The sequence below is a fragment of the Peromyscus eremicus genome, chromosome 4, assembly GCF_949786415.1.
Source record: "Peromyscus eremicus chromosome 4, PerEre_H2_v1, whole genome shotgun sequence".
In the NCBI taxonomy this organism is placed as follows: Eukaryota; Metazoa; Chordata; class Mammalia; order Rodentia; family Cricetidae; genus Peromyscus; species Peromyscus eremicus.
Genome location: NC_081419.1, coordinates 74,701,687 through 74,773,775, shown reverse-complemented (window position 1 = coordinate 74,773,775; position 72,089 = coordinate 74,701,687).

Below are 72,089 nucleotides of genomic sequence, written 5' to 3'. Positions count from 1 at the left end.
TATGGGATAATATTAGAAGAAATTTGTCTGCCTGTTTATTCAATATTAGCCAATCAGTAACCTCAAAATGAAAATAATGTGATCCATGGGTTATTTTGGCTTTCAAATATTTATAGTGATATAAATAGTATGGACAATTTTTGTTTCTGTTTTAATACACTTTTGTAAATGTATATGCATTCTGGTTATTCCTCCACACACTCTCTCTTACATCTTTTCCACTTCTATTAAGCACTGATCCCCATCCTCCTATCAAAGCCCTGTTCAGATTGATGAGTTTCGGATTGCTTTTAAAATTCATTAAGTTTAATTAGGGCCATTTACGTTGACACTGGATTGGAACTACACCTTGGAGTCAGGTGGACTCAACAATGGGTATGTAGATAACTGAAGGCAATGACTCTCTCTCTCTCTCTCTCTCTCTCTCTCTCTCTCTCTCTCTCTCTCTCTCTCTCTGATCAAGGGTCCAATAGATTAGGGGTGAGGGATGGGGCTCCTGGAGAACCTCCCTCTTTCATGTCCATTTTGTGCAGAACCAATACAGACACCTGTAACCACTGTGATGCCATGATTGCAATGGTTGTATCTTACTGAGGAGGTGGCATTTCACAGCCCTTCTACCTAACCTTCTGCTTTTACGTTATTCCTGCTCATTCTTCCATAATGTTCCCTGTTCTTTAGATTGGATGGTAAATGTATAACATGAATAGTACGTTTGGAGATCAGAATTTGTCTGTCACTAGTTTTAGCCCCTTGTGTAGCCTTTAGTCTCTGCATTTATTGCAGTTAACTTACTATCCGTGAAAACAACATGTGTCTATGAGTATGAACATAAATATTTAGAGGGCACCTTGATACTATGTCAATTTAGCTAAACCAAAGTATTTATTGGCCCTGTTGGGCCTATGTTTATAAGACAGTCTGGTTAATTATCACAAATATACTGTAAATACCTAGTGCTCAGTAAAATGATATTCTTTTATTTATTTAACATTTATTTTTGAGAATTTCATGCATGAATACTGTATTAAATTTTTTCTATCTCCCTTCCTCCTCAAAATCCTGCCTTGTTTCTCACAATTCCTATCTAATTCATAACCTCCTCCTCTATAACTATAACTGTTATATACATAGAGTTACCCATGCGTATATATAAATGCAAACTCTGAGACTGTTTAGTGTTGCTCATATGGATATATGTTTACGGCTCACCACTTGGGATTGAAAACACTGTCAGGGGACTTGTTCCTGGTGAATACTAACTCTTCCTCTTTTGCAACATATAATTACCTATAGTTAGTCAGCTGAGTTAGGGCCTTGTGAAATTTACTCATCCACATTAGCATACCAACTTGTGTTGTCACTATGCAGGTATTAGTTTGGAAGCCATATTGTGGAGACACATGGGTGCAACTACCTGTCATGTATAAAAAACATTGTCTCACAGTAGATGTTCCAGTCCTATGGCAATTACAATCATTCTTTCCCCTCTTCTGTGATGTTCCTGAGTCTTAGGTTTAGGGATTGTGTTATAGATGTATCAATTGTAGATGGGGATTGTGTTGTGGATGTATCAACATGGTCATTTGTTCTCGTCATTTTGATCAGTTGTAGCTTTCTGTAATGATCTCCATCTTCTGCATAAAGATTCTTCTTGGATGAGGAGTGAGAGTTAAACTATCTGAGGATATAAGGAAAGGTATTTACAATGCTGTTTGGAATTATGCTAGATTAAGAATTCTTTTCCAAAAAGTTATTGATCACATTAATGTGATGGACTACATAAGAGTTCTGATGGAGGTGTTCCCTGAGGTTTGTGTTGTTTTCATGCTGGATAATACAGTCCATGGGTCACAGAGCTGTATTTACTTATACATCTTATTATTTAAGAAACATATTTTTGAAAGATATAGCAGACAATGCTATTGATTCAGAAGATAGTTCTGGGAAAGGACATTGAAAATCTCTTGGTATGGTTTGTCTTTCTATATTCCATTGTGAACACACATAATCATCGGAGATTTCAATGTACAGTATCAACCATGGTTTGAAGAATTTAATCCAATTCTACAAATGACTCCTAGAGTTTAAAGACTACATTGGCATAGATTATACACATAGTGGGAATAGCAACAGAACTTAAAGTAGAATTGTCGTCCAAATGTGATACAATATCACCATTGAACTTTTATTAAATAAGATCTGCTTCTCATAGATAACCCAAAAAATGAATAAAATCATACTAAATATCAACACATATTTAAGAAAAAGAGAATTTCCATAAAAACAAGAGTTATCATGCATCAGGATTTGTTACTGCCATTTAAATTCTCCCACTCTGGCTACTTCAAATTTCAGCATCCACAACCCTGCTCAGCTGACATCAACATTGGGCTAGATACTCTATGAGCAAAAATGATTTTCTGGAGGGTCATAGGATAGCTAGCATTTTTTAACAATGAAATATTTTTATTTAAGTAATATATCTTTTGCCGGGTGGTGGTGGCACACTCCTTTAATCCCAGCACTCGGGAGGCAGAGCTAGGCGGATCTCTGTGAGTTCGAGGCCAGCCTGGGCTACCAAGTGAGTTCCAGGAAAGGCGCAAAGCTACACAGAGAAACCCTGTCTCAAAAAAAAAAAAAAAAAAGAAAAAGAAATATATCTTTCCAGATAATAGTGATATTATACAGTATCACATAAAAGCTACTTTTATATGTAATTGGAAAATTCATGTAACTTATTTACTATGATAACCTATAATATCTATAATAATGTATAATTATTGTGGTAGCTAGATATAAAACCACAATTTTGCCAACATAAGTCAATAATTACAATGAAGCCATTTTATATAATCTTTGATTAATATTTGACTGTAGTGGTTTTACTAGTATGTTGACTTTATGCATGTAAGAGCTAAAACTTAGAGTTAAGTATATAACCTCTGCAAGGATGCATTGCTCGTAAAGGTATTAAATTATGTACTGTCATTTGGGCTGGTATGAAACTGACTTCTGACATCTTAATGTTTATGACCAATGGCTTTGATTGAGGTATTTTATTTTATTAACTATTGACATATTTTTGAACCAACATATAAGTTGAATATTATATGATAATTATGTTGATGTGTTCTTTTAATTTTTCGTGAAATTTGGAACACTGATAGATGTTAAACCTGATAAAATTTATACAGAGCTGTTGCAAAATATCTACTGATAAAAGAAAATGTTCACATCTATCCATAGTCCCGTCTCCAATTGCTCCCCATATCCTCGCATCATGTCCATCCCCCCAAAACAAGTTATTAATTAATCAATTAACCAATTAATCAAATAGTCAATTAATCTATTTTATTTATTTATTTATTCATTCTAGATAACTCACTATGTCCAGTTAGTGTTTCCCATGTATACATGGATGTGGAGCCATCTAGAGAACATGGGAAACCTACGAGTTGTTTCAACCTAACAATGACTCTCTCTCCTCTAACAACTATCCACAGAGAGTAAAACCTCAGTATGTGGTGGAAGCCAGAGATAATCTACCCCATCTATGTAAGATTTTGGCTAGCCTTATCTTATATAGGTTTTGTGCTGGTAACCACAGGTGCTTGTTCAGTGTATCATGACTGTGATAGACTGAATTTCACAATACTTCTCCCCAAATTGTGGCTCTTACATTCATTCTCCTTTCTCTTCTGTGATGTTCTTTGAGACTTGGTTGTGGGGCCTTAGTGTAGACACCCTGAAATACTCTCAGCTTTTTGATCAGTCATGCATTTCTCTATTAATTTCTTTTGACTATACAATGTAGTTCACTGACTATTGTTTAGAGTACCACATACCAGATACTGCTAAATCATTTATAAATAATATAAAATAATCATTCTAATATGTGATGAAAATTGACTTTACTTTTCACTTGACTTGATTGAGGACTACCTAAAATATTAGTAAATGAATCACCACTTCCCATTTGTATGGGTGAAAATATTTCCAGAGATAATTAACTAAACAAACACAAGCCTTAAATGAGGCTCACACCTTCCCATTGACTGCTCACTTAGATGAGATAAAAGCAGATAACTTGGTAGAACAAGCATTTTCTCTATGTAAAATTTTTGCCTGGCACTTATTTTTTGCCCTGTAATGGTGTTCATCCCATATCTTCTTCTTCTTCTTACTATTCCTCTGTCCTCCTCCTCCTCCTCTGTCTCCTCCTCTTTTTCTTCTTCCTCTTCCCTTTCCTCCTTCCCCTCCCCCTTTCCTCCTCCTCCTCCTCTTCCTCCTCCTCCTCCTCCCCTTTTGTCTTCTTCATCTTCTTTTTCCCTAGTTATGGTGTTCTTAACATTTGCCCAGGAGAAACAGCGAAGAATTCATGGATAAAAAGTTTTTAAACCATGAGCCAAAATGAATCATTCTTTTGTTAATTACCCTGTTAAAGATTTGACACAACAATAACTTTAAATAACTCATCTAACAAATGTTTTAAAGAATACTAACACTTTAACCACTGTGTTAAGTTTTATAGAAATAACTTTGCGTGAAAAAAATCCTATAAAGTAAAATATACTTCATTCTGTGGAAAAGTACAAAAGAAAAGAATAAAAGCCATGGAAGTTGCCAAGCTGTTCTGGAACAATTTTTCTTAGAAAGATGTGATGAATTACTTAAATATATACAGTATTCACTACAGAGCACACAATAAATTTAGTTTGAGATAAAGTCTGAAATTGTGATTTAATGCTTTTTTTTCATTTCTCAGAGCAATAAAAATTATGACATCCAATGTCATAGATTTATCTACTAAAAAGGTACCATGCCTCAAAGACTTTGGAAATAACTTAATTCACACTGACATCGAGAATCAGAGGCAGTAGCCACAAATTAGACTTGCCCACACAACTACTTGGGAATAAATTCTCTACAACATATGGGATGAAATCACTTTCTGAAAACACAATAAACTTTTTATAGAAGCAACATAGCAATTAAAATGTTTTTCTCACAAAGATAATATTTTAAAGTTCAGAAGTACAGATTTTTTTTCTGTTTTAGTTGCTTATATTGAAGGTCATTTATGCAATTTTGTACATATCCTTAATGTGTTTAATCATCCTGATTATAACCCAAGGGTGTATCTACATAAACATACATACATACATACATACATACATACATACACACATTTATAAAACACTGGCTAGTCTTTCCAAAATAAATGTTTTGCTTACTTTTATTTCTATTTCTTTAACATATAGATTCGTAATTATACTTGTTGGTTATTTTAGAATTTTTCCATATATGCATTATATTTTCATTAAACTTACTCCCACTCCTAACCATTTTCAAGTAAACTCTAATATCTAATCTCCCACAAATTGATGTCTTCTTTTATAATTTCTTTTATTATTACTGCTATTATTAATATCTCACTCATTCCTGTTTAGGGTGCCCATTTACTCATGAGTGTACGGCCACCCACTGGATCATAGTGTACTTACTATTGTCCACAATCTTAAAGAAAATTGACTCTCTTTAGGAAGTCATCAACCACAAATAGCTCCTTAACTAGAGGTGGGAGCTCCTGAGTCTGCCTTCCCTGCATAATTGAATATTGACTGTGCTAGTCTTAAGCAAGAAGCTGCAGTTGCTATGAGTACAGTAGTTCTGGCATGTCCATAGACAATGTTTCAATCTTATCCTCCCTGACCTCTGACTGTTATCAATTTTCTGTTCCATTTCCTATAATGAGAATTTGGGGGCAGAATTAGGTTATAAATGAGTGTCTACAACAACATGTCCTGGCAAACAATTTCTTGTCCCTATTGATGAAGCAAAGGAAGTGGGAGGGTTGTAATCACATTGACTGCCAATGTCCTGAGTGCAGCCACTCCTTGTGCTGACTCCTTCTTCCTGAAATGTAGGGCACTACAGAACGTGGAGTACTTGGGCTACATTTGTGTTGTGAGATTCCATTTTTTCCCAATATGTTTGAACATCAATGGGGCTTTTATTATCAACATAATATTTTTATTGATTAATTGGTAATTTCATATAATGCACCTGATCACACTCACCTCCAGTCTTCCCAGATCTGCCTGCCACCCATGTGTCCTCTACCCCACAATAAAAGAAAAGGAAGAAAAAAAAACCCAAAAGTCCAATTTGTGTTGCCTATATACTCACTGGAGCATTGCCAAACTCCCAGTAGTCAGCCCCTTAAAGAAAAGTGAGTCCTTCCCCACTGGCACCCCCACCGGAATCTCGCAGTTGTGGAGAGCTCAACTTCAGCATCCAGATCATAATCCCAGCACACAGGAGGCAAAAGCAGGTGGATCTCTTCTCTGTGAGTTCTTGGACATCCTGTTCTACAGAGAGAGTTCTGGAACACAGAGAAATCCTGTCTCAGAAAATAACAACAAACAACAACAAACTCCTCAGCATATTAGGTTTTTGTTTGCTATGCAAGTAGCTGTCAGTTCTAATTATGGTTGTTTTCATATAGCCAGAGGGCAGTGGTTTCAACCAGAGTTGAACAACATTTTTACAAGGGTGGCCTAGGACCATCTGCCTATCAGATATTTATATTATAATTCATAACAGTAGCAAAATTACAGTTATGAAGAAGCAATGAAAACAATTTTGTGTCTGTGGCTCACAACAACATGAGGAACTGTATTAAGGGGTCACAGCATCAGGAAGGTTGAGATCCATTGCCATAGGACATGCTGTGGTGATTTTAGGGGAGACAATATAAGTGAGTTTACTTTTTGAAATACAGTGATGGTGTATAATCTAACTCCAATACTGTGTTCCAGACATGTGAAAACTATGGATCTCTCTTCCATGGAAGAATGTCGTTATTCCATGCCCATGGCACTGGGGAATTCTGTGGGCCTTCCTATCTACCTATTTTCTTGCCCTAGTGAATCTACCCACAACCACAGATCATGGTTTGCCTTACCAACCCACTTTGATTTTCTCTCTATGCTGTCATCACAGGTCTTCATGTCCTACAGGGATCACATATCTTCCCTCACACCTGATTTCTACAGTTTGGTCACAATCATCCAAATTCCAATGGCTACTTTGTTTTGTTCCTCTTCTAGGGAAGTATAGGTGTTTGTTAGGTACTTCTTGCCACTCACTTGATCTCCTTTGAAGTCCCTTCTAATAGTGAGTTATATCGTATCTTACCCTTATCTCAGATTTTGGCACAAGTAATATTCAATGATCTAAAAATGTGGCAGAAGTTTAAAATGTCAAGGAACACTGATACATTTATTATCATGACACACAGTTACCATTTTACAGGTGAGAAAACAAAGGCAGAGAGGCAAAGCATTTGCTCAAAGCCTCATAGCTAGCATCCAAGATGATTGCATTTAAAATAAAAACTCCCTGGGTAAAATCTATAATCAGAACTGCTACACTATACTAGCTGGAAATGTTGTAAATCTTCTTGAAGAATCCATTTTGTTTGAAGATTTGAGGGAAACATTACTTTTATATTAAAATAAGCAAAAATATATTATGGAGCAGAATGTAGAAAGTATGTGAATTTTTAATATGAGAAAGGAGACTTCAAAGAATGTTTGTTCTTATATCTGACTTGCTGTAGGCTAAGGCACTTGATCTCAGGGGGGGTATGCATTCTGTCCTGTGCTGATTGGACATTTCAGGGAAAAACATGATATTATTACATTGCACAAGGTTTTCCCTTGCTTTTTGTTGAGCTTATTAATATTTATAACTTTCTCTTAAGCATGCGTTTAGACCAAAGTCTTCAAAATTTATAGAAAAATGAATATATATTGAATGGATATAAAACTATGCAAGGGGGTTATACTGGAAGACTTTGAATTATCTGTTTTGGTGTGGCTGTACTTTCTCAGAATCTCAGGAATTCCAAATGCTTTACTAGATTTAAAAGGAAGTCCCAACTATGAAGGCAACATTATTTCTGGGGTAACATGAACACAAATATCCAGGCACCCCAAATAAACACATGGCAGACCACAGTAAGAATACCACCAAATTCCAACTTTTTATATCAGTGAGCAATTAACCCATTAAAGGATTTCGTAAGTAATATGAGTGAGGAGTTCATTGCAGAAAGAGAAATAATTTAATAGCGTTTGCATCACCAAAATCTAACACTGCCCAGCATAGTTTATGGATCATGAAAACTGGAACAATGCAACTCATTGCACAATTCAGAATAACTTAGCAGGGTGGAGAGTACCACTTTGAGATGGCGCAGCTAATCTAGTCTTCCAGGAAGCTCAGCTGTGTTGTGTCAATTCTATGGTATCTCTGGTGAGTTTAGCCTCTTTTAAGAAATTCAGCTAGTCTCTAGTTCTTTCAGTAGGCTTAGATAGTCTAAGCCTTTCCTAGGCATCACAGACAGTCTCAGCATTTCCACATCAGTCTTCACTGTTCATCTGATCATGGGGAAGGGTGATCCTTATGCAGTTGGTCAGTTTCAGGGACTTCTTGAGGTTTCTCAATTCTTTCTTTCCTGGAACATGAAGAGATACCATCTAGAGTTTCCAGAGGCTAAATGAGCTTCACTGGAGAATGGAATGTTTCACCATCTTTTAGAATACTCCTTCCAGATTAGAATGATTTTACTTCTGAGGGAAGTGCTACACAACAACCAACATAAAATAACATAAACCCATATCTACATCATGTTGAGATGTAAAAAGAGTGGAGATTTGCAACCCGATGCCATCATGTGTACATTTGGCAAATGAAATAAACATTGCTTTCAGAATTATGGGTTTTAGACTCTAGGGAGCACAACATATATTTTTATTCAGTTAAGTAGTAAATATTTTTCTTTCTTGAAAACACTTGCTGAAGACAAGACAATATACTTGTTTGAAAGAAAACCATAATTAATTGGTTTTCATTCTCAATGATCGATTATTTCTCTGGTTTTCTTGCATCAATGTGAAGCTTGGATCTTTTAAGAAAAAAGATGGACATTTTATTCATTTATTTGTTTGTATACTTAGATTCTCAAGAGTTTTATACAGCTATACAATAGAACATGACAACATATATACCCCTTCAACTACCTCCTTCTCCTAACTACATATCTTCTTCTTTCTCCTTCATCATCATTGTCATCATTGTATTATTATTGTTTATTGTACCCACTGAACTTAATTAATTTTTCCTAATATGCATGCCCATGGGGCCATCCACTATAGCATAACCATATCCTCAAAGAACAGACACTAGATTTAAAATCTCTAGTCTGATCAGTGTTAGGGATCCTCAAAATATATTGATCAGAGATAAATTGCATGCACAGGGAAATGGAGAAGGGCTTGATGTAGGGTGGTACACACAGAGAGTAAGAGAGAGCATCAGAGACAAGAGACAAAGACAGAAAGAGAAGAAAACCTGTACCTAAATATCCATAAAAGATTGCTTCTAAGACTCTTCAGAGATACTAGAATCTTCAAAGGTTAATGCTTTCTATATAAAATGGCAAAGATTCTTCCTATAACTTGTATTTATCTTCTCATTTTAAATCGCTTCTAGATTGCTTATAGTACTAAATACAATATGAATAATATATAATTGACTGTTATACTGAATTGTATGTAATAATGAAAACAAAAGTAAATTATATGGTCTATACATCCCGCATTCAAGTAGATCTAACATAGTATTGGATGTTCAGCTGCCAGTAGCTATCCCTGGAGTTGGACAGGTCCCAGCAGATGGTATAAGGAGTTGGCAGGGGTTGGGGGGGCGAGGAGTGAGCCAGACCATGGTGGTGGTGAGAATCTTGCATCTTGACTGACTAGCAGCCAGAGTGCTTCTTTATTTATAAGAATTTAGTAAGCAGAGATATATTCATGTTCCAAAACACAGATCATGTCATTTTATTTTGAAACATGTGTTTCACTTCCTCTTGCTCATCTTTTAGTCATCATTAAATAACTATGACAGAATAGAGTTATCATTTCTAAATATTTTCCCTAAAGTTTCGACATTAATGATCAGAGTTATCATTTTTTTTTGTTTTTCCAGACAGAGTTTCTCTGTGTAATTTTTGGTTCCTGTCTTGGATCCTCCCTGTAGACCAGGCTGGCCTCAAATTCATAGAGATCCATCTGGCTCTGCCTCCCGAGTGCTAGGATTAAAGGTGTGTGCCACCACCACCTGGCTCAGAGTTATCTTTCTTACTCATTAACCCCATAACACAGTTTTTAAGGATCTAGAGGCATATTACAGCTTGTTCTCAGTCTAGTAGCTTTTGTGGCTACAAGAACAGTAGACCAAAACAAAATCTTCAAGGCAGCACATTGTCATGTCCCAAGCAGTGTATTATTAACTCTCAATGGCCAGAATGCCCAAGCAAAGTCCTCAGGCCAAAGCTGCTGCAGTTATTATTCAAATTTTGGCATAATACAATGTTTATACTTTATGTCTTTATAGAATTTGTCTATAAGTCTAATTCTGGCATTCTGTTGTTCCTTGGTCATATGACACCACAGTGGCTCTGAATGAGCTAACTTTTCTAAGAAAAGGAGGTCCTGACATCTCATTCTTTTATATCTTTCCACTCCATTCTTCGGTCATTAGTATAAGTCCCTGTGTAGACTCAGACGTAACTTCAGCTAATCTAACCTTGTTGCCATACATGCCACTTAATTGCCTGAGTGAATAGTGAGAAGAGGCTTGCAATCCGATCTGTGGACATCTCCTCCAGCCCATCGAATCTTGTTGACCTTTTAAAGTTTGTTTTGATTATCTTGTTCCTGAGTAAGTACAGGGACAGATGTTTCAAAATGTCTCATAGCCTCATAAAGAGACCTCTGGCTTCTTTATGTATGTCACAACCTCCAAGGCATAAGGAAGGACTTCAAGTTGACAAAGATATCTCCCTAAAGGACCCTAAAAGGGTTTCATGGATTGCCCTGGGAAGGGAAAATACATGAAATCTCTTGGTAATGGGATGGGGAATGAGAACATGAGGGAAGGGATGGTGGAGCTGGGGGAGGGATGGAGAGGGAGAGCAGTGAACGAGGTATCTTGATAGAGGTAGCCATTATGGGGTTATGGGGAAACCTGGTGCTGGGAAAATTCTCAGGAATACACAAGAAAAAAAACAAAACCAAAACCAAACAAACAAAAAGATATCTCCCTAAAAGCAGGAGGGGTAGTATGTTAAGGATTTTCCTGGAGAAGCTTAGAAGCAATACTCCTGGCAGAAGGCATAAGTGAATCATAAGAAATTTTCCATCAATCCAATATTACTAAATTGTACAAATATTAAAAGTCCCCCAAGTATGCAACAGGTGGAGATGAAAACCAAAGGTGGCACAGTGACCATCATGCAGCTCAGCTTTCCTGGATCTTTGTCAAGCAGCTGTTCTGACTTTATGAGTTTTGCCATTCCTATCAGATAGGGCTGTGCCACTCAGCTAATGCAAGTATAGATTTTTTTAGATCTCTCTGAAAATATGTAATATATACATATGTGTATACATGTACATGTATATGTAACTTAGTCACTTATATGTTTGTATACGTATACATAAATATCTATTACATATAGATGGGAGATAAATATATTTGTACTTCCAGATTGTCCCAGAATGGACACTACATTGGTATTTTAAATTCTGACTGTTAGTTTTTGAATATATAATAATAGCTGTTATAAAACAATCTGTCCAGAAACAACTTGGGAGTGGGGCAAAAGCCTCAGTTGGCTTATGCTTCCACATTATATCCAGTCACTGAATATAGTCAGGGCAGAAATTCAAGGCAGGAACCTGGCAGCAGGAACTGAAGAAGAACCCTTGGAAAGACACTATTCACTTGCTTGTTCAGCCTGCCTTCTTAAATAAGCAAGGACCACCTACCCAGGGGTGTCACTGCCCACGGTGGGCTGGACCCTCTTCCATCTGTTAAAAATCAGGGAAATGACCCCCAGGCATGCCCATAGGCCAGTCTGTTGGAAGTGATCCCTGAGTAGGGATCCTCCCTTCACAAATTTGTCTAGGTTTGTGTAAAGTTGACAAAACCTAAGAAAGACAAGGACTGACTTTTGATATAACTAATATCAAATTTAAAAAGTGGCAGTATTAAATATTTTGAAATCATTTTAACTATTTATTGATTGTCTAAAAATATTCCTTATTTTAAAGGAAACATACACTAAAACACTTTAATCCACACAGGGGTAATCTAAATTGCCCAAATCAGAGCTGGCTTGAAATATTTCGAATTCTTCAAAATGACATTTATGGCATATGAATGCTTTGAAAGAGAAATAACTGATTATGATGGAATATTATTCTTTAAACCTGCTCTCCCATTTCAGCTCGCTAGATATCTGTCAGCTACCTCAAAAGATGAAGAAATGAATCAGATAAATAAATATTTACACTTAAAAATGTTCATATTTGACATTATGCAGAGAAAGAAAAAGAAAGTTCTGGTATATAATATCAGGAACAACATATTTGCAGGCTGAATTTTATTAGCGTTGGAAAAATTTTATATATCCGACAAATTTTAAAATCTGAAGTGAAGCTAGCGGAAAAGAAGTTGTTCTTGAGATCCTTTCCCCGATTGGGTTACCTTGTCCGGCCTCTGTAAAAGGACTTTCACAGTGTCTTATATCTTGTTTTGTTGTCTGGTTGTCATCTCTTAGACATCTGAACTTTTCGGAAGAGGAAAAGAGTAGGAGGGGTCTAGGGAAGAAAGGAAATGAGGGGAAGTGGAAGTGAGGAGGAGCAAAGAGATGGGAAGCTCTGGTAGGGATGTATTGTATGAAAGAAGAAACTACTCTCAATATTTAAAAAAAGAAAACTAATTAGGCTTTTTGTCAATGCTCAGGAAATGAATGGCCTTTCTTTTGGAAGGAAATATGAATTATAGATTATATAAGAAAGTTTACTAGAGAATATAAGTTATATTTTGAAAGAAGTCTACAGGTTAGTGAGGGAATTTTGGTGCTTTTAGCTAAAATTGATCAGTTCTGTTAGGATAATGACTGAATGAAGAATTAGATTGAACATCCTTTGGTACTGACTACATTCTTCATAATTCCCACCAAAAGTGATGCATGAAGCACAGCTTTTATGCTGCTTTAGTAAAAATCAGTAACAATTGTTTTTTCAAAATTATTAACCTCTCTTGAACAGCACAAAAATAGTTATATGTTTCCACGAGAATTTTAAAGAACAAAATTGAATAAATCAAATAAGTTTACTTTTAGAGTTGCTGTAAAAGACAACATCTTTGACAAACAATATGTAAGTAATGTGGTTGGATGTAGGGTACTTTGTGGAAATAGACTACCAAAGGTCTTCAGCTAGTAATCTGAATTCCAATGAGTAAAATGAAATGTATATGCAATTTTTAGGGGGATAATGAATTTTTGCTTCCTTTGTAAAATCCTCAGCTGCATAATTGTTTCCTCGATTAAATATTTAGTGCACTGCTAAAAAATAAAGAAAGAAATTTCTAACACAATCCTCACTGTAAAGAAGATAAAATGATTCTGCCCATTACTGTATTGTGTTTTCCCTTTCTTTATATCTTTACAGCTACTGAAAATTTCAGTATGAATATTCACTTGTTTTAAGTCTCTTAACTGGAATGAATATTCAACACCTCCCTGGTTATTCTTTCTCTTTCTTCCTTCTTTATTCTCTTCTGATCACTCTCCTCTTTTCTGTTATTTCACCCCCTTTCCCACTCTGTTTCATCAATTAACCCGTTCATCTATGAAAACTTGTATTCAAAATTTCACTTTGAGTAATAGTTTTATTGAGGTCAAAATGGTATGTTAGGAAATGAGCCTACCCGTCATATAAAATCTGCTGAGTCTAAACATGCGCAGCCAACCATGATTTCATGACACAATAAAGATATAGACATTGTTGGGAGGAGGCCTTGCTGGCTGGTCAGATGTTGCAGTCGATCATGGCCTGGCAGTTTTTTTCTAAAACTTGATGTCATGAGGACAAGCCCCAACAGGGAGATTTCCTACTCTCTACCTGCCCTTATCTGGAGAATGTCCCTGGGTCCAGAGGACTTACCTTATCTGAATGTTGTCTCTGAGCCTGGATACCTGATTTTTCTAGGGTGACCCTTGGTCGTTTCCTGCTAGAAGCCTCCCATACTTGCACATGTGGTGACCAAGATTTTTGCTAGGAGTTTTGCTATAGGACCCTGCTGCCACATATGAAGCCTGATGATAGGAACGTGCCACTTAATGCAAATTAAGGTTTGTCCCTAGGCTTCCTAATTCTACATGCTCTTTATACTCTGGAATAAAGTTGAGCTGATTCACCGAAATCATCTCCTGGAGGGTTGTCTCTGTTGTACTCACAGTCGTCTGAACCCTGTGTCCTGCTTCTTTTCCCTCCACCCTTGTGGACCAGTACACCAGCGATCCCAAGGATGAAATAGAACAACAGAAATAACCCAGCTGAAAACTTTTCTTCCTGTTGTTCTTGTTTGTTTGTTTCATTTTCTATCTATCCTTTTTGTGGTACATAATATCTTCTCTGTTAATGACAATTGTGCAAATAATACCATGTTCTTAAATATGGATACAATGCTTTATAATTGGACTGTAAAACGTATTCCTCTTGCATTGCTATTGCTACAATTTTGTAAGGATTGGGAAGAACACCATTTCTCCAAAAAACCCAGCCTGACAACCAGTAAGTACTCATTTTCCAGGAGTCTGACGATAGCTGTTTCACTTGCATTGCTACTTTAACCTTGTGTGACTAGTACTGTTTATCTAACTGTAATGTCCCATAACTGTTTCTGGGGACAGGACAATGACAGACAGAAAAAAAATGCTGTACAAATTCAGATTAGTGAATCAACAAGTTTGTTGAGGTTACTTACAGTAGTGCTGCTTGACCATCAATTACAGGAGAATGGATGATTCTCAGGAAGCTAAATCACTGAAAATCCTAAAACTAGTATGGGTGTCAACTGAAGAAAGCTATGTGGAGGTCAATTCCCACATCACTTGCAGTCATGTACAGCTTCAATCAGTCTTGTTTGCTACTGGAATTGTTTTCTTCTTGTGTAACATAAGGAAGGGGCTTAATGAGTCTAGTAACATTTCTGAGCTTCTAAGTCTTATAGTTTTTTGAACCTCAGAAACTTCATGCACCTCCTGCCTCTAAAGAGAATGCTTTCATGAATACCAAGCAGCTACACAAATATAATGTCCTTCAGAGTCATATATATTTTTGCAAGCCACATCTTACATTTTTTAGAGGTGTGTGTGTGTGTGTGTGTGTGTGTGTGTGTGTGTGTGCATGTCTGCATGCCACTTTTGTTATCTACATACCTGCTGATGGATATTTGGTTAAAGTCATATCTTTACTTTTATAAATAATACAAAAATAACATATATATATATATATATATATATATATACACACACACACACACACACATACACACACACATTTGAGATTCATTCAATTACTTAGCTATGAAGCACAACTATTATGGGTGAAAAATATACAGATGTTCCCATTCAGGAATCCTTCAAAGTGCATTTCAGAGTGCAGTATCATTTTAAATCCAAATAACACTGTCCAATTACTCCAACTTCTTCATAGCCTTTCTACAACTGTTCAAACTCCTTTCTTGACAAGAGCTATGCGAACTGGTGTGAAACAGCACTTCATTACAGCTTGAGTGTGAATTTGAAAGATGACTAAAATGATGAATGCCTTTCTCATTTTCTCTTATGTCCATTTGAGACTCTGTTTTAGAGGACTGTCTACTCACCTCCATTTTTATTTATTATTTTTAGTTATGAAAGCTCTCTCCATATTGAGTGGTAAATCTTTGTCATATATATGGGTTGCAAATACATCTCCTGCTTCATATGTTTCTCTTGTCATTCTGTTCAGTAATTCCTTTGCTATAAAGATATTTTACATATTTGTATATTCTTACTTGTCTATTTTTGCTTTCAATGTCTGTGCTTTTGGAATTTTATCCAATAAAAGTTTTGCACAATCAATGCCAAGATTTCTTTTACATTTCTCTTAGAAGCTTCAGACTGTAAGGTCCTATATTTAGAAATAAATCCTAATTACTCTGCTAGGATTTACGTCACTATAGGGCAAGGCCAACTGTAAATGATTGTTCTGATATGTGAAAGAAAGCTTTCAATTTTTCTGTTGAATGTGGTGATTGGTACAAGTTTATATAAGGTTGAATTCCCTTTTTTTTCTATTTTTTTTATTAAGAAAAGTTTTTCATTCATTTTACACACCAGTCAAAGATCCCCCTCTTCCCTCCTCCTGCCCCATCCCCAGCCTCCCCTCCCAACCCATCTCCCACTCCCTCCAACAAGAAGGCAAGGCCTCCCATGTGGAAGCACATTCAGTAGAGGCAAGTCCAAGCCCTTCCCCCATCTCAAGGCTGCACAAGGTGTCCTATTATATATAGGTGGTGGGCTCCACAAAGCCTGCTCATGCACCAGAGATGGATTCTGATCCTACCACCAGGGGGCCTCCCAAGCAGATCAAACTACACAATGGTCTCACCATGCAAAGGGGCTAGTCCAGTCCCATATAGGCTACACAGCCATTGATCCAACATTCATGAGTTCCCTCTAGTTTGGTTTGGTCATATCTGCATGTTTCCTCATCATGATCCTGATGCACTTGCTCATAGAATCCCTCTTCTTTCTCTTTGACTAGACTCCTGGAGCTCTGCCTAGTGATTGGCTGTGGATCTCTACATCTGCTTCCATCTGCTATCATTGGAGAAAAGTTCTGTGATGACAGTTAGGGTATTCACCACTCTGATCTTTGGGGCAAGCCAGTTCAGTTCAGGCACCCTCTCCACTATTACCAGTAGCTCAGGCTGGGGTCATCCTTGGGGATTCCTGGCAACTTCCCTAGCACTGGATTTTTCTCTATCTCCATGATGTCTCTCTCTATCATGGTATCTCTTTCATTGTATTCCCCCTCCCTCCCTGTTCCAGTTCAACCATCCCATTCCCTGATGCTTTCATCCTCTATCCCCTACCCTCCATTGTCCACCCCTAATCCCTAATTTATTCATGGATATCTCATCTATTTCCCCTTCCCAGAGCGGTCCATTAGTCCCTCTTTGGGTCTTCCCTGTTAGTTAGCTTCTCTGGAGTTGTGGATTGTTGCCTGATTACCCTTTGCTTTATATCTAGTATCCACTTATGCATGGGTACATGCCATGTTTGTCCTTATGAGTACTTCTTTATATACTTAGTTTGCTTAATAGTCTTCCATTAAGAAGTGGTGACCTTAATGCTAGAGAGTTAAGTCAGCACATAGACGCACTGTCTGTTCTTCCATAGGACAAGGGCTGGATACCCAGCACCTACATGCCAGCACACAACCATCTGTAATTCCAGTTATAGGGTATCAAGCACTCTGTTCTGGCCCCATGGGCACCAGACACACATATGGTACACAGAATTACATGTAGGAAAGAAACTCATGACATAAAATAAAAATAATTCTAATTTTTAAAGTAGTGTATTTTTGCCTAGGTAGAAGTCTCAATGGACAAAAGACTCACTGATTTATCCTGAGTTCTGATCCAAATCCCTTTCCAAGGATGGAAAGGTGCTGTATCCTAATATTCTTCTAGTACTTGGAAGCCAGGACAGGAACCTGAAAGGCAAGATTCCTCCACTAGATGAATCATTTTGATTAGTTCTGGGTTCAACTGAATGCATCTGCATTACTGAATAACATAGTGATCAGTCAAGGGAGATTCATGATATCAGTGACAGACATCCACCTTCTCACACAAACACATGCATACCTGCCTTCAATACATACATATTCACACACACACACACACACACACAAACACACACACACACACATACACATGAAAAGACATACACACTACACTACACACGTACACATGTAAAACAAGGGGTTGAATTTCACCTAAAGTATGCTTTATTGTCTGTTGAGATGATATAAATTATATTATTTTAAATGCTCCCATACCAAATCTTTCAATCTCACCCTACTTTCACGATATTAAAGGGAAATTCTCCTATGTAATTTGCCCCAATTATATCATTGGAGTTTCTCAGTGTGACTCCTTTAATACCAGTGAATGTAGGTATGGATATATTTCTTGATTCTCCAAGAACATTATAGATAATAAAACATGAGCATAATTAAATTACTTGTGGGTTCACATATAATATTCACAGATGAATGAGTGATCCATTTCAGAGAAGGCTTCTAGCAAGTAATGCACTTTAAGAGTTGTTACCTTTGTAGGGTACAGGGGTACATTGCCTGTGAAAATATCCCTTGTGGACCATTGGGGATGGCATGGAGATTTTCATCAGAGTGATTACATCTGTATGGAGGTTCTCAAAGAATGAAAACCAGAACTACCATGTGCTTCAGTTATATTATTTCTGGGAGAATTCATCAAGAAGGTTAGCATACAATAGACACACACACACACACACACACACACACACACTCACACACACACACACACACACACACACACACATACATACACACATGGGCAAACATTTTTCACAATATTCACCACAGTAGCCTAGTTATTCAATCAGTATTAGTACCAATCAGTGGATGGGTCTAAGATCCCACATACCTACAAATGGAATGATCTTTAGACTCTAATGAGAATGAAATTTTCTTCACAGGAAAATTGATGGAACTGGGAACCACAGTCATATTAAGCAAAATAAGTTAAATACAGAAAGATAAATATCACTTTTTCCTTTTGCTAGTGGTTATCAATTGGAGATAGCATCTAGGTTAAGGATGAGGGCTGTATCCACTTGCTCTTTCAGTATTTGGGCTCCATCTGGCTTAGACCTACGAAAGGCGCTATGCATGCTTACACAGTCTCTATGAGTGTACAACTGCATCTGTCTTGTTGGGTCTATAAGGCCTTGGTTACTCAGTGTTTCTCCTCTCCAATGGCTCTTATAATCTTTCTTCCTCCTTATCTGCAGAGTTCCCAGAACCTTGAGTCAAGGGATATGTTGGAGACATTCATTTAGGAATGAATGATCCAGGGTTACTTATTTTCTGGACACTGTCCAGTTGTGGGTCTCTGTATTTGTTCCCATCTACTGCAGATGGAAGCTTCTCTGATGATGACTGTGCCATATCTATGGGTATAGCAGTGTCTTAAGGAGCCATTTTATTGCCACATTCCTTTAGCCAAATAGATGTATTTGGTTTCCTCCAGGTCCATATCAGATTTATTGACATTTTCTTTCTCTCTTCTATTAAATTTGAAAATTTAAACTTCAAGTGTTGTATTGTCAGTACTAAAACTGATATTTTCACTTTCATAATGAACCATATTACTCTGATCATGTATAAGACATGTTTATTAATTTCTTAGGATGTTTACTTTTCATTATTGATGTTCCTGGTAGCATATTTTTATACTCTCTTCTGTTTAATAAAGTACTGGTCGCATAAAAATATCTCTACACTGATTTTTTTAATCTTAATTATTAGTTATAGTCTGGAAGTGGTAGTGCTCTCCTTTAATTCCAGAACTCAGGAGGCAAAGGCAGGCTGATCTTTATTGTTTCAAGGCCAGCGTGGTCAGTGGTTCCAAGCCATCCAGGGCTATGTAACCTGGTCCTGTCTCATGAACAAAGAAAGAAAGAGAGAGGGGGAGAGAAAAAGAAAAAATAAAGAAGGAAGGAAGGAAAGAAAGAAAGAAAGAAAGAAAGAAAGAAAGAAAGAAAGAAAGAAAGAAAGAATTATGTCATGTTATTCTATTTCTTCTTTGTTTGAGTATGTGTGGGTTGTTCCCCAAGCATTTAACATAATCTACTTAAAGTTTCTGGATTCTGAGTTTTGTTTAATTCAGACTTTAAGTAGTTTAGACTCAAAATACAAATTCAACGAATCAAATTTCAGCTCAGTTCTTTGATCCTTCACAGGAGTGTGTTGCCTCTGAAGCACGTGTGTGTAATTGAGTGATGAGTTAGACTTTTAATCATAAACAGAATTGAAGACAAATTCCCTTCCCTCATTCATGCCTCCTGAGTTACCCAAGCACTGCCTTAACTTTGAGTGGCTGTGGTTGCCTCACACTTTGTCTTCTGATTTCCTCAGACTGAGATGACTCTGAGTTTCCACTTCAAAATTGGCAAGTTTACACAACGCACAAGCTTCCCAGTCTCAGGTTAGAAGCTGTGACATTGCAAACTTACCCTGTTCTAATAGCACCCCTATTCTATGTCTTGTCATCCTTCACAATCTCAATACCTTTAAATGGAAGTTCTTGTCCTAGATACAAGCGTGATTTTCAAGAGTATCAATCAGGTAGGAATATTCTTCACTAAAGAAAAAAATAATCTCACCTATAACAGGAAAGCCACTTGGTACATCTCTTACAATGTCTTAAAAAGACTTGGTAATCTGGTTACTACCTACTTCTCATAACACATATCCTATTTCATCTTTTTCACTTGCCCACTTTAACAAGCAAAATATCTGAAGCATTCCAAGCCGTATCCACATTTCAGGTGTTTCAGGAGTGTGAAATAGCAAGGGGTGTTTTTGGTTTTCTACAACTGCTTATCTTTTCTCAAACAAAACATTACATCTGAAATCATTTAATAACCTCACTGATGAATTATTTTATCTCTTATAAATTTGTATTCCTTCACATTTAATTAATCTATTTGTATAAATGTTTTACCTCTGCAGGTAGATGTAAGAACTACAGGTGTGTCTGGTGTCTACAGAGGTCAGAAACCTGTAGTTTTACAGATGGCTTTGAATTACCATGTGAGTATTGAGAATTAAACCAAGATCCTCTGCAAAACCAACAAATGTGTCTTTTGCTGCTGAAACATCTCTCTGGCCCCTCATTTTGTGCTTTAAGACAGGTGTCATGTAGTTCTTTTTGCCTTCAATGCTTAATCCTTTTTAAGAATCAATTTTAATTAGTCCATCGCCACTTTCCAAGTATTGGTATCATAGGCATGTGCTGCCAGATGAGGTCAAAAGCATTTAGTCCTCTTATGCAATGTAAGAGCACAAATCAGCATTTCAATCATGTTGCTTTTTATTGAACCTTTACTATTCAAAATGATGCTTTCCTATGTCAGAAGTAATTAGTAAACAAATTAAAAAATTAATCCTGTAGGAAAGTTGATAAATAAAAGCATTTTAAAGTGGATAGACTCAGATAACCTTTTTCATCAAAAGACCAGATATGTGCTAACTACACACTTAAAAATTCTGTGAACATTTGCTCCACATGCTCGAGGGGAACTACTACTCTTGGAAGTAACTATTAGTAAATATTAGGTTTCATGCAGTTAACTAAATTAAAGCAGAAAGAAGCAAAGACAAGGATTCAGTTAATGTTATGCGATAGCTTAAGTTATCTAATTCAGTTTTTGACAAATGCTACTTCATACACAAAAGTATATTGGGACCATGTTCAATGTCCTCACCACAAAGAGCCTGAAAAGAAAGGCAGACATGTTCCAAATACATTCTGAATTATGATTTATAAACTTTAATTGTGTTTACTATACATATTTTAGCTAGGATAGGTAGATAAAATATTCTGTATTTATTTTGTTTACAGCAGCAATAGTCATGTTCAGGGTATTTACATATCTGCTGCTCTCTGAAATGCAGCTCAGGGTGATTTCCCTATTCTCATTTTTGTCCTCTCTCTCCATCCTATTTACCAGTTTATATATAAATTGTCTGCGCCAGACAACTTCTTATTTGAATCTGAATTGTGCTGACACCAGAGATATTTGCAAATATTTCTTGACGTGTCGTCAAGCATCTTGTCAATTTGTACCTTCAGAATTTACACACAGACTGAAATTCCAAATGCTGTCCTCGACTCAAGGAAGACACATGTTCATTCTATGAACAGGTTTTTGCCAACAAGATATACATGAGGACATAATAATGTTCACAACTTAGATGAGGTTTGTGTATTTTAAGATTTTCATGACATTATGCACCAATATTATAAAAATAGTAAATTAAAGGAAATAAAATTAAATGAAAATTATTTGACTGATTGCAAGGAATCATTTTCTAGCTTATAATAGTATTTCTTTTTGAAACTTGGTAGAAAAAGCACCAAATAGGTCAAAAAATGCAGATAACTTCTTTATCATTTTCAAAACCAAGGCTTAAGAATAATTATAATTATTTTTATATCATAAATTGTCATACTTCTTAGAAAAAATGATTTTTCTATCTTTCATAGAGCTGTTAGTGAATAACTATTCATGTCTGTCTTCATCTCATTGAAGTATAGTTACATACATATATCACACATTGTAAATATTCTTTGACCTTTTCATATATATGTAAAATGTGTATCATGTGATATATATATATATATATATATATATATATATATAATGTATTTTGAGCATATAACCTTCTGTTACCTCATGTATTCCCTTGCCCTGCTGAATGCCTTCTTCTCAACAAATTCCCTGTCTCTATTTTTCTTTGCGTCTCTCTCTCTCTCTCTCTCTCTCTCTCTCTCTCTCTCTCTCTCTCTCTCTCTCTGTGTGTGTGTGTCTGTGTGTGTGTGTGTGTGTGTGTGTGTGTGTGTGTGTGTGTGTGTGTTTAGACTATGAATATTGGGTTTGAATGCTAAATGGGGCAGTTCTTGGGTAGGTAACCATGCCTCCTCTAATTCACAAATGCAGTGTTCATACCATGTCCAAGAGCTAGCATTTCACACACTCCTACCCATGCTGCCATTTTTATATTCTTTCTATGCCCTCTTCTAAGATGTATCCTGAAATTTCCATCATTGTGGGGGTGGGGGTGGGGGGCATGCAGATGTTCCATTTAGGGATGTTTGCTTGGGAATTTGCCAACTTTCAGCTGTGTGACCAGCCAAGGGTCTTTGTGTTAGCCATTGTTTGCTGAGAAAAGAAGGATCTCAAAACCAAATCTTTGAGCTGTACTGATCTGCTGGTAGAAACATATTTAGAAAGCAGCTTGTCAACATACCCCTTCAGCAAAAGAACACTTGAAGATTCCTCCCTAGTGCCAACTGCCTCCCAAACCATTGGCTATTGACAGGATTAAAAGTACTATACAAGAACTCCCTCCTATGCAGGGGGATTTAGCTCCAATCAGAAAGTGATTGTTCACCCCAGAACCCTGATGATGTCATTTCACTACTGGACCCACCTTGCTTGGCAATCTGGTGTTGCACCAGAGAAGGGCTACAAGTGGGTGAGGTCATTGATGACTTTTCTTCCTGAACAGCACTTTCCAACATTCTGAAAACTAGAAAGCTGGAAGTTGCCAGCGCAGTTCTAGCTTCATTTCATTATGTCCTTCAACCATAGTCTTTAATGTCTGGAGCAAGACTCTTATAACCCCTTTCAGGGAGACAGCCAAGGTCAGTATTTATAATATTAGCATAGGTCAGTATTTATAATAGTGAGTTTTTATGAATTGTCATACATGTGAAGGATGTATTTCAATGATATTCATCATGCCCATTATCCTTTTTGTTGTTCTTCTCATTTTTATTAATATTTGTGCTCTTCCAACTAGTCCTTTCTACCTTCATGTCTCTTGTAATGTGTGTGACTCAGTTTCATTAAGGTTGTCTAAAGAAGCATGGGTGAAAGTTTGTTCACAGAGACATATACATACATCTTACCAGTTAGTACACCATCAAATAAAATGTCTTTCCCTCCGAATCAATCATTATATGTACATATAAATACTCAGGGAGTTCTTGGTCTCTAAAATCCTCTTCACCTTCACAAAGGTATTGGCAGGCCCAACTTTGAGGAGATCTGGTGCAGGTAACGACAGCTGCTCTACATTCAATAGTGCAACAATTGGGTCATGTCCAGCAGTCAGTTTTTCACACTGTTCTTCCTCTCCCCTTCCTTATTTCTGCTCTTAAATTATTTCTATCCCTTCTTTAATGATGTTTCCTGATGATTATGGAGGATTATATAAGTGACCCATTTAAGAATTGACATTCAACACTCATTTAGAATCTCTATTTTGACCAGTGTTAAGTCTCTGACCTTGCTGACCAATGGAAAATGATATGTCTCTGGCCAAAGCTCAGAGCATCACTATGCTATAGATAGAAACATATTTATTTAGAATTCCGTTTGACATTAACATCACGAATATTTAGTAAAACAATAGCACTAACTTCTATACTACTAGCTCTGACATCCCAAGCCACAGTTGTATTTCCTCCTGGGGAATAGCATCTAATCCAATGAGAAAGCACTTTTAACTTCTATAACAAGCTTTCCATGATTGTAGCAGTCGGTTCACATTGCTATGTTGATCATTACTGTTGTATACCAGATACATGAATAAATAGCACTGCTGATGACAATTCTTTCCCAATATTATACATAGCACCTTGTGGCACTAAGAGGATTAGCCAGCAAGGAGGTAGTTTCTAGCTCAGGCCCAGCTTAATTTTCTGGTGCTCTGTTAACAAAGCACCAGAAATGTGGTATCTTTAGGAAGAGGGTATTAACAATGAGTTATGATTTTTTTTTTGGTTTTTTTGTTTTTTGTTTTTTGTTTTTCGAGACAGGGTTTCTCTGTGTAGTTTTGGTGTCTCGCTCTGTAGACCAGACTGGCCTTGAGCTCGCAGAGATCTGCCTGGCTCTGCCTCACAAGTGCTGGGATTAAAGACATGCACCACCACTGCTTGGCAACAATGAGGTATGATAGGCAACCAATGACACAGTTGATTGCTCATATTATTTAGGGGCTCCAAGAAACATCCATAGTGAAAACTTCCTACAGTGATAGAGCACTTATAGCATTGGTGTTTTCATTTAATAACCTAGAACTTCTGGAAGCAGCTTTATTCCCCCACACAGTGTATGTTGATTTCAAATATATTTTTAAGAATATGTATTGGTTAGAGCAAGTATTAGTTCCTTTGCTCTGTCTTTAAGACATCACTGTTTCTAGCTGTTCACCCCCGACAAGTCACACTCTCCTTTTGTCATTTCCCATGCTTCCAGTTCCCCCTCTGCTGAATTGGTTTCCCTCTTGGCCCTGTGAGAACAGACCTCTATAGTTCTCAAGATAGAAGAGATGCTCTCTGGCATGATTTGCTGAGATGGTGTTGATTTTCTCCAGATATAAGCAATGTCTATTATCACACCCAAAAGCCAATGGATGAAAATTTAGCTAAAGGATCCTGGCACCAAAACAAGATATACCCACCTAAATACCCAAGCTTGTCTCCTTTTCAGTGGAATTAACTGTCAGTTAAAAACAAGACTAAACAAACAAACAAACAAAAAACAGTGAAGTCTTTCTGAACTTTGAGTGTTTCAAAAATGGAGTAAATAAACTAGTGGATTTGTATCCTTTCTCTTTACTTCCTAGCATAGAGACTACATTCAACTTCCCAGAGCTTCTGCGTGTCTTCAGCTGATATTACATCTAGTAGCTGACCATATCATTTGGAAAATTTTCCAATGGCTATAATAAAGATTTAAACCCCAAAACACAGACTAAACAGCTAGTTTTTTCCTAGCTCATCCTAGAAACTTAAAAGAGGCCTGGAAATATTCCAAGGAATGAACTCTGAACTGTGAGATAATTCATTATTTAGGACCATAATTTTCTCTGTCTGATGGCAACATTAAAACAAGTCCCACTGTACATAGAAACACATATGTCTAAATTTACTTAAAACATCTCACCTGACATTAAAAATCAAATAATTTATTTAGTCTGATATTTCTTTTTACATAAAAATTTTATTGATCCAAAAATTGATAACGGGTGCTTAATGTAACTACTAATTCATATCACAACCTTGAAAGATTATTGTTATTAACATCATTTTCGAGTAAGTAATGCAAAGTTCCAAAAAGATGTTCAAGGCAGCTTTTATATTACAATGTTATAATGTCAATTTATAATGAGCAGTTTATAAGTACACATATTTTAATAATTGTTATTATCAAATTTGTTTACTTGAAAAAACAAGTAAAATTCACCATATAGTTTCTAGTCTTGCATACACTATTTAACATTATTGGGCTAAGCTCAAATTTTACCCATTTTACAGATGATGAGGATGAAGATCAGAGTGTATAGTAAGGTGATAGGGCTATTGTTGAATGGTAGGATTAAAACATAGACAATGCTGATTTCAAACTTGTGGTCTTCCTACTTCACCATGGTTATAGCACAAAGATCTTCTGGTTTAATTTTTACTGTAAAGACTGAAATCATACCAAAAACTTTGATCTAAAAGACAAAGGACTTAAAGTATTGTGACTCTTTCTGATTACATTGGAATTAGTTGGATGCTAAAATCCCTTCTCTGAGGGAGATATAACAACATAAACAAAATACAATGTCAACAAAGTTCTTCTACAATGATCAATGAATTTGTTTGGCTTATTCACAGAGGATGCTTGAGAGTTGATTCACAGGAGTGTGAGTGTCCCTTACCCACTCCAAAAGGCTACACTGGAAAGTCTTTACCCACAATTGATGGTAGTTTTCCCATAGTCATAGTAGCATATATGGGAACCTTCAGCCCCGAGTCAGTCCATACTCTAGCCCCTACCCTAGGAACCAGGACACCTGCAATTAAATGTGCATAATTGCTGTGGGGAGTTGACTAGATGGTAAGGAGAGGGTCCCAAGCTTGCTACTTCTATGAGGGAAGCTCAGCAGACAACAAGGCAAGCTGAGATGATTTTGTGACTAGGTACAGCTGAATTTCTTTCAAAACATGATGGGACCTTGGCTAGTCCTATACAACATTGATACCCTTGTCTCACCAACAATTTCAGTAATGATTAGTGTGTAAATCCCAGGTGTGCTTTCTGTTTAGATAGATTCATCTACCAGCAAAGTCAAGGAACCACTCTTAGGAAAAGATAAAAATGTGCAGGTCATCTATGACTCTTTCCTTAATATTTATGATTTATTGTATACTTCACCACTATAGAATCAAGTTGATTTCTTTACTTCCTGTTGAGACTAGAGAGATGTGTGTTTTCTCCAACTATAAGTGAGATACAATAAATTTGAAGCCAGCTTTTAGAAATTTTAACTTGTTTACCTTTATATGCAATATGTAACTATCATATGTTTCTCATCATTCATTTTAACTGATGTACAAGAAATTTAGAAAAAAATGTTAATTAACAGGTAAATGTTGGTTTGTCTCCATCTTTTTGCACCAAAATTCTAATATCCTCATTCAGATCCCAATCTTTCTTACCCATGATATACTATATGCAAAAGGACTGTTAGAAAAACATCACTTACATAAAAAAAACCTCACAATGAAGTGCTGATTAAGTATGCTAGTGTGTATTGTGTGGAGAAAGGAACAGTTGATATGTTCCATGATGTTTTTATAAGCTCTGGATTATATTCCAAAATGTTGATCTCTGCAAAAAAATATATATTTTGAATTCAGCAAGCACAGCCTCTCCAGTTTTTTTCTTTCTCCAGTTTTATTTGCTTATTTAGAACCTTTTGTGGTTTCATATAAATTTTAGAATTCATTCTTTGTATCACCAAAACATGATATTTGGATTTTGTCAAAGATTGCATTGAAATTATAGATAGATTTGGAACTTTAATATCAATATTATCTAACAAAGTTAGATAAATCCTCACTCATATATAATTGTTATATACATTTACTAGCAGAATATTTTTTTTGTTTTCTTCTAGACTATCAATATATGTACATTCTGTATTCTAGTGACTAATTTAGTAATATTGATGAGATAAAATGATATGCAGACACAACATGGCTGTTTATATTTAATTTAATTATCAGATTACAATTTTAACAGAATGAAGGCATGAAGCAAATTTTTATGAAGTTAGAAGCAAAGCATGATAGGTCAAGGAAAATTAACCTAAAGTACTTGTTAAAATATCAAATAAATTTTGAACAACTAAGTTCCAACAGTAAACAACTGTTAAGTGTGCCAAGATCTTTGGGATGCTCTATTTCTGAGATGGGCATCCACCCATTCTATACAAGAGCAGGAAAAAATGCACAATCTGTGTCAGCCAGAATTATTTTACAGGATAGAAGGCAAAAGATCCAAGTGTGTCCAATAGTTACATGTGAGCTGTCAAATAGAATGGGATTAGTGACAGACACACAAAACACATTTTTATCTGGACAATCTTCTTCATGTCTCAACTTGTGAGGTGAATACTGTCTCCTTTTTTAAAAAATGTATATCTTAAACACTTAACTCATACCATCACTGTATTTAGAGAATGGTCTTTAAAATCGAATTCAGATTAAATTGTATCCTAACGACTGTCCTCATCTATCAGGAATGTTGTCCTTATAAGAATGGTTAGCACAGAAATAGCTAGGCAAGAGCATAGCATTCCTTCCTTATGCTAAAAAGAGAGGTTTCCTGAAAAACCAAAGAGAGAGGTTGTTGGCACCTTTAACCTCTGGATTGTTCAAGGTAAAATGGTGTTGCTTAAGCTACCCAGTCACTGGTATTTTGTTATAGGAACCCTAGGCACTGGGGAGAATTCCTGTTGCAAAAATGACAGTAGAGAAGATTCTGGAACATAACATATGTTCACTCTGTGGACTACATCAAGCTCCTGAAACTGAAGTGTGTGTGTGTGTGTGTGTGTGCGTGTGTGTGTATATGTGTGTGTATGTATGTATGTATGTATGTGTGTATGTCTATGTGTATGTGAATATGTATCTGTATAAGTATGTATATGTATGTGTATATGTATTTGTATATATATATACACATATGTATGTGTATATGTATATGCATCTGTATATGTATGTATATATGTATATGTATATAAATGTTTTCATTGCATACAGGTATGAATATACAACATGTGTGCACAGTAAAGTTTCCTGAATGGTGGAGTTGCCAATGGTTGGGAGCATTCACATGTGTGCTGGGACCTGAACTCCATCCTCTGCAAAAGCAGCAATTGCTCTTAACTTCAAAACCCACTCCTTGTACCCAAAAACTTTTATATATTTATTGAACTCCTTTTTGCCTACTCTTATTCTAATCATTATTCTAAAAAAGGGTAAATTATCTTGAAGGTGACTTTTTCCATAAATAGTTGATCAATTGTGATATTGCTTTTTTATATTGATTTTTGATAGTGTAGGAGAAAAGTATGTTGGTTAAATTATTTCTGTTTATATGCACTAAGTTTGAGATATTAGTAAAGCATTTGTGTGAAATAGGTAGCTAGAGATTTGAGAAAATAATGAGCATGAAAAAATTAGTACAGCTTTTGAGCACAGTAATTATTTAGTCATTATGTAGCAACATAATAACTAGGAAACTTTAATACTCTTATTTTATTTCTGTATTTGATGGTAAAAGGTGGGGACCTACTACATTTCCACTGCTGTCTTGGGCAAACAAAAGCTCTTGACTTTCAATCCAGCCATGTGGGCTTCAAAACAGCCTTGAAATGCAAGTAAGTAGAAGAGTAAAATTCTTGCTTAGATCTCAAAAAGCATATGACTTTACTGTTGAGAAAATTCACTGCGTTTTATTTGTGATTGTGAAACATCTGTGATGAATGAGAAACATAATTTCTTTCCAGTGTATGTGCTCTGTCCCCAAATGTTCACCATAAATTAATACAACTAATGGTGATTATTCACAAAAGAAGTATCAAACAGAATATACTTTGATGATCCAAATAGAGTGTTAGAAGTATTTATTCTTTAGCAACATTGATAATTAGAGTTTTCTTGAAAATAATGTTTTCAATTTTGCTTACTTTTAAAATATTTCTTTTTGACATTTATATGCTTTTAGAATATGGGGGTCTCTCTATATAGTTCTGGCTGGCATGAAAATCACAACAACCCCCCTGTCTCTGCTTCCGCAGTACTAATATTAAATGATGTGCACAACCACACTAGGCAACATTTTAAATTTTAAAATAGCTCTGTGTATTTTATCATTGAGAAAAATGAAACATGAAGAATATTATGAAGTGAAGCTTTTCCCATCAGACAGAGAAATATTTACGTTCATGTTCCTCTGGATATATAGCCAATAGTAGGAGGTTCCAGAATATCATAGCAGAAGAATGTGTGTGGAGCAGAATATGATTACTGTTCAGACACCAAGAATAGACTTACCAAGTTTATAGACACTGAGTTCACTCAGAGAGGGAAACCATTTCATTTACCCAGGTAGAGGGGCAAATAGTGACTGAACTCACTAAAAGAATGTACAAAGGATTACTGGCCCAAAGATAACTTTAGGAAAGTGAACAGACTTAGATTTTGTGCAGCACAAAAAAGGACTGGGGATATGAGCTTCAGCAAATCATCAAATTCAAGAAAAGGTGGAACAAGAATGTTATTAGCTTTGCATGGATTAGTGAGAAATTCCGGTCAATAGTTGTTCAGGCTTCATAGGTCAATATAGGAGCTGTAAGATGCTAAAGAATATAGTTTTGCGTATGAAAAGAACTGGTCATATTTGCTAATTTCCACTTTCTTTTAAAATTCCATGCCTTCCTTGTACATAAAGAAATGCTTCTTATTTTCATCCTTAGTATTATAAGTCATATCATATGGTAGACTTTATAGGCATTATAAAGAACAGGTATGTTTCCTAAACCAAAGTTGTTTGGAATATTCAAAGACGATTATTTTTATTTTTTATTTTATTCCATTTAAGGAAACAGAGCTATAAAATTGCCAATATCCTAGACTAAGATGGTGGACTTTGCTTGAATAAACCATTGGTTAAGTTCTATGGCTTATATTGGTGATCAACTTCATAAGATCTAGAATCACTGTGGGCATGGATGTGAGGGTGTTTGTGGATTAGATTATTGAAGGTAGGAAGATGTAGGTAGACTTTCCTTTCCTACCCGCCAGTTCCCCAATAACTGACACAGAGACTCAATATTAACTACAAATGATCAGCCAATAGCTCAGGCTTATTACTAACTAGCTCTTACAACTTAAATTAACCAGTTTCTATTAATCTATGTGCTGCCACATGGCTCCTGGCTTTACCTGTCCTCCAGCATGTCTTGCTCCCTCTGCATCTCTTGGTGACTCTTTGACTCTGACCTTTTTTCTTCCCAGAATTCTTGTTGCCTGGGTCTCCTGCCCAATCTCTCCTGCCCAGCTATAGGCCAGTTAGCTCTTTGTTAACCAAAGACAGCAATACATATTTACCATGTACAAAGATTGTTCCAAAGCAGGAACATATACCTCAAATTTGAGCAGCATCTCTTGTGCTTATGTACCCAAAAAATAAACAAACAAACCAAAACAGAGAAAGAGATCTGAGCAGCAGCAGTCAAGACTCTGTGTCCTAACTGGGATGTAGTGAAAGGCACTGTCAACTCCTGACACCACAACATAGTATCATTATGGATTATAACTAGAATGAACCCTTCCTTCCTTCAGTTATATTTGTTGAATATTTGATGATAACATTAAGAAAAAATACTTAAAATTCTAAAATGTTATTTATCCCATATTCTATAGATTCTCTTGATTTCTTTTCATTGGTTACAGAATGAAAATTTGGAAGCTACATCTCATAAAAATTATGTGACTTTTGTTTTACAGATTTATGTGTGTTTACAAGATATAAATGTGCTTTTGTATAGTGTAATTTTAGGAATAACTGCATTTTTATCTATGTAGATGTATCTGTCTATATACCATCTCTCAATCATCTGTATATGTGTATATATCTGAGTCATTCTTTATATGAACTGAAAAAAAATTTCTTTGAATTGGAATCTGGAGTCTATATCTTAATGCATGTCCTAGAATCTGCTGAATACACCCAATGATCAAGAGTACATTCTAGAACTACTTGAGAAATACATGTTTAAATGATTTTTTCACTTTTATGTCACTCAGTATGCTCCACAAATGTTATCTAAGATGAGTTTTATTTTACATTTAATTTAACATCTGATTAATGTCTAAGTAAAAATTCCCAGCCCATTGAATAAAAGTATATTTCATGTTACAGTTCAGTTAGTAAGTTAATGATTCATGAATTAAATGATTTATTGAATGTGAATCACTATTCTAAAATGGTCTGCCTTATGACTGAAATCATCCTCCTTTCTTTGAACTCTTCAATAAAGCAGAAGCAGCCTTTTTTTTTTTTCTAAATAAACTAATGGAAAAGCTAATTAGACTGAAGTTTTCTTTCTTACCTGAATGAGAATATTGGGGTTGAAAATAATCATGACATAACTAAAATTTAATACATAATAAAAATAAAATCTTACGCAAGTAAATTCTGACTATATAAAGAAAGTAAACCTTCTCTGGGTCAATATTGCAAAAATCATTAAATGTTCATGCAACCAAAGACAATGAAATATTTTCTTTTGATCTAGCTCTTTTCTGAAGCAGATACTGCCAGGATAAAATAAATTATATTCTGATTAGGGTGGTGTGGGGCTACAAACACTACTAACATTACAACATTGGTGATACTCATGGTATATTTAAAATACTCATGATAGGAGTTGAAGAGATAATTCAATGGTTAAGAGAAGGCACTACTCTTGCCAAAGACCTGGATTCAATTCTTAGCATTCACATGGTGGCTCACAATGACCTCTAGTAGCAGGGGATTTGATACCCTCTTCCAGTGTCTGCAAGATGAAAGTATGCATATGGTATACATATGAACATGCAGGTACTCACACATAAACAACAAATAAAAATAAATAAATCTTTTAAATAAAAAATGTGTTTTAAAGTAAAATACTCAAGACATTGAAACACATATCAGCTATTCTTATTTTATATCTTACAGATAGGTTACAGATCTTAGTCTTCCAAAAAAAAGTTTTCCCAGAATTTTATATGCTGCTTATGTTTATGAACTTCTCGATGAAGAAATAGTGATCCAGAGTTCTCATCTACTGAAAAGAACTGAAAATTTTTCCATTCATGACTATGATAAGTAAATCAACTACATATAAGAGATAAATTGTAACTAGAAATGATGACATTTATGTGAGGGTTATTGTGATTTACAATGTGGACATAATTGTAAATATTTAGAAGTATCACAATGTAAATTACATGCTTCTTTAACAGGCTATACCTTGAGAATACAACCATCCTCATTCAATTAGTTGATGCCAACTCACAGAATCCTTCAGCAGCATGTTGTGAGATTGCACTGACAGATATATTACATTTAAGTATACAGTAGTTGAACACAGAAAATTGTATTTTCAACAGGAAATTTGGAAGAATACATTATTCAGTTAACTCAAGATAAAAGAACTGAATGTACTTGCAGGAAAACAGACTAAATTGAATAAGATGATATATTAAACATTTACCCAATAAAGCAATGGCTTTGAATAACATATATTTGATATTATTTGCATAAAGAGTCAAGTCTGTGACTAGTCTCATTCTTTTTCTCAGGTTACAGCTGACACATAAGTAAGAAACCACTAAAGATGGCTTTTTTATTAAATGTAAGATTAACTGATTATCTGATTGGTTAGTGGTATTATTTTGTTTCATTTTTGTTTTCTCATCTGTTAATTAAACACACTGGCATATGACTTCCTTCAAGGGTGAAGCAAATATGGAATAACCTTAATGCTTGACTATAGTAATATTTTATTTTGTACTAAAATGTTATTTGTATGTTAATAAATAAAGTTGCCCGGGGGTCAGAGCTATTAGCAAGCCATAGGAAAGCCAGGCGGTGGTGGCGCACGCCTTTAATCCCAGCACTTGGTAGGCAGAGCTAGGTAGATCTCTGTGTGTTCAGGGATACAGCCAGCATTGGATACACACACCTTTAATCTCAATACCAACCATAGATGACCTGGAGGTCTATACAGACAGGCAGTGACGAGGCAGTTATGTGGTTGGTTTTACAACCAATGAGAAGGCAGAACCGAAAGTCTTTATAAAGACTTTAACACAGGAAGTAGCTCTCTTTTGAAGAGGTAGGAACACCGCAGGAGGAAGGGTAAGGTTTTAGCTCTTAGCTCTGTCCTCTTGGCTTTCTTCTTTGCATTGGTTCTGTGTTTCTTATTTAATAAGACAATTGGTTACATCTACACTTGACTTTAAAATCCAAGCTTTCCTTCACATGTTACTGCTGGTAATATTCACATCATAGGAAATTGTTTGAGAAACTTCAGTCTCTCCCTAGCGGTTGTCCTTGAGTCACCCTCAATTCTGAGCTAACTAGAACTCTACTGTAAGTTGTTGATACTAGGTATTCACAGAAAATCCATTGGGAGGATCTTCTACAAAGCTATACCTTCACAAATGGTCTGGGAAGACAATGGAAATTTTAAAGAGATAAATTGTCCTTGTGGTAACTCAAAGATGAATAGATATATTGTTTTCTCACAAAACTCAGTGTGCAACATTCATTGAACTGATTGTCTTTACTTAATCATCTGAAAAGACCATCACAACCATGCTATACTTTTCCATAATATTTTGGTTTATAAAGAATATCAAAGTTTTAGTTATTCCTCCTAACTGTGACTAAATTCCTTATGAGAAGTAACTTAAGGAAGAAGGATCTATTGGTTTGTGGTTTCAGATGACATGGTCCATCATGGCATGGAAATCATAGTAACAGGCAGCTTCACAGTTGCTGGAGAAGAAACTCTTCACCTACTCATGCCTTGTTGGAACAGAAAGTCAAAACAGGATGGGAAGCAGATTTGAAATAAATCTCAGTGTTTAATTCCTTAGAGATCTATTCCTTTAGCTAGGTTCCAGCTGAGACAAAATGCTTAAATAAATGAGCTTTTGACAGAGATTTCATATTCAAACCCTGACAAAAATCAATAATTGAAAATATCAGATTGGTAAATAAGCAGAATTATTTTATTTGTTTCTTTACAGGAAGTATTCACATTCTTTCATCCTGTTCCCTAAATATCAGGCTCCAGGGGTAGTATTGAAGAAAGTAATACCACTATTCTTCAACCTTTGCTTGATTGTCACAGTAAAATAAAACTAAAGGCCTCCTGAAGCTTTGAAAAAAAAGAAACAAATAAGTGAATGAAAGATTTTAAACCAAAATTTTCAAGAAAATTACAGCAAAAACTTGGCTGTATGTAATACAAAGCAAAATGCAATACATGGAGAAACAATGATATTGAAATCAATACTTACACTTAATGTATGCAAAATTAATCAAATATTTGGCATAAAGTTTGTTATTACATCAGTATTTTGACTAAGAAATGGTAAGTCTTATGATATGAATTTAATTTTGAATGGTTCCTATGTTAGACCAAGCAAGAAATCAATAATTATAATAAGGAAGAAACACCTTAGGGGTAGAAACAAAATTTCACAACTTAGTGAAAAGAGAAAGAAAAGCAATTTTTACTCTATATATGGAAACCATATTTCAGAAAACTATCAAAATAATGAAAGAGAAAGGCAATCTCTTCATAGATATATTCATTAAGGTCTATAAAGTTTTACATAGGGAAAAAAACCTAGAAGGGTGAGTAATATTTTGTGTTTGTTATTTTTAAATTGTTGTATAGTTCTTTAATTGAGAATTATAAGTTATTTGCAATTTTCTTAATAATTGCTACTTTTTGTAAACTACATACTTTGTATTTATGGAAAATAAATACTAGGGAGCATCTCTTGAATGCACCTCTTTCAGTAGATGTTAAAATTTTAAGTAAACTGAAAATTATGTATGTTGGATTATGTAAAAAAAAACAAGCAAAGAAGCAAACAAAAACTAACAAAAACAACACAAAAAATGTCAAACCACAATATACTTTTCTTTTTTATTAAGAATCTAGAAGTAATGTCTGAAATATTGTGGAATAGGATGGTCCATATTTAATCTCAGGGTCGGGTACTTTTAGTGCAGAATTCTACCAGTCTTTCAAAGGAGAGTTAATAGGAATACTCTGCAAATTATTCCATAAAATAGATATAGAAGGAACATCATCAATTTCTTTTTATAAGGCCACAGTCACCCTGATACCTAAACCACAAAAAGATTCAACAAAGAAAGGAAAATACAGGGCAATTTCCATCATGAACATTGATGTGAAAATACTCATAGAAACACAAGGACACATGCTCAACTATGTTCATAGCAATATTATTTTTTTATAGCCAGAACCTGAAGACAATTTAGATGCCCCTCAACCGAAGAATGGATTCAGCAAATATGGTACATGTATACACAATGGAGTACTACTCAGCAATAAAAATAAATAAATAACATCATGAAATTTGCAGGCAAATGGATGGAACTAGAAAATATCATCCTGAGTGAGGTAACCCAGACAGAAGAACAAACATGGTATGTACTCACTCATAAGTAGATACGAGATGTAAAGAAAAGTATAACCAGACTACAACCCATAGCTCCAGAGAAGCTAGCTAACAAGGAGGACCCAAAGAGGGATGCATGGATCACCCTGGGAATGGAAAATAGATGAAATCTCCATGAGTAAACTGGGGATGAGGGGAGTCAATGGAAGGTAGGGAATGGGGGATGAGAACATAAGGGAACAGGATGGTCGAGCTAGAACAAGGATGGAGTGGGAGAACAATGAAAGAGATACCATGATAGAGGGAGACATCATGGGGATAGGGAGAAACCAGGTGCTAGGGGAGTTCCCAATAATTCATAAGGATGACCTCAGCTTAGACTACTAGCAATAGTGAAGAGGGTGACTGAACTGACTTACCCCAGTAATCAGATCGGTGAATACCCTAACTGTCATCATAGAGCCTTTCTACAATAAGTGATGGAAGCAGATGCAGAGATCTACAGCCAAACACCAGGCCAAGTGCCAAGAGTCCAGTTAAAGAGAGAGAAGAGGAATTCTACAAGCAGGGAACATCAAGATTATGATGGTAAAACCAACAGAGACAACCAAATGAAACTAGTGGGAACTCATGAAATTTTGATCAACAACTGTGGGAGCCTCCACAGGGCTGGACTAGGCCCTCTGCATAAACAAGACAGTTCTGTAGCTTGATCTGCTTAAAGGGCCCCCTGGCAGTAGGATCAGGTGCATGAGCTTGCATTTTGGAGCCCACTATCTATGGTGGGACACCTTGTACAGCCTTGGGGAAGGGGGAGGGACTTGGATCTGCCTCTACTGGATGTACCAGGCTCTGCTGACTCCCCATGGGAGGCCTTACCTTTTTGTAGGAGGGAATGGGGGCTAGGTGGGCAAGGGAAAGCTGGAGGAGCAGGAGGAGGGAAGAGAGAGATCTGTGATAGGTATATAAAAGGAATAAAACATTTCTTAATAAAAAAAGATACATAGGTGAGGTGGTATTGTGTTTCCCAAAATATTGTGCACCCTAATAAACTTATCTGGGGTCAGAGACAGAACAGCCACAATATTAAACATAGAAGTTAGGCAGTGGTAGCACATGCCTTTAATCCTAGCATTCCAGAGATAGAAATACCTCTGGATCTCTGTAAGTTCAAGGCCATGTTGGAAACAGCCAAGCATGGTGACTCATGCCTTTAATCCCAGAAAGCCAGCCTTTAATCCCAGGGAGTGATGGTAGAAAGCAGAAAGATATATAAGGTGTGAGGACCAGAAACTAGAAGCATTTGGCTGGTTAAGCTTTTAGGTTTTGAGCACAGTTCAGCTGAGAGCCATTGGGATGAGGACACAGAAGCTTCCAGTCTGAGGAAACAAGATCAGCTGAGAAGTTGACCAGGTGAAGTTAGCTGTGGCTTATTCTATCTCTCTGACCTTCCAGCATTTCACCCCAATAACTGGGCTCAGGTTTGATTTTATTAATAAGAACTTTTAAGATTCATGCTACACATAGGCTTGAGAGAGAGAAGAGAAAGGACACAGATAGTCATAAAAATAAAATAAACTCTTAAAAATTAAAATAATGTATAAAAAATATAAGCCATGTAAAGATGGAAATTACACAGAGTCTGGATTATGTTGTCTTTAGGATTTTTAACTGGAAAGAGACATTTGATTGTAAAGGTTGATGAGTTCCATATATATATATAAAAGTTATCTTGACTTCAAAATTTGGGTCTAATCATATTTTGCTTTGGAAAGAAGCCTCTGTTTTTGTTTCCACAGGAAGCAAGAGGCTATGGATTTGTTTGAAGTAAAGATGGATCAGATTTGATCAACAGAGACCTCCTGCACCTTGACAGATGGTATCTATCAGCAAAGGTTATGGATAGTCTTCCTAGGACTTGACCATTATCTTGAATTTTCTCAGGATTCTTATAAGATTAACAGTGCACACAATCAACAGGAAGTAACTTAGAGGACTACACCCACAGTCCTCCCCCCAAAAATGGATTATGGATGTTTGTCTTTGTTTAGCAGTTTGGTTACAAATTGATATTGGTCATAGTCAGTATCTTTCTAAAAGAAGAATGGGGGATATGATATAGAAATATAGGATATAGACATTATAAGATAAAAGGGTAGATTATTGATTTGTCTTTTAAAGAGCAACAACTTGTTTGAAATGTTTTACATTGCTATATATTTTAGTTTATTGATACAAATTTAAAGTTAATTTTGTTATACTGCATGTATATTTCTACTTTTCTTTAAGGTATCATGTTTATGCAACTCATTTAAAATTGTAATGTATAATTAAGAAATACAGATTAATAATTAGTCATCTATGAGAATCATACTTAAAGTCATGTTAGTTAAGTTTTCTAGGTATACATAAATATATTGCAATTAGGTAGGTAATCATAAACACTTCAAACACCTACAGAATATGGCATTTAAAATGTTTTAAGAACTTTGACTTTTCTGGACAATGAGACATGTCTGCTCCTGGAAGCACCATCAACTTCAGAGAAGATGATTGGCATCAAAGAAACTCCATATGGAGTATGCTTTTTTTATGGCAAAAGTTAGCCACTTGGGCTGGGTGGCAGTGGTGGTGCACACCTTTATTCCCAGCACTTAGGAGGCAGAGCCAGGTGGATTTCTATGAGTTTGAGGCCAGCCTAGTCTACAGAGTGAGATTCAGGACAGGCATCAAAACTACACAGAAAAAAACCTTGTCTCAAAAAAAAAAAAATTAGCCATTTGGGCAAGAAACTGCTCTTGCCTGGACTGCTTGACAGTATGTTGTATAAACTAGACATGCAGGACCCATAGGAAAGTGACCACTGAACTTTGCAAAGTGAGATGATCCTTCAGGTTCCTGCTTCACAGAAGGAACTGCCAGACATTCTATAGGATATGGGGAGAAGTGACTCATAAACTTTGTCAGAGTGGGAGGAACAGTCCTTAAAATTTCCTGCTTCACTGAAAGCTATGCCAGAGCCTATAGCCCTATAGGCTGAAGATACATGCTCCAACATTACAGAGGAACTTCAGATGACTGTCCAGGCAGCCAGATGTCTCAGTCATTTCTATAATTATGGAAGTTACTTGCAATGTGCTTCCTGTTTACTTAGGTAATATTGTATCATTCTGGGGTCTTTGATATAGTTGAAGACTAGTCAGTTATAATTATTTTTTCCTTGGTTATGATAAAAAAGTAAATTAAATATGAAACTTTAGACTCACAAATACAGGATAGATGATAGAATATTTTCTTTAATTTTGCCAAATACAAACAGACTAGATATTGTAACTGTAATTCTTGCTTGATAACTGTTTTATTATATGTAATTTTACTACATTAAAGTTAAAACATTTCTTTTTGATTAGACAGAAAAGAGGAAATTCTGTAGGATATCTTTCTGCATGCTATGAATATGTGTTGCTCTGATTGGTTGATAAATAAAGCTGTCTGGCCAATCATGTGGCAGAATGAGGTTAGGTGGTACTCCCGAACTGGAGAGACAGAAGAAGAAGGAAGGAGAGTGGGACAGATGCCAGCCTGCTGCCCAAAGAGCAACAAGATGCCAGCAGACAGGTAGCACCATGACCACGTGGGAACATACAGATTAACAGAAATGGGTTAAGTTATAAGAGCTAGCTAACAAGAAGCCTGACCCTTAGGCCATACAGTTTGTAAATTAAAAAAAAAAATCAGTAGCAGTCATATATAAAGGAAGAATGAGCTGAGAAAGAAGTCATGGAAACAACAATCTTCAAAATAGCCACAAATAGCATAAATATGAAAGTCCACCATGAAAAGAACTTCACGTCTTTCAAGAAAGAAATTAGAGAAGATATCAGAAGGTGGAATGATCTCCCTTGCTTATGCATTGATAGGATTGACATAGTAAAAATGACCAACTTACCAAAGCAATCCATAGATTCAACACAATCTTTATCAAGATATCAATAAAATTCTTTAGAGATCTAAAAATAACAATACTCAACATCATATGGTAAAATGAAAAAAAAACAGGATAGCTAAAACAATCCTGTACAATAAAAGAACTTCTGGTGTTATCACCATCCCTGATTTAAGCTCAACTATAGAACTTTAGTAATAAAAACTACATGGTATTGGCATAAAAACAGACAGGTTGAGGAATGGAATTTAATAAAAAAATGCAGATATAAATCTATACTGCTATGAATACCTGATTTTCTTTTCTTTAATGTTACAGTGCAGTATAGTGATGTCAGAATGCATTAATATGATGTTACAGTACGATACAGTGATGTCAGAATGCATCACAATGATGTGCATATTTTACTGCAACTTGATGTGACATGTTTGATTGATATTCATAGGAGGCCTGCCCTTTTCTGAAGAGAAACAGAGGAGAGGATAGGAGAGTCATAAGGGAGGTGGCAGGGAGGGACTGGGATAAAAGGGAGGAGGTGAAATTACAGTTGGGATGTAGGAAATGATTTAATTTTTTTCTCAATAAAAATATGTTGAAAAAAGAATCTATAAGTAATGTCTGAAATATTGTGGAATAGTATGATCCATATCTCATGCCAATTCAGAAACATCAGTTTGAATGAAGAGGTATCACATGCATAAAAATGTCTTCACATATGCCAAGGAACTAAGATATGTGATAACATTAGTTGGATGTAGTATAGATAAAAGAAGACACACTGAAGAGACTAGGGAGGGCAGTTTCCCACTACCCACATCTCAACTGTCTCAGGTCCAGGAACAGTGGACTATGCCTTGGACCCCAACAGTGGACCCAGAGGAATTAGAGAAATTGTATTCTACATGAATTATTTATCAATAAAGTTTTATTTAAAACATGTGAGAAAGAAAGAGGGATTTTGACATGGAGGCAGAAAACTTTTGATTTTTTACTGTCATTTAGGAAAAGAAAACTCTGTTTAGAAATACATTAAAAATCAAAATTCAATTTTTGTTCATAAAGGGGCAGGCCTCCCATGGGGCAGAGGTTAGGTTGGGGTGAGGAGGAGCAGAAGGAGGGGGAATTGTGGTCAGGATGTAAATTAAATAAAAAAAAAATTAATGAACAAAAATCAATCAATCATTCAATCAATCAATCAATCTGTGGTGATATATTGTATACACCAATAAAGCTTGCCTGGAGATCAGAGGACAGAGCCAGGCACTATATTAAACATAGAAGTCAGGCAGTGGTAGCACACACCTTTAATCCTAGCATTAGGGAGGCAGAGATCCATATGGATCTCTGTGAGTTCAAGGCCACACAGGGAACAGAGCCAGGTGTGGTGGCACACACCTTTAATCCCAGCACTAGGAAGTAAGTAAGATGGCAGGGCATAGAAAGATATACAAAGTGTGAGTAAACAGGAAGTCTCTCTCTCTTGAGGCTGAAGATTTCATAGAGATAAGAACATGGCTGGCTTGTTCTGTTTCTCCGATCTTTCAGCCTTCACCCCAATATCTGGCTCTGAGTTTTTTATTATTATTAATAAGACCATTTAACAAATCGTGTTACATAAATCAAACCTCAAGTCTATGAGGTTGTTCAGTGGTCAAAGGTACTATGGACAAGCCTGCCAACTTACTTGAATTCCCTAGATCTACAAGGTAGAAGAAAAGAAAAGAGCTGACTCACTCAAGGTGTCCTTTTACTGTCCTTTAAGTTAGAAAACTAAATACAATTTTTGTAATTCTATGAGAGACATCAGAAAAAAAACACCTTATTTTATTAATTATATCTGGTAAATTTTTGTGGAATAATTCATTATGCAAATGTAAATAAAACAAATAGAGCCATTTCTCAAGTATGTTTACATTTGTCAACTTTGACTTTCCACATACATATATGGCATGGCTTACTTCTGGTCTTAATGTTCAGAATGGACTTTAGGAACCATATTTAGTCTTGTAAGCTGTAATATTTTCATATGATCATTCAGTTCTTTTTCAATGTTTCAGTGGCCCAATCTCATTGTTTTTTATTGCTTGTATCCATATTATTGTTTTGTACATCTTAACCATATATATTCATACACTTATGTATTTAATATTTTGGCTCTTTGAGAATAAATGTTGCTGTGTGTCTTAGGTTTTTATAGCTATGATAAAACAACATGACCAAAGCAACTTAGAGAAGAAAGGGTTTATTTCAGTGTACAACTCTAAAGTCATAGTCTTATCACTGAGGGAAGTCAGAGTGAGAACTCAGTAGTGCAGGGACCTGAGGGAATGAGCTGATGCAGAGCCATGGAGGAGTGTTGCTTGCTGTCATACATGGCTTGCTAAGCCTGCCTGCCTTCTTATACCATTCATGATTACCTGTCCAGAGGTGGCAACACCTTATGTGAGATGGTCCCTTCCACATCCATCATCAATAAAGAAAATGCACCTTGGGGCTTTTCCACAGCCTAGTCTGGTGATAATTTTTTCAACTGAGGTTTCTTCTTTGCAAATGGCTCTAGCTTTTGTCAAGTTGACATAAAACTAGCCAGCATTTGTTTACTTCTTGCCAGGCTTGAACTGTTGCTCTGTCCTCAGTTACAGGAGACCTGAGATTATAGGCACAGCCTATTACATCTAGTTTTCAGGCATCATTTCTCTGCTCTAATGCCAGTTTATAAAAAAGAAACCTCCGAGCAGCCTGCACGTTCAGTACTTTGGTTTGGCTTAATTCCAAACTTCACCTGATATTCAGTCAGGGCTTGAGTTTATTTGGTGCTTGACATTAAGTTCACACTAAAACTATGAAAAGCAAATCCTTGAAATAATGTCTTTTGTAGTATTTTTGGGATTGTATGGAATTTTTATATCTGGACTATTGACTATTGTGTTGAACTTCACCTTGACTGTGGCCTTCCTTGAGCAGTTTCAATAGCTGTAATTTCAGTACTGAATCAGAACGATTTTTTAAAAGCCTTTAATTAGTATACACTTGTTTTCTTTATGAATTTAAATCATGCTTTATCGAGATAGAGGGATTTAGAACGTCATGGAATTCAAGTGATTTATAAAGAAAACAAAAGTCATATTTTAAAACTGACAACTAGGATATTTAAAATTCTACTTGTCCTTCAATTAACAAAAAAATAAAAAATAAAACATGAAACTACCCATGAAACATGAATACTCTGAAAGTCAAAACTTAAGTCAGTGAGATTGCTCAGTGGGGGAAAGCTATTTCTTGCCAAGCCTGACAACCTGATTTAATCCCCTAGATATACAAGGTGGAAGGAAAGAACTGACTCCTTCATGTTGTTCTCTGATCTACAGATGCATTCCCTGATATGTGTCTGCACACACATGCACATAGACACATACAAAAGAAAGAAATGTAATACAAATAAAATTTCTATATTTTAGATATATTCAATATTTAAATCTTGATTTGAATTTCAAGGTAGACATATATTAGATGTCTAAGATGTCCAAAACAGTAATCCAAGAGAATTAAAAAAACACCATTGATAAAAGTGTTTGATATGGTGTTGACACATTCAAACACCAAGGATCTGAACACTTGTCTTATAATATTGAGACTAAATGTTCCTTCATATAATGCATATATGGTAACAATTATTACAAAATTATAAGTGAAATACTGTGATTTTACTTTTCTTTCTTTTTTTTTTCTCTTGGTCCTAAGTGGTTATTGTTCTATGACTCAGGCATGGGTATCCTCCTTGACTCTGAGATGCTGAGTTTAAATCATGGAGTCTCAAGCCAATGCTTATAAATGTCCACAAAACTTATTCATAGCAGCTAGTAGGTCCCTAGGAAAGTCCACGTAGAAAAGAAAATATCAGGAGTAATTTCAGTGAATGATTTGTTTTAATTTTCTTTTATGTGTGTTAAATTATAAACTTGATTCACTGGCATAACACAGATAATACTTGTAATTCTCATATTTTACACAGAGAATTGATTTAAAAATAAAACTTTCACTTCTGAATCTTTAAATTTTCAATTTATCCCACCGTGTTACCTAGCAACTGGGTCTGAGCACCTTTATGTCTCAATTCATTTGTCTTGTAGTGATAATTTATGCACCCTCCTAAAGCACAGTAAATGTACTTCCTAGTCTATTTTGCTAATGTGGAGTCACTCCAGTTTTCTTTACCTCTTATATAACCAATATTTGATTTGATTCTCCATCAGAATAATTATAATGGAAATATGATGAATCAAGTAACATACCCTGATCAGAAAAGTCTTGAGATTTGTGTGTACTGACTGTGCACTGCACATACCTGCAAAGATGGCTGAGTAATAAAAACAGCCCTCTTCCATCAAAACTCAGTAAACATTTGGATCAGAAAATAACAAAAGGATGAGGCATAATAACTGAAAATGGATTCTCTTTCTCTTAGTCATTGTTGTAAAACATGAAAGCACGCAGAAAATGAGTGTTTCAGTTTATTTGACCTAATGTAATTTATGGTATAAAGCTCTGTCAAGAGAAAATGGGAGGTTAAAATTGATTTTGTGATCTTTATTCAAGGATTTATTTTAATGTGATATATATTATATATATATATATATATATATATTATATATATAAAACCTCTTTTTAATGCCAAACTGTGGATTTGACCCTGCATGATTGCTTCCAAGCTTCAAGTTTAAATTTCACTTAGTGTAACTTTTTTTGTGCAACCTTATTTCTTATCTTCATGAGTTGCATTGTCTAATACAATGAGAGTACTTGCTAATGGAATATATTAAATTAAGAGCATTTATTAACATTAAGTTGATGAGTCAGAAGTGTAACAGGGAAATGGTCTCAGAAACTTTCTAATATGTTAAATGGCTGTTTCCAAGGACATACACAGAGGAGCACATATTTACCTATGTAAAATCTGTAAGCAACACTTCACCCCTTGAAGCTTTAGTTTTCCCATTTGTAAAATAGGAAAAAATATATCTGTGACCCAGAAACAAATGGAACAACATAACTAGCAATTGTCTAAGAGAAAGAGCATGTAAGTTGAACAAACAAACCCTACAAGTGATGATAGCAGTAATTATCATCACTAGATGATTGTCAAGCAGAGCATTGATAGCAACCACAGTATTTTGTATTGATGCTGAAATCATCCCTTTGCATAATTATTTATGATTATTGCATAATTTGCATATGACCCATGAAACAAAAATTAAAACCATTTGGCTAGGTCTGTTTATTTTTAATAAATGAGTAACGAGATGAGTCATCCTTACACTGTATGATCTATCCAGGAAATTATGATGGTGAAATACAAAGAAGATTCATGATATCTGATTTCAGTATTGAAGTTGCTAAAAACCTTAATTGATATCAACCCTCATTTTGAAAACATTTGTTCAACAACAGCAGATGTGCTTCTCCACCAGTTAGTAGTTCCACTAATATTGCTGGTGGCTAATGTGTATGTAATGTGTGCTACTTGCATAGAATTGGCTTGATTAACAAGACTTCATTAAAGTATAAGTTAGTTTTTATGATTACTTTTGTTAATAAATGAAAAAAATAATAAGATAAAGGACTTGGAAGCAATTTCCTCTAGGTCATTCAGTAACAAAGCAACTGACAAAGTGACTATAAACTTGAGAGTTTGGTTCTTATCCAATGAGGTTTTGTACCATGTGTTCTGAGAGGTGAGACTCTAAAGAAAACAAAAACATATGCATATATGCATTTACATTTTTAGATGGCCTCAGTAACAAATATTCATAATTTTTGTGACAAAACTCTTATGCATTTATTATCTTACATCTCTGTGAATCAGAAGTCCAGTACAGATCAAACCAGACTGAAGGTGAGATGTTGTCAAGGCTAGGTTCTTCTCTGGAAGTTCTAGGAAAGAACGTCTTTCCTTGTTAATGTGGGTTTTGGCAGTTTTCTTTGATGTGGAAGTCAGTCTAACATCTCTAGTCCTTCATCACTTCCCTGAGACCAAAAATAGAATCTACGGATGTATGACCCATCACTGCACTCTGCTACCAGCATCTCCAACCTTCAATAGGTGTTTACTTCCTCTCAGACTTCCATCTCAGATGTCTTTGATGATTCTGATAGAGTATGCTGAGGGGGTTTCCCCTTTGAAGCATTCATGGGTTTATATTTATCTCATTTGGAAAATTTAATTTAATCTTCTCATCGCAAGGACAGTGCCTTGAATCACATCTGTAACTATCCTTGGCACATACGTACATGTTCAAAGTATCTTGGCTGTAGGGATTGTACTTTTTGCAGTTCAATTCTGTTACTAGAATAAATTAAAAAAAAAGCCTGCTTCAAAGCATGACATTGGGTATTCTTAAATTGAGCATTATTAATAAAGGAAACTTCAGCAAAGAAATAATTGGAAAATATACATTTAATTGGTCTATAATTTCTCCTCCCTTCACTCTTGAAATGGAGGTCAAAATGAAACAGTGGAGAAAGAAAAAACATTTTCAAAATGGCATAGAATGCATGGGTATAGAGCCCTAAGTTTGTGAGAAATGTTTAAAATTTAAAACATAAAGAAAGAATATCTGTCCTTGAAAGTTGTTTTCAACTAATCAAGTCAATGTATAGGAAGAAAAAAATGTTACCATAAATAGATTTAGAGAATTTTTACTCAGGTTCTGAATTTCAGGAGATATATTACTTGACTATGAACCTTTGGTCTCCTTTCTTCTCCCTCTCTACCTCTGTTCCTCCCATCTCTTCTTACTATTCTGAATACTGCTCCTTTTACTTTTTGCCGATATTTACCCTGAGTAAGCAATCTAAAAATATATGAAATATTGGGAAAGTCTAAAGATAATTGATCACTCCTACATCTTTTTCCTCAACCTAAGACTCATGTAACACAAGATAAATGGAACCAGCAACAATATCCATCAAACACTACCAGGTAGAAGTTGATTTTGATGTCACTCAGTGTAGATGTATGCAACATTAAGACTCTGTTCTTAACATGGTCTCCACTGCCAAGGTCACACTGCCCTTTTTTTTTTTTTTACCCCTGAGGTGGTTTTGTATTCTGAGGAACAGCTGGGGCCCATTCTAAAAATCTATTTATAGGGAGAATTATATATTTCATTGTTCTGAAGTCATGTCAGTCATTTTAAGGTACTTAGAATATAAAGACTTGAATTGCTTATGATTTATAGTTTAAAATAAGGGATTTTTTGGAAACTGCTTTAATCTAATAATTAATACCTGTTTTTTCTAAGCTGACAATTTGGTAGCATGGTAGAACTTAATATTGTTTTTGTAAATACAGAGCTAGAGAGAGAGGAAAGAGAGAGGTGAGAAGAATATGACATACTTTTTTTTTGTAGATAACTCTCATGTGCTTGAGTATGAAAATGCAATTCAATACTGTATTTTATTCAATAATAAACAGAACACAGGCTATCTTCAGAGATTTAGTTTCCAGATGGAAAATGAATCACATGCACAATGAACTTTGGGAAAGGAATATTGTTGACTCCAGTGGTCACAAATTTGATTTAAATATTTAAGACTTAGTGGAACATAAGACTGAACTTTAAGTTAGTATCATACGATCAGCTTTCTTTTGCAATCAGGCTTCAGGCAAGGAGATTTGAAAAACATCAGTGAGAACTTTGTGTTATATATCTCAGTGTGAAATACTGCTTCAGAGTTTAAAAACACCTGTGAACATAAGATGTTTTCATGATTGATATTACCATGCAGTACAATTAATACCAACCCTTTCCCCCAAAGTTCACTGCATAGTTTCACTATCTGAAAAATAGGTTTCAATCTTATTTGTCAAGGTAGATATGTATTTATAGTTATGATAGAAAAGCAGACTTCATTGTTGTTAAACCAAAATTGCTAAGAGGCAATACAATTCTATTCTAAGCACCTGATCTTTGGTCTGATCTTCATTATCCTATTTGAACATTGATAATCATGGGTAGATATAAATTCTTGGTATCATGACTAATTCTAAGGAATTTACTTTTTTAATTTAAAATTTTTATAATTAAGATACATAAAGTGTTTTATCATATTCGCCCTCCACCACATTCTCTATACACTCCCTAATCCTCTGGTACCTCTTATTCCAAAACAACTTTCCTCCTCCAATTTTCAGGTTTCATTTTTAATGACCCACTGAGTTTAACCAGGCTGTGAACATGAGCATGGATAGGTTATTCACTGGAGTGCGGACAACTTACCAATGGCTATGCCACTGAGGACAAATGAATTCCATTTCCCAGCAGCCATTAACTGTCAATAACCTCATGATGTCCATTGGGAATACTGGAGTGGATGTGTGTTGTGCAGTTAACAATAACGGCTGTGAGGTCATGCGTGCAATGACCATGCCATATCCAGAATCCAGAATTGCACAGCACTCCTTACCATCCTCTGGCTCCTGCATTGTCTTCTCAGCCCTTCTAAGAAGTTCACTGAGCTTTGAAGAGAGAGAGAAAAAAAAGATGTCTTATTTAGGGACAAGAACACAACAGTTACTCATTCTCAACACTTGTGCTAGTCAAGATTTTTTTTTTGTTTTTTTCAATAAGACACATTTGAATAGAACCGATAGTGAGATATAATATTCTTCTCAAAATATTCCTGATAGTCAAAAATGCTTGATTAAATTTTTGGTATTATTCAGCCTGAGAAGTTTCTGTATTGCTTAATAAATAAGATGATAAACTAAAGAACGAGCCTGAGTATTTTAAATGCCTCTACTTTCTATTACTTTGTTACTTTAGTCAAGTCATTAAACTTCATTTACCTAGACTCTTTTTTTATAAAATTGTCATGAGATGTAAGTTAATTCCCATGTTTAAAAAGTCTTGGATCAGCGGGGCGGTGGTGGTACATGCCTTTAATCCTAGCACTCGGTAAGCAGAGGCAGGTGGATCTCTGTGAGTTCGAGGCCAGCCTGGGCTACAGAGTGAGTTCCAGGACAGGCTCCAAACTACACAGAGAAACCCTGTCTCAAAACAAAACAAACAAACAAACAAACAAAAACAAAACAAACAAAAATAAAAACAAACAAACAAACAAACAGAAGTCTTGGATCAGACCACACTGATTAATAAATATGGCAAGAATTGCTGTGTATTAGTCTAATTCATTCACCGTGAACAAGTACTTATGTATGAAAGGATTGTTATACTCTATATTTTCAGAGGGCCTGGTTGAGCATGGCAGGAAAGATGCAGTGGGGCAGAGACTTTCACCTCTGTAGACCAGAAGAAGGGAAAATGATGCCTATATTGCAGAACTTTTTCATTTGATTCCTTCTTATTTCATCCAGATTCCCAGTTTATAGGATGAGATCACCCACATTCAGGACAGGTATCTCACCCTGTCATCTCTACAAGTGCCCTCACACACATGCCCACAGATAGCTTTAGTAGTTCTGATGCTCTCTGTCATCCATTTAACTGCACTGGCAGTGCAAAACAAAAAACAAAACAACAACAACAAAAAAAAAAACAACCAAAAAACAAAAAATATCGCATGTTGATCCCTGTTTATTTCTCTCTAAAGCGGTGGTTCTCAACCTTCCTAATGCTGTGACCCTTCTATATGGTTCTTCATATTGTAGTGACCCCAACCATAAAATTATTTTCATTGCTACTTCATAACTGTAATTTTGCTACTCTCATGAATCAAAATGGAAATATCTGTGTTTTCTGATGGTCTTAGACACCCCCTCTGAAAGGATTGTTCCATCCCCATAGGGCTCAAAACCCACAAGTTGAGATATCACTGGAATAAAGGATAACGGCTTTCAACTTTAAGGTCAAAAATGTTTCATTGTCCCAATTTCTATCATCTCCTTACTTGTAGCTGGAGTTTTCTCCAGTCCTCCCTGGCCCATGGTGAGGACAAATCTCTCTCACACGCCAGTCCCACAGCCACTCAAACCCAAATAAGTAAACACACAGAGACTTCTATTGTTTACAAACTGTATGGCCGTGGCAGGCTTCTTGTTATCTAGTTCTTTTATCTTAAATTAACCCATTTCTATTAATCTATAAGTTGCCCTGTGGCTCCTGGCTTACTGGTACCTTACATTTCACTTTTCATGGTGGTAGCTGGCAGCATCTCTCTGCCTCAGCCTTCCACTTTCCAGAATTCTTTTCTCTCCTTGTTCTGCCTATACTTTTTCCTTGGTTATTGGCCAAACAGTGGTTTATTTATTAACCAATTAGAGCAACACATTTAACATACAGAAGATCCCACAGCACTAATAAAATAAATGAAGAAACTAACATCACATTATGGTGCTAATTCTAATTATAGTAAAAATACAGATATATGTGGTCTCTAACATGGAGAAGTGAAATAGAATCAAACAAAGCTATATAATAAAAATTCTGTAAAACCACACCAATCATCAACACATGGATTTGATGTCTATCAAATGCAACACAATATACAACAAATTTGGTTAAACAATTAATTAGAAAATTCTTCTATTTTTTTATTAATAAAATAACTGTAATTTTATAAGCTGAATTCAGGATCATGAAGGGAATTTAGAAAAAATATAATTCTTAAAATTTTGTTTTTGTCTCTTTACCAGGAATTCTAATAACACCTGTCAGAAAATTTTTTGTTGTATTTTTAAAGTAATTTAAAAGAGAGTGTTTGAAATATGCTGGGAGCCATCCTGGTGGTGGATGGGTCCTGCAGAGGATGTAAGGAGTCAGTGGGGAAGGAAGTGAGCCAGGCCATGGTGGTCAGGAGAATCTTGCAGCCTGACTGACTAACAACCAGAGTGTCTCTTTATATATACAGAATTTAGTTAGCAGGGATACATTCATGATGTTCCAAAACATAGATCATATCGTTTTTGGTTTGGGGCATGTGTTTCATTTCCTTTTGCTCATCTTTTAGTCATCATTAATAAACTGTGACAGAACAGAGTTATTATTTCCGATCATTTTCCCTCATGTTTTGACATCATTAATAAACAGAGTTATCATTCTTACTCATTAACCTCATAACCCAATTTTTGAGAATCTAGAGGCATATGCCAGCGTGTGCTCAGGTTGGTTGCTTTGGTTGCTTCAAGGACACTAGACCAAAACAAAATCTTCAACCACCCTGGGCATTTTGCCATCTCTCAAGCAGTGTATTATTAACTCTTAGTGGTCAGAGTGGCCAGGAAAATCCTCAGGTTGAAGCTGCTGCAGTTATTATTCAAATTCTGGCATAATACAATCAATGTTCACATTTATATCATTATAAAATTTGTCTATATGTCTAATCCTGGCATTCTGTTGTTCTTTGGTCATATGACATTATAGTGGCTCTACTTGAGCTAGCTTCTAAGAGAGGGAGGTCCTAATACCTCATATCTTCCTACTCCATACTTTGCTTATCAGTATGTCTCTGTGTAGGGCAGAGTTGTATGCCACATAATTTTCTCAGCGTACAGTGGGAAGAGCCTTGTAATCTGAACTGTGGCCAATTCCTCTAACCCACTAGGTCTTGTTGACCTTTTTGAATTTACTTTATTTTGAATATCTTGTTCCAGTGTAAGTACAGGGAGAGATGTTTCAAGAATGTTTCATAGCTTCATGAAGAGACCTCTGGCTTCTTTATGTGTCACAACCTCCAAAGTTTAAGGAAGACCTTAAAGTAGATAAGGATATCTCTCTAAAACTGCATGGTGGGGAGGGGGATAGTATGCTCAGGACTTTCCTGGGTAAGCTTAGAAGCAACATTCCTTGGAGAAGGCATAAATGATTCATAAGGAATTTTTCATCAATCCAATATCCTCAAATTGTACAAATATTAAAAGTGCTCCAAGTATGTAAAAGGTGGAGATGAAAACCAAAGGTGACATGGCAGCCATCATGTTGTTCAGCTTTGCTGGATCTTTGTCAAGCAGCTTTGCTGGCTTTATGAATTCTGCCATTCCAATCAGATATGGCTGTGCCAGAAATACATATTTTCAAGTTTGGTGTCATTCACTTAGATCCTGAAACCCATGTATCTCCCTGAAGCCATCCAATTTTTAGTATAAAAGGATGTATCTGTGTCTGTACTTGATGATTATGCTAGTTGATACACTATTTGGATATTGATCACAATTTTATGTCAGGCAGTAGAAGCACTATTTATCAACTATAATAATGAATAAAAAAGAAAAAAATGAAAAGAGATGCAGATGTAGTCCATTAATTCCAATAGATGCTTTCTATGTTAGCTGGAATATTTAAGGAAGTTCAAGCATGTAGCAGACATAAAGTAGCAAGAAAACATTTTTATTTCTTCTGATTTTTCTGAAATAAAACTATATGTATGTTTTCAATATATAAGCAAAGCCTAGCTGGTGGCAAGCCTTATTCTTCATCCTCCCAGATGCTGATATTTCATGTACATGACCCCATGCCAGAGTCAGTTTTGAAATTCTAAAAATGAACAGTTATTTTAGGAAAAATGAATAAGTTTGGAGATAGGCTGGGATCTGAGTGTGTTAAGACAAAGACAATTGCAAAAAAAAAAAAATATATGACTTACCAGAAGGGTGACATTTGCTGGTCCTTCAGGACCATAAATAAAAGAGTTTTTTGAAATTGTTGCTAAAGTGTGTTGCATCTGGAAATACTTGCAGAGGCTTCTTTCAATATCACTGGACAAGGCAACAAGAGGAGCACGTGAAATGATTAATATCTCAAGTGGAAGTCGATAGATATTTGCTTTGTAGAATCAAGGACAACATACTTTGAGTCAGTGGGAGTCAGAAGCTCCTGGTCAGTGAGATGACAGAGAGTGAGCTTAAAGTAGAAATCCTCTGTAAATTTTGGATATCAGTCCTCTGTCAGATGTGGGATTGGTGAAGATCTTTTCCCATTCTGTAGGCTGTCGCTTTGCTTTGTTGACCGTATCCTTTGCCCTACAAAAGCTTCTCAGTTTCAAGAGGTCCCATTGATTGATTGTTTCTCTCAGTGTCTGTGCTACTGGTGTTCTATTTAGAAAGTGGTCTCCTATGCCAATGTGTTCAAGACTACTTCCTACTTTCTCTTCTAGCAGGTTCAGAGTAGCTGGATTTATGTTGAGGTCCTTGATCCACTTGGACTTAAGTTTTGTGCACGGTGATAGATATGGATCTATTTGCAGCCTTCTACATGTTGATATCCAGTTTTGCCAGCACCATTTGTTGAAGATGCTTTCTTTTTTCTATTGTGCACTTTTGGCTTCTTTGTCAAAAATTATTTGTTCATAGGTGTGCGGATTAATATCAGGGTCTTCAATTCGATTCCATTGGTCCACATGTCGGTTTTTATGCCAGTACCAAGCTGTTTTTATTACTGTAGCTCTATAGTACAGCTTGAAGTCAGGGATCGTGATGCCTCCAGAGGTTGAGTGAGGTATCCCAGACTCAGAAAGACAAACATGGTATGTACTCACTCATAACAGGATACTAGATGTGGAACAAGGATGACTGGACTGCTACTCACATCACCAGGCAGGCTACCTGGAAAACAGGACCCCAAGAAAGACACAGGGATCGCCCAACGACAGAGAAATGGAATGAGATCTACATGAACAGCCTGGACAGGAGTGGGGGTAGTGAAGGGCAAGGGTCGAGGGAAAGAGAGCTTGGGTGAGTGGGAGATCCCAGCTGGATCAAAAACAGAGAGGGAGAACAAGGAATAGGAGACCATGGTAAATGAAGACCACATGAGAATAGGAAGAAACAAAGTGCTAGAGAGGCCCACAGAAATCCACAAAGATACCCCCACAACAGACTGCTGGCAATGGTCGAGAGACAATCCGAACTGACCTACTCTGGTGATGGGATGGCCAAACACCCTAATTGTCGTGCTAGAAACCTCATCCAACTACTGATGGATCTGGAGGCAGAGATCCATGACTAGGCCCCAGGTGGATCTCTGGGAGTCCAATTAGCGAGAATGAGGAGGGTTTATATGAGAGAGAATTGTTGAGACCAAGGTCGGATAAAGCACAGAGACAAATAGCCAAACAAACGGAAACACATGAAATATGAACCAATGGCTGAGGGGTCACCAACTGGATCAGGCCCTCTGAGTGGGTGAGACAGTTGATTGGCCTGATCTGTTTGGGAGGCATCCAGGCAGTGGGACCGGGTCCTGTGCTCATTGCATGAGTTGGCTGTTTGAAACCTGGGGCCTATGCAGGGTCCCTTGGCTCAGCATGGGAGGAGGGGACTGGACCTACCTGGACTGAGTCCACCAGGTTGATCTCAGTCTGTGGGGAAGGCTTTGCCCTGGAGGAGATTGGAATGGGGGGCGGGGTGGGGGGAAGGTGAGGGGGGCGGGAGGGGGGAGAACAAGGGAATCTGTGGCTGATATGTAGAACTGAATTGTATTGCAAAATAAAAATTAAAAAAAAAAAAAAAAAAAAAAAAAAGAAATCCTCTGTAAATTTATTAAAAATTGGGCTTAAATGTGAAGAATTATAACTACAACCCTATCAGAGTTTTAGTAAGAGTAGAGTGAAGAACTTATGCAAACTGTTCATCACAAGAAAAATAAAATAAGGAAGAAAAAAAATGGTACCATAAATTAACCCAAAGAATAAAATTTCTTAAAGTACTACAGATACCATTAAAAAAATTGGTATGCAATTAAACTACACCACTTAGTTATTGTCTGCAGACATGAAAGACATGAATAAATAAAAAGAAGAGGGGTTATTTTCCATAGAACACTGTACTACACATTAAAATTACTGTAGTTTATATAGCTTTATATTGTATCTATCATACATATGATATATGTATTATGTATATTATATCTATAGTGTATTATATAATATATATGAATATATAATTTATATATTTTTATAAACATACATAAGTATAATTATATTATACATTGTTATGTGTTATATATGATTATATATGACATTTAATTTATGCATAAATATATAATTAAAATATAGAAAATATATTTAATAAAATATATTCAATATATAATACATATTATATGTCATAAATATATCATATGGTGTTTATATGGCATATAACATGTTAAATTATATATCCATATGGCTTCAGAAGTTTCACAGTAAAGCTGTTACAAAATTTCAAGGTTGAAATTGCTCGTGTCATGACAGTGATAATTAACAATATAGGAGAAATAGATATAGTAGTAATTGGATACCCTGATATCAAAGTATTCAGGATCCCAGCAAAGGAACAGGGCACGGTTTTAGATTTACCACTTTTAACATAGCAGAGACCTTTTCTTTATTTTCACATTGTGTTCTTTAGGAAAAATAAAATAAATTAGTTATGTTTGAAGTAGTAAATTTCTGTTTTCACTGACTGTTCAAGGATGTTTCCAAGATAAAACTGACTTTGTGTGAAAGAATAGAGAGATTAGAAACAAGAGAGAAAATACTGTACTTAGCATTTAGGTTGCTATCTGAAGACAATAAAATCTCAGAGATATTTTTCTAAGCCCAGTTTAAATTGAGTTCAAAAGTATTATAAATTTATAACTTAATATTGAAAAAAATATAAGAGTATAGATCTTCATTATTTATTGAATGAGACCCAATTGTATCAGCCATACCTGTTTAGAGTGCTGTGTATGTCTAATGCTCCAATCTACCTGCTAAGGAATTTGTAGTTGTCAAGGCAGAATTACAGCACCAGGTATTATCAAATATTTACAGTTAAAGAAACAAGCATAAAGAAAAATATTTACAGATAAAGAAAAGAATGCAAAGAAAAACAATTAAGGTGTATTAATTTTAAAAGATATTTTATTTGAGTCACACAAATCTTTTCCTAAAATTAATGGTTTTAGATAACAATATTTCACAGAGGGGTTTTTGTACTTTTTACTGTAATGCATTTTTTTACTACAAAAGAGGATGTGTCAGATTTCAAGACCCTTCAGCACAGCATACTTGAGACATCTCTCAGATATCAACTTGGCCATATTCATTCAACAGGTTTAAAATGTATTAAGAGAGTTGACAACAATCTTAAAACAATGTATTTTATATCTCCTTCTAGTCTCCATCCATGCTAGCAGCAAACCCACACTGCAGCTGTGTTTCTGTTGTTATCCCTGAACATTTGAGACTGTAGGAAGAATATTCCACATTATCAGAATCACAAAGATCTAAAGTCCAAATCCGGTACTATTACACTTTTTAACGGCAATCTTGTTTAAAAAAATTTCTTAAATAAGTGAGTCTTTCATATGCTCATTTGAAAACAGATAGAGTATTAGATCTCTCAATTTAAAGTAAATATATCCAAAATTCCATAAAGGATACTGTTATAAAGAAAACATGGTATGAAGACTAACAAACACATCAGTAATACTTACATATTTTCTTTTTTTTTCATTTTTTTTATTAAGAAATTTTCTACTCACTCCACATACCACCCACACCTCCCACCCCCTAGCACTCCCTCCCAAGCCAGCCCCCCATCCCCACATCCTCCAAATCAATATCTCCCATGGGGAGTCAGCAGAGCCTGGCACACTGAGCCTAGGTAGATCCAAGCCCCTTCCCACTGCACCAAGGCTGCGCAAGGTGCCACACCATGGGCACCTGGCTCCCAAAAGCCTGCCCATGCACCAAGGATGATGGATCCTGATCTCAACTCCCCGCCTTGTCCCCTAAACATTTTGAGCTAAACAACTGTCTCTGGTATCCAGAGGGCCTAGTCCAGTCCCACGGGGGCTCCACAGTTACTAGTCCACAGTCCATGGGTCTCCTCCAGTGTCAACTCTGCCTGTCTTCCCATCTGCCCACAGAATTCCTCGTCTCTCTCGTCGTCTGGTTTCCAGAACTCAGCCTGGCTCTGCAGTTCCCTTCATCTGCTTCCATCAGTCACTGGATAAAGACTCTATGATGATAGTTAGGGTATTCACTAGAGCAGTCACCAGAGTAGACCAGTCCAGGCACCCCTCCCGCCTCGGTCACTGCCAGCAGTCCAAGGTGGGGTTATCTCTGTGGATTTCTGAGAGCTTCCCTGGCACCCTGCCTCTTCCCACTCCCATGACGTCTTCATCTATCACAGGTATCTCCTTCCATGCTCTCGCACTCCGTTCTGCACCTTTGTGTTCTTTGATTTTAAAAAGAAAAATACTGTCATTAAATGATACTAGAATATGAGTTTTTCTGCAGGGGAAAAATAATTTTTTTTTTTATTTTGGTTTTTTGAGACAGGGTTTCTCTCAATAACAGCACTGGCTGTTCTGGAACTTGCTTGCTAGTCCAGGCTGACCTTGAACTCACAGAGATCTGCCTGTCTGCCTCCCAAGTGCTGGGATTAAAAGCATGCACCACTACTGCCTGGCTGAAAATTACTTTTTATCCCTACTTCACATAACACATAAAAATCAAATTAAGAGGAGTTGTATAGTTTCCTCTATTTCCTTGTTAGTGTTTTTGTTAACTTGACAAATTCTTGAGTCATTTGAGAATAAGGACTCTGAATTGGAAAAATGTCTCCATAAGATTAGCCTATAGGCAAGCCTGTTGGCCCTTTTCCTTTCTGTTTGTTTGTTTGGTTTTTGTTTTGAAGACAGGTTTTCTCTGTGTAGCCCTGTCTATCCAGGTACTTTTGCTCTCTAGACCAGACTGGCCTTGTGTTCAGAGGTTCACCAGTCGTTGCCTTCAAAGTGCTCTGATTAAAGGCCTGCACAACCACTATCATTTTCTTTATCAATGACTGATGAGTGAAGAACCAGTACACAGAGGATGAAGAACGACACACCTAACCAGCCAGCCGTGGGTGGGTGACACTGTGGGATAAACTTCTTTTTTACACTGTGAAGATATGTCTTTGCCAAGGCACCTTTTGTTTGGTTTTATAAAGAGCTGAATGGCCAATAGTTAGGCAGAAGAGGATACGTGGGATTTTAGGAAAGAGAGAAAACACTGGGGAGAGGCAGGAAATCATTAGCCAGATTCATAGGAAGCAGGACAGACAGACAGTACAGAGATGATGTAATGAACCTCATGAAAGAACAGAGACTAAAAATATGAGTTAATTTAAATTACAAGAACCAGCTAGGAACAAGCCTAGGCTAAGGCTGAGCTTTTATAATTAACAAGTCTCTCTGTCATTATTTGTGGGCTGGTTGTCCCAATGAAAAGAACTACTACATGGTGAGAGTTGTCCAAGGAAGCAGACTGAGCAAGTCACAAGCAGCAAGCCCATAAGCAGCACTCCTCCATGGCTTTATTTACTGTCGACAGCATCTTGCCTTTAGCTCCTACTCTGATGTCCCTCAGAGAAGAAATGTGGCCTGGGAGTGGTAAAGTGGAGTACACTCTTTTCTGGACAAGTTACCTTTGGCCATTGTATGCTATCACAGCCATAGAAACCTAAGATACTCTGCAATTGCAAAGCTTATAGAGGATAATATAGAGCACATTGCCCGTAGGTTTTAGCTGCATGGAGTTAAATATATATGTCAAATAAGATTATGTCTCATCTTTGAAAATGAAAGTCCCATCTCTAAATTCTAAGGGAATTTACCTTTAAAATCTCAAGTTTTAACTTTTTACTTCCCTTCGAAAAGTACATATGTATTTTCAAAGGCTAAATAAAGCCAGTTGTTAGCTTTTAAGATTCAGGAATAATGTCTCTAAGACTTGGGGAGGAAATCTGTTTGAAATGTGATCAGGAAGGATAATAGAAGCCACCTGTCATTTTATGGAAGGATAAGAATCTAATTTGATTGGTACCTACTTCCAACTTGCAAAATAATTCTTGTCCCAAGAAATAGAAAATTTTAAAGATTTATTTGTATTATTTTAGATTATGTGTGTATATATTAGGGTATGGGCACATGAGTACAGGTGCCCATGGAGGTTGGAGAAGTTGGTTCCTATAGTTGTTTGTTTTACTCTTACTCTTTGCTCTTTCTGGTCCTACCACTCAGCTCCCAAATAAACACAAAGTCTTATTCCTACTTATAAATGCCTGGCCTTAGCTTGGCATATTTCTAGCCATCTTTTCTGAACTTTAATTATCCTGTCTACCTTTTGCCTCTGGTCTCACCTTTCTCTATATCTTTATATATATATATATATATATATATATATATATATATATATATATATATATATATATTCACTTATTAGTCCGTGCCTTGCTGTGTAGCTGGGTGATTGGTCCATGTTGTCCTCTCTCCTTCTTTTCTTGTTCCTCAATCCCTTCTACCGAGATTTCTTCTATTTATTCTCTCTGCCTGCCAACCCTGCCTGTCCTTTCTTTTAACCAGCTATTGGCTGTTCAGCTCTTTATCAGACCAATCAGATGTTTTAGATAGGCAAAGTAACACAGCTTCACAGAGTTAAACAAATGTAACATAAAAGAATGCAACACAGCTTTGCATCATTAAACAAATATTCCACAGCATAAAAGAATGTAACAAGTCTTAAACTAATATTCCAAAACATTTCCTGTGGTTATATAGTTACAAGTACTTAGTGTGCTACCCAACATGTATGCTGGGGATGGAACTCTGGTCCTTTATAAGAGCAGCAATTGTTCTTAATCACTAAGTCACTGGAATTTTGTTTTTGTGTATTGAATTAACTAACATACATGTCCACTATAAAGGTCACAAGAATTTAGCATGATCTATATGCAGCATGTTGGGGCTCTGACAGGAGAACTTCAAAATCTTCAGTGGAGCTGCATTAGGAGATAAAGCCATCGTGTATAGCATGACTGAAGGCTTAAAGAAAGGGGCCGTGAAATCTCCCAGAAATATAAAAAAAAAGGGGAATTCTGAGTTTTATACATTTCCTAAGGGGGGTTGGTAAGCTTCATACTGCAAGTTTTAGCTGGCCTACATGATTTCTTGCATGGAAACAGGCACTGAAGGGGCCACAATCTTATCATGCAGCTGAAATATGGTGAGGGATTATAAATCTGCCTAGCAGGTTTTCTTTACAAATCAGTGTCCCAGAGAGAGCTGCAGCTGTGAGCTGCCTGATTTGTGGAGGAAGCCAATGGGAAAAAGGAAGGTTTGGGATCCAATTGCAAATTGTCATATTGTCACCTTGGAGCAGAGGGTCCTTTTTTTTTTTTTTTTTTCTAGCATCTGTTGGGTAAAGAACTTTAAAAGCCACACATTAGCGCTTTAGAAGGCAATGTATAGGAGTTAGGGAGGGAAAACAACAGAGCAGCAAACTGGAAATCACAGTAGATGCTGGGAGGAGAAGGACAGAAGCAGAATAAACAATTAGATAAACAACAATTATCCAGAGGGGTGGAGCTTCCAGGTGTATATATGTTTATCTCATTAAGAGTACTTATTTTTTTTCCATTTTTTCTTGTCTTCAGTGACTTTCTTGTGACTTGACCTTTAGGCTTAAGCTTGTTAGTGTCGCATATAGAGCAGATGTTTTCTGTAACACAGGAGGGGATTTGCTTCAAAGGCAGCCCTCCCTCAGTTGGTTCAAATATGAGAGGAAGACATCTATTAATTGCACTACATCTATAAATTACATTGTAATTATTTATTATATGGAGATACCAATCTCATTCCATGTGATTTGTAACAGGAATGCCACATGTTGATATTCAACTTGTACCTGAGAAAAAGCTACAAACTGCCCCCCGCATCTTCATTCCCTTTTTGTCTGTACAAGCCCTTTGATAATAGTTTGGACCACCTTTCAAACTCAATATTTTAATGCTTAATGAAATGGGAAAAATGCATACTCTAAAATCATGATTGGAAAATACGTTACATTTTTTCTACTGCATTGATAAAACATCCCGATGAAAGCAATTAAAGTAAAGAAGAATTTACTTTATAACACAGTTCGATGGTATTGACCATTATAGAGGAGCCCATAAAGCAATAGTGAAGTGGTTTTCTTTACAACAGGGAACAAGAACTTAAAATGAAAAGTAGAAATTTCGGGATCCTTGAAGCAACAAATGCCAACTTCTTGCGGCAATGCATATCACAGTTCTGTACTGTCATCACACTTCAGGGTACCAGCTGAGAAAAAGTCAGCAAATGTTATAGCTCAAAAGCTCTTGGAGGGGTGACTGTCTGGACTCCTGGCTAGACAGCCCTAATCTCTAGGCCCTAGCCTCCAGGGGCACATCCTGTGCCTCTTCCCCAATTACTTCAGCCCCAGAGACCTGACTGCAGCCTCCTCACAACCCCAAACATCCCACAATGCATCAGGGATCACAGGAGCCACAGGGCCCACATGCATCCGGAAAAAGAGGGATCCCCTAAGGTACAGGACCCACCTACACTGATTGGAGGGAGAGATGGTAGACAACAGTGTAAGAATACATTCAACAACATAAAGAGCAATATGGCACCACCAGAAACCAATGGTTTTACAACAGCAAGACCTGAACACCTCAATTTAGAAGAAGCAGAAGAAAACGACCTTTAAAATGACTTTATGAAGTGATACAGACCCTTAAAGACAAAATGAAAAATTCCCTGAAAGAAGTGGGGGAAAAGACAAACCAAAAATTGGAAGAAATTAATAAATCCCTTAAAGAAAGCCAAGAACAAACAATCAAACCGGTGAAAGAAATAGTTCAAGACTGGAAAATTTGAATAGAGGCAATAAAGAAAACACAAACTGAGGGAATTCTGGAAATGGAAAATCTGGGCAAATGAACATGAACTGCAGATGAAAGCATAGGAGAAAGATTCTCAGGCACTGAAGATACGATAGAAAAAATAGATTAATTGGTCAAAGAAAGTATTAAATCCAGCAAATTCTTAACACAAAACATCTTGGAAATCTGGGACACCATGAAAAGACCAAACCTAAGAATAATAGGGTTAGAAGAAGAAGAATTCCAGATCAAAGGCACAGAAAATATATTCAACAAAATCATAGAAGAAAACTTTCTCAACCTAAGGAAGGACATGCCCATGAAAGTACAAGAAGATTACAGAACACCAAATAGACTGAACTAAAAAAAAAGTCTCCTTGCCATATAATAGTCAAATCACTAACATACAGAATAAAGAAAGAATAATAAGAGATGCAAAGGAAAATGCCAAGCAATATATAAAGACAGACCTATCAGAATTACACCTGACTTTTCAATGGTGACTCTGAGAGTCAGAAGGTCCTGGACAGATGTTCTGCAGACACTAAGAGACCAAAGATGCCAGCCCAGACTATTATTCCCAGCAAAGATTTCAAACATCACAGATTAAAAAAAGAAGATATTCCATGACAAAACTAGATTTAAACAACACCTATTCACAAATCTAGCCTTTCTGGAAGGAAAATTTTAACCCAAGGAAGTTATCTGCATTCACGAAAACACAGGCAATTGATAATCTCACACCAACAAATCCCAAATAAGGGAAACACACAAACACTACCACCACCACCAACAACAACAAAAACAAAAATAACTGGAATGAACAATCACCTGTCACTAATATCTCTTAATATCAGTGGAATCAATTCTCCTATAAATAGACATGGGCTAACAGAATGGATACAAAAACAGGACCCATCCTTCTGCTGCATAAAAGAAACACCTCAACCCTAAAGACAGACATCACCTCAGCTTAAAGTGTTGGGAAAAGATTTTCCAATCATTTGGTCCTAAGAAACAAGTTTGTGTAGCTATGCAAATATCTAACAAAAGAGACTTCAAACTAAAATCAGTCAAAAGTGATGAAGAAGCATATTTCATATTCATCACATAAAATAACTATCAAGATAAAGTCTCAATTTTGAAAATGTATGCCCCAAATACAAGAGCACCCACATTTGTAAAGAAACATTACTAAAGCTTAAAATACACATCAAACCCTACATATTAACAGTGGAAAACTTCAACACCACACTCTCACCACTGGATACATCTGCTAGACAGAAACTTAACAGAAAAATAAGGGAACTAATAGATGTTATGACTCAAATGGACTTAGCAGACATCTATAGAACATTCCCCTCAAACACAAAATAAAATACCTTCTTCTCAGCACCTCATGGAACCCTCTCTAACATACTGACCACATACTCAGTAACAAAGCAAACCTCAGTACATATAAAAAATAAGAACAACTCCCTGTATCTTGTTGGATTACCATGGCTTAAAGTTAGAATTCAACAACAACACAAATTACAAAAAGCCTACAAACACATGGAAATTGAAAAAAAAAATGCTCAACTGAATCATCACTGGGCCAAGGAAGAAATAAAGAAAGAAACCAAAGACTTCCTAGAATTCAACAAAAATGAATGCACAGCATACCCAAAATTATGGGACACTATGAAAACAGTGCTAAGAGGAGAGTTTATTGTACTAAGTGCCTATATAAAGAACATGGAGAAATCTTACACTAGTGACTAAACAGCCCATGTGAAAGCTCTAGAACAAAAAGAAGAAACTCACCTAGGAGTGGTAGATGACAGAAAATAATCAAATTTGGGGCTGAAATCAACAAAATAGAAACAAAGAGAACAATACAAAGAAACAATGAGTTGGTTTTTTGAGAAAATAAACAAGATTGACAAACTCTTATCCAAGCTAGCCAAAAGGCAGAGAGAGAATATTCAAATTAACAAAATCAGAAATGAAAAGGGTGGCATAACAACAGACACTGAGGAAATCCAGAGAATCATTAGATAATACTTCGAAAGCCTGTTTTCTACAATATTGGAAACTGTAAAAGAAATGACACTTTTCTGGATAGGTGTCACATAGCAAAATTAAGTGAGGACCAAATAAATAATTTAAATAGACCTGTAACCCCTAAGGAAATAGAAGCAACTATCAAAAGTCTGCCAACCAAAAAAAAAAAAAAAAAAAAGCCCAGGGCCAGATGGTTTCTGTGCAGAATTTTATGAGAATTTCAAAGAAAAGCTAATACTAATACTCCTCAAATTGTCCACACAATAGAAAAAGAAGCAACATTGCCAAACTTTTTTTATGAGGCTATAGTTGCCCTGATATCCAAACCACACAAAGACACAACTAAGAAAGAGAATTATAGATCAATCTCTCTCAGGACCATGGGCACAAAATCAGTCAATAAAACACAAGCAAACCAAATCCAAGAACACATCAGAAAAATCATCCACCATGATCAAGTAGGCTTCATCCCAGAGATGCAGGGATAGTTCAATATATAAAAATCTGTAAATGTAATCCACCATATAAATAAACTGAAAGAAAAAACTCATTGTCATCTAAAAAAAAAAAACTTCAAAAAATCCAACACTCTTTCTTGATAAAGGTCTTGGAAAGATCAGGGTTAAAAGGAACACACCAAAACATAATAAATGCAATATATAGCAAGCAAACAGCCAGCATCAAATTAAATGGAGAGAAACTCGAAACAATTCCACTAAAATCAGGAAGAAGACAAGGCTGTACACTCTCTCCATACCTATTCAATATAGTACTCGAAGTTCTACATAGAGCAGTAAGACAACAAAAGGAGAGGAAACAACAAAGAGGATACAAATTGGAAAGGAAGAAGTCAAACTTTTACTATTTGCAGACATTGTGATAGTATACATAAGTGGTCCCAAAAATTCTTTCGGGGAACTCCTACAGCTGATAAACACCATCATTAACGTGGCAAGACACATTAACTCAAAAAAATTAGTAGCCCTCCTATATACAAATGATAAACAGGCTGAGAAAGAAATTAGAGAAACATCACCCTTTACAATAGCCACAAAAAATAAAAAATATCTTGGGATAACTCTAACCAAACAAATGAAAGACCTGTATGACAAGAAATTTAAGTCTTTGAAGAAAGAAATTGAAGATGATATTAAAAAATGGAAAGATCTCTCATGTTCTTGGATAGGTAGGATCAACACAGTAAATGGCAATCTTACTGAAAGCAATCTACAGATTCAATGCAACCTCATAAAAATCTCAACAAAATTATTTACAGACCTTGAAAGAACAATGCTCAGCTTCATATGGATAAACAAAAAAACAGTATAGCCAAAACAATCTTATATAAAAAAGAACTTCCAGAGGTATCACTATCCTTAACCTCAAACTCTACTATAGAGATTTAGTAATAAAAACAACTTGGTATTGGCATAAAAACAGACAAGTAGACCAATGGAATTGAATTAAGGACCATAGCATTAATTCATACATCTATGATAACCTTATTTTTGACACAGAAGCTAAAATTATACAATGGAGAAAAGAGAACATCTTCAACAAATGGTGCTGGCGTAACTGGATGTCAACATGTAGAAGAATGCAAATAGATCCATATCTATCTACATGCACAAAAATCAAGCCCAAGTGGATCAAAGACCTTAATATAAATCCAGTTACAGTAAACCTGATAGAAGACAAAGTGGGAAGTAGCCTCAAATGTATTGGCACAGGAGACCACTTCCTAAATATTACACCACTAACACAGACAGTGAGAGCACCAATTAATAACTGGGACCTCCTGAAATTGAGAAGCTTTTGTAAGGCAAAGAACACAGTTAACAAGACAAAACAGCAGTCTATAGAATGAAAAATTATCTTCACCAACCCCACATCTGACAGAGGGCTGATCTCCAAATTATATAGAGAACCTCAGGAAACTAGACATCAAAATACCAAATAATCCAATTAAAAATGGGGTACAGAGCTAAACAGAGAATTTTCCACAGAAGAATCTCAAATGGTCAAAAGACATTTAAAGAATTGCTCGACATCCTTAGCTATTAGGGAAATGCAAATCAAAACGACTCTGAGATACCATCTTACACTTGCCAGAATGGCTAAGATCAAAAGTATTAACAGCCTATGTTGGAGAGGATGTGGGGCAAGGGGAAACTTCTCCACTGCTGGTGTGAGTGCAAACTTGTACAGCCACTCTGGAAATCAGTATGATGGTTTATCATAAAATTGGGAATCAATCTACTTCAAGACCCAGCAATACCACTATTGGGCATATACCCAAAAGATCCTCAGTCATACCACAAGGTCACTCACTCAACCATGTCATAGCAACATTATTTATAATAGCCAGGACCTGGAAACAACCTAGATGCTCCTCAACCGAAGAGTGGATAAGGATCCACAACCATGCACTGGGCTGAGCTCCTAGACTTCAGATGAAGAGAAGAAGGAGGGATCACAGGAGCAAGTGAGGTCAAGATCATGATGGGAAAAACCACAGAGACAGCTAACCTAAGCCAGTGGGAGCTCATGGACTCTGGCCTGTCAGGTGGGAGACATGCATGGGACCAAACTAGGTCCTCTAAATGTGGTGACAGTTATGTGGCTAGATATGTTCAGGGAGCCCTTGGTAGCAGGACCAGGACTTATCCTGGGTGCATGAAATGGCTATTTTGGAACACATTTTTTGTATGTTTACTTTATCCAAATAGCTAAAGCTTCAAGTGAGCAGAGTCAAAGAAGCTAGATAAATATTGCTATGAACCTGAGTAGACCTTAGGGCTTTACAAACCTTGATTATCACAAATATCCTATTTATCAAACACATATTGTTACTTATCTAAATTTTCTAGTGCCTTAGTATTGTTCTCCCTGTTAGTATTTACTTAGTGCAAAGACATAAGTAATTAGACATACATCTTAAGCCAGCTTTTGTTCATCTGTTTATAAACTTAAAATTCTACCATCATATGTAATATATTCTAAACCACAGTTGAACCACACATATAATAATTTGTAGCAAATATAACGTTAAATTTTTAACATCAGACAAAAATCTATACCGAGCCAAAATATTTTGGAGTTTTCTTGTTGTTTCTTTAGTCTAAACAGAGGTACAATGATGAACAGCTCTCATGATGAACAGAGATCTCATTAGGGATAAGACATTTCACAGTTGTTCTATGTATGTCACATGGTCATCATAAGGCAGTGGTTAAGACATATGGCATGTACTCTTTAACCTTAGTAAGGATGGCTGTTAGCCATGTGGCTGCTTACATCTTTTTTTCTCTTTCCTTCATTCTTTTTTTGGTTTTTCAAGATGGAGTTTCTCTGAGTAGCCCTGACTGTTGTGGAACTCACTCTGTAGACCAGGATGGCCTCAAACTCATAGAGATCTGCCTGCCTCTGCCTCCAGAGTTACTGGGATTAAAGATGAGCATCACCATTGCCTGTTGGCTGCTTACATCTTGATAATATCATCAGCCAAGATGAAGAAGTGCCACATGGTTGCTATTTAAAAACATCTGTTTTACTAGTAGATTTACCATTTTTAAATGAGAGTTGAATCCAAGTTACATACACACTTAGGGAGATTTGGATCTAAATTACATATACAGTATATTCTAGACAAGCCTTTTGTTATAATTTTAAAGCCATATTTTCATTACATATTTTATAGATTTAAAACCATACCCAATGGACTTACAAATCTTCAGATAGGGTTTACAGCATAGTATTAAGAGAAATTTTGAGGATAGAGCACAAGAAATCATAGAAATATAAGATTTTTAAGATTGAAAGATAGAATCTTAGAGATAAGAGACTTTAGGATCATTTGCTTATGTGGTGGTAGAAGTTGTTACAGTCTGTGAGAATCTGGAAATCAAGTGCACCCTTTTGGCCACTGACCTGAACTGAGGCTAAGCTGTAGTGATAAAATGTGAGACCACGGAGGAGAGAAAGTCACAAAATGGAACACTGGACAGGGATGCTCTTATAAGCCCCAAGAAGGAGCTGAGCCCTGAAGCCTGGGACTACAGGCTGAAGTGAGAGACAGAATAGTAGGACTACAGGGAAAAGGAGAGCTAGTAAGTGTCTTTAGTGGAGAGACCCATACAAGTGTAGCAGGGCAGAGCCAAGAAAGAAAGTTGTCCATGTGTTGGGTACCAAGGGCTTAGCAGCCTCCAGGATCCAGAGAGACACTTATGGCATAGACAATGAGAGGAACGGCCATGAAACATGGAGGAACAAGCAGAAACCACCTGAGGGAGGGTTATAATATCTTAGAAGCCAAAAAGGATATAGAGAAGCTGCAGTACTTAGCAGGCAGCTCTCAGGGGGACGCGAGGAAATTCGCAAAGTATAGGCCCAGGAAAGCAAAAAGAAAAAAAAATAGAGCAGGTAGCTCTGAGAAAAGCGAGGAAGCAAAGGAAAGAGGCCCAAGGCTGCCATAGGTGGAATTTCTGTCCCCGTGAAAGGAAGACCAGAGAGCGGAGAAAGCAAGAGAGAAGGAAGATATCCACGCAGGTGTGGCAGACCTGAGAGAGGTGTGGCAGGCTGCAGGAGCCAGAGAAGCACATAGGTGCTAAAAGAAGGAGGTTATCGCAGGCCAGAGCACAGAGAGGCAGAATTAGAGGGACGCCGCAGATAAAGAATCAGACTCCAGGATTAGGAACCAAATTTTGTGGATGGGAGAAATCAGCAGAAATAAATGATCCTTAGCATCAGCAGCTTGGTTCCAAGCTGATGCTGCAGGGAGAGCAGAAAGATGCGGCAGTGGGCAAAGGGTGTATGCCAGGTGTGTGATTGTTCTACTCCTTTGCTTTCTCCGGGTCAGCTAAGTCTGTCTTGGACTTGCACTTTGCAGAAAAGTTCCAGATCCATCTATGATAACGTAAAGATAGGGCATTTACACAGTGTGTGGAGAGAGACCAGACAAAAACAAACAGGGCTTGGAGTAGAGAAAAGAGATATTGGGAATGGAGGATTTCTTTTCCCACCCCCTTGATCATTTTCAGTACCTGTAACAGGTCCTGGATAATATTGGGATCTAGGTGCCACTAGTCAGTCACGTTTAGATTGATTATCTACAAGATATTGGGGCCAGATTTGGTTGCAAGAAGCAATATATTTGGAGTCCTTCAGATCTGGTGCTAGGTGAAGAGTCTAGAGGTTTTATGTGGATAATGCAGTTCCCATGGGTGAGGAAGAAAGGAAAGGCCAATGCCTATAGTCAAGGATGTGATGTCCCCAGGACTCAGGGAGGACTGACCAAAAGGATGCAAGCTGTTCGGTGGATAATCACCACATTACAATGAGGGTCAAGGGCTAAGTGCCTGAGGGGACTGCACCTGGTATTAAGGCTTTCAAGCTACTGAGGGAAGCCAAATGGCAAAAACCAAACAGAAAAACGGAGCCTCACCCAAGTGAAAGGGTCAGAAGTGGATACCTCCACCTCGAAGAGTATCAGAGACTCAGGGGACCTTTACACCAGCTGAAAGAGATCACTCACCAATTGTCTGTGATGGATGGAAAACCAAGATATCTGTGGGCTAGATGGTGGCTCTGTTGAGGGTAGAGCTGGTGAATAGCATCCCAGTGTGGCTCAGACCCCTCCCCCGAGAAGAATACAGGTACCAGGATATCTTATCAGAGATACAACACTAGTATTCAGATTTCATGGCTATCTGAAGTCCAAGGAATGACACAAAGATCAGAAGTCACCACAAGGAATTTATTGGGGAGGGAGGATGAAAGGCTGCCTCTGAGAAGGGACAAGGGGAAGAAGGAGAGAGAGAGAGAGAGAGAGAGAGAGAGAGAGAGAGAGAGAGAGAGAGAGAGAGAGAGAGAGAGAGAAAGTGAGCGGTGATGGCATGGGCCTCATAAGGGGTACACCACTCATGGTAACAATGGAAATGTGTCACATTTGGCAACTGGTGATGGTGTGGTTACTGGCACTGAGTCGGTGAAGTGTAGGCTTGTGGTACAGCTGGTTATGAACATGTAGATCTCAAAATGATTTCATTTATGTAGATCTCAAAATGATTTCATTTATTATGTTAGACAGGCATATATCCTGTGTTCTACTCAAAGCACTAAAGTAATGGGGACCTTTTTTTTTTTTTTTTTTTGGTGGTAGGTGGAGGAAAGGCCATTTTTTTTTATTAGATTCTGAGGAAACTAGATTAACTTGAAGCAAGGTATATGTGAAATAATAGTACTTAAATCCCATGTCTCAGTTGCATTAGCTTGGCTGGCACTGCTTTTCTACTGAGTATAAAAGATTCTACAGTATTGACAGACAGAAAACATTGAGTTACACTGAACGAATTTTCAGGGATAATCTTTGTCTAAATCAAACACAGCACTCGTTTGTCTCAGTTTGCCTGAAAGAGTAGAGATTTATATAATAGCTGTGAGTGTCAAAACCTATGTGCTGGTATTCTATCCCAAATACAGTCTTCATGGATAGAGAACACTGTTGCAACTTTTTTCCCTTGTGTGTGACTTAAAGCCTTTAGGCATTCTAACAAGAAACAATGAAAAATGAGAGAAAAGTGAAAAAAAATATTTTTGGAAGTGAAACAGTCTCTTAAGGGGTTCTTCTATAGTTAGTGAGTTGTAAATATATATAGATACATAGATAGGTAAAGATAGATAAATATAGATATGTTAACGAACTCTAACACTCTCAATCACCTGTGAAATAAAGTCTAAGCTTCTAGCTTTGACACATTATAGTTTTCCCTCACTCAGACCACACCATAACCCCAAATGCAGTTGTTGCTGTACACTGTGATGCATGTGATGTCAGAAAACTATGACATCTAATCCTGAATGTCCCTAAAATATCATATTTATTTATGACTTTTCATCACTTGCTTTCTGTGTATGGTTCAGATGCTTTCTTCTTCATCCCTATTTAATTTGTTATTTTTAATGATCATATAGTTTGGCCTCAGAAATAACTTTCTCATGAATCTTTCAGATTTATTTGAAAGGAGAGGATTGCTATTCTTTTTGCTTAAGAATAGCTCAGAAGTATCAGATTATTGCATCTATCATAGGCAAGATACTATCACTTAATTTGTAACTGATTAGGAGCTGTAATTATCTACATTCACTGTTTTCTCTTATCTGAAGTAGATATTTACTAAAATATTGAATAAAAAAACTAGATGACAGTAATGAAAGAAATAATAGGCGACTATTTCATGACTTTCTATGTTATATAAATTTTTAAGTAAAAATATCAACTACAAATTCAATGTGCAGATTTGAGTTCAGCTAATAATTTATTAATTTTTTTCTCTGAAGTTATTCTATTATGTGTCTGTGTTGTTTCAACAAGGGTTTCTAGGGAAACTGACAACCTTGACCTCTGTTTCTGTTCCTTTTTTCCTTCCAGCTTACATGAGAAAATCATGACTCAGAGACGTATTATTAATTATGAATGCTTGGCCTCAGCTTAGGCTTGTTTCTAGCTGGTGATTTTTTTTATCTTAAATTAACCCATTTCTATTAAACCCCAAGGCTTGTTTATCTCATCTACATACTGTCCATCCAGCTTTCCTGCTTCCTCGGTATCTGGCTAGCTGGCCCCTGGCAGTCTAGTCCCTGGCTGGTAGGTGGCTCCCCTTTTTTCTCTGCCTGCTAGCCCCACCTATCCTTCATCTGCCTAGCTATTGATCATTCAGCTTTTTATTAGACTAATCAGGTGCCTTAGGCAGGCGAGGAAAACAGCAACCCATCTTTACATAGTTAAACAAATGTAGCATCAACAAAAGCAACACGTTTTTACATAGTTAAACAAATATTCTATTCCACAAAATTAACTAATCATGTTGGTGAGCTTGGATGAGGAAACTGAACATGTTTGATTTGAACCATTTTGGGTGCCAGTTGAGGTGTGAAAACCTATAGCTCCAATGGTTCAAATTTGCCTTCTGCTGTCCATTTTGTAACACTTTTTCCACAGAGTCTAGAAATTAACCCAGACATTAGAGGGAATATTGCATAATAATTTACAAGTTAATGTGAAGTATTAAC